Source organism: Hemicordylus capensis, chromosome 3 (genome assembly GCF_027244095.1).
Source record: "Hemicordylus capensis ecotype Gifberg chromosome 3, rHemCap1.1.pri, whole genome shotgun sequence".
NCBI lineage: Eukaryota > Metazoa > Chordata > Lepidosauria > Squamata > Cordylidae > Hemicordylus > Hemicordylus capensis.
This window is the reverse complement of record NC_069659.1, coordinates 243,422,740-243,494,479: the sequence shown is the minus strand read 5'-3', so window position 1 is coordinate 243,494,479 and position 71,740 is coordinate 243,422,740. Positions and strand designations below refer to the sequence as shown.

General features: G+C 44.2%; 2 protein-coding genes across 3 annotated transcripts in view; both read right to left on the bottom strand.

Moving 5' to 3' along the window:
• LOC128350827 (lipase member M-like) overlaps positions 1 to 17,713 on the bottom strand; it is an 18,008-nt gene extending 295 nt beyond the window's left edge. The window contains exons 1-10 of one of the 2 annotated variants that reach the window (XM_053309598.1): positions 17,596 to 17,713; positions 15,138 to 15,249; positions 14,722 to 14,839; positions 12,609 to 12,810; positions 11,634 to 11,743; positions 9,089 to 9,228; positions 7,979 to 8,125; positions 6,224 to 6,295; positions 2,893 to 2,958; positions 1 to 311 (exon numbers count right to left, since the gene is read on the bottom strand). The exon at positions 1 to 311 is cut by the window's left edge and continues 295 nt beyond it. In XM_053309598.1, the coding sequence (XP_053165573.1) occupies positions 21 to 311; positions 2,893 to 2,958; positions 6,224 to 6,295; positions 7,979 to 8,125; positions 9,089 to 9,228; positions 11,634 to 11,743; positions 12,609 to 12,810; positions 14,722 to 14,839; positions 15,138 to 15,242 (1,251 nt within the window). In that variant the 5' untranslated portion in view covers positions 15,243 to 15,249; positions 17,596 to 17,713 and the 3' untranslated portion in view covers positions 1 to 20. Of the gene's footprint in view, positions 312 to 2,892; positions 2,959 to 6,223; positions 6,296 to 7,978; positions 8,126 to 9,088; positions 9,229 to 11,633; positions 11,744 to 12,608; positions 12,811 to 14,721; positions 14,840 to 15,137; positions 15,250 to 17,032; positions 17,315 to 17,595 lie in introns of those variants that run through there. The other variant, XM_053309597.1, reaches the window with a different exon arrangement.
• A 20,717-nt stretch (positions 17,714 to 38,430) lies between these two features.
• Positions 38,431 to 59,936, bottom strand: LOC128350571 (lipase member M-like). Its single transcript, XM_053308973.1, has 9 exons — positions 59,832 to 59,936; positions 58,368 to 58,485; positions 55,317 to 55,515; positions 49,172 to 49,281; positions 48,126 to 48,265; positions 44,381 to 44,527; positions 40,756 to 40,827; positions 39,711 to 39,776; positions 38,431 to 38,664 (listed from the first exon to the last, which is right to left on the bottom strand). The coding sequence occupies exons 1-9, from the start codon at positions 59,934 to 59,936 to the stop codon at positions 38,431 to 38,433; spliced, it is 1,191 nt and encodes a 396-aa protein (XP_053164948.1).
• Positions 59,937 to 71,740: the final 11,804 nt, after the last annotated feature.

Here is a 71,740-nt window from a genome sequence, read left to right as displayed (position 1 = left end):
AGATCCATCTGGCCTCACTTTTACTGCAGTTTAGATGTCACTTGAGGACCTTTTAAAAATGATGCAAAACTGCTGCTATCCAGGGACCTCTCCATCAGCTCAATGATTTTGTAGTACAAGGTTTGGGGGGCATTGAGACCTAAGATAAAATCCCAGTGGTTCCAGTCTGACAAATTGCGATAGTAAGTGAGGTCAGTAATATGAGAAAGTAAGATCTTTGTATCTTCTTGGCCTGCAATCAAGTCTTTTCCACCAGACCATATTACAGTTGGCACAACCATGTCTTCTATTTTATATGAAGGAGGACTGGTCTAAAAAGAAAGCATGGAAGTTAATTATATATTGTGAAAGAAAGAATATTATCATTCATAACATCTTGCCATCATTTACACTATGTGTGGGCTTACTTCAGGCTTGTTAGGTCTATAGTTTTTTGCTAGAAGCTTTGTAGTTTACAACATGTAAATGTTGCGCAAGAGTGCCTATTCAGAAATTCTTCACAGTTAAGGCATACATAACCTCTGTAAAGTGATTGTGTAACACTTGCTTTAAAAAAAAATCTGTCTGGGTCAGGCTAAGGTTTAGTATCCTGCCTCTCCCAGTACATTGGCCAAGACAATGATATGCAGTCCTTATTGTTTATCTGCAAAAACTGGCAATCAGAAAGGTCAAAGTTCATTCGGGCTTGAGGCAGCCACTCTACTTACTACTGGCCTTTGTGGTGATATGTTGTGTTGTAGCAGCTCTTGGACTTCAAGGTCCTAGGCTGGCCCCACCTTGTGAGGCATATCATTGGCTTGCTCTCCATCAGGAAGTCTAGAAGAGGCTTTCTGTCCAGAGCAAGACTAGATCAGTTTCAAGGTCTCCTTGGTCTTGGTGTTTTGTGTCTACTTCTGCTATCTGACTATTTGGCTTACTGACCTTTGACTCTGTTCCGGATCTCTGGTTTGTTGCTCGATCTCTGTTTCCTAATTTGACTGCTTGGCTTGACCTTCACTGCAGTTCTTGAGCTCTGGCTTGCAGCATGATCCTAGTTAGTGTTCCTTGTTTCTGACCCCTGAGGTAACTCTGACTCTAGCTTAATCTCCTCCCTGCTAGTTCTTGGCTGTTTGCTTGAGTCTCCTGGCACTGCCTTTGAGTCTGCACCACCTAGAGGCTGCTGCCCATGGCTCAGCCTGATAAAATGTAAACTGCCTTTGAACACAGAAGTCCATCTTTGGTTTTTGTATCCTTTAATCCAACTATTCCTCTTTTGAAGCCACCATAAAGTAGGGCTATGCAAGCTGCCTCAGTTCAACATCAAGCTGGTCTGGCTCGACGGGTTTGGGGTTGAACCGGACTGCCCTCGGTCATTCTGAGTCCGAACCCAACTGAGCCTGGTTCAAACCAAGCTGGCTCGGAACTCTGCTGGTAATGGGGACTCCGGTGAGGATTCCTCTTTATCAGTAAAGTGGGGGGGGGAGGAAGCTTCCTCACAAGCAGAGCAGGCAGGAGGGGAGTAAGAAAGTACCTTAAAAGTGCTAGCGGCCATGGCCATGGGGGGACAGAGGCCACAGGGGGAGCAGTGGGGGTGGTTCCCCCCCGCCAGCCCCTCTCCCCCAATTATGCTCGTCCAGTTCAGGCCTGATTTGGGTCTGGTTTTGGCATCTGTGCAGGTCACTAAAATGGCCTCCGTGCATGCATGGATGCCATTTTATTGACCTCCATGCCTGTGCAGAGGCCTGAACACGATCTGAACCAGGCCCAAACTGGCCTGGGCTACTGAGAGGGAGGCTGATGGAAATGGGAGGGGGCCATTATTCCGCACTCCACAGCTGCCACCGCCACCAGTGACACTTATAAGGTACTCCTCTCCCACCTGCTCTACTTTTGGAGAAACTCCCCCTGCCCCCCCCCCCTTGCCTTGCTTTTGGGGAAGCTCCACCTGCCTCCCTCTGCCCAGCCTCACTGGATTCCCATTTATTTATTTATTTATTTATTCAATTTTTAGACCGCCCTTACAAAATAGCTCAGGGCAGTTCACAAACATCAAAGACCCTTTAAAACAATTTAAGAGCACTGGATGGCCAGGCTGAACAGGTAGGTCTTTAGGGCTCTCCTAAATTCCAATAAAAAATTCAAATTATGGAATTTACCAGTAGACCTCCAAGCCCTTTCAAACCTGTTCAGTTCAAACTCGAACCGGGTCTGGTTTGACAGTGTATGGAACTGGAATGGGCCAGGTCAGCTCGAATCAACTTAGGATCTGGCTTTGCCAGTTTTGTGCATATTCTTACTATAAAGTTTGAGCACACACTGCATTTGTCACAGAGCTCTTCTGTTTCCTATTATTAAAATGTAAATGGGATGAGGGCTGGAGCTATTTGTCCACAGAAATATCTAGCATCCAAATATCCCACCTCATAGCTGAAGGAATTCCAAAGAAGTGTCCATTCAGAGACCCACCAGTGCAGCATACAGCCATGTCAACAGCAACTAGTGCTGCCTATTCTTTGCATAGAATCTCAGCAACCATCAGTCACAAAGCTTTCTAATAACAATTGTTTGATGATCCACTGATGCACCACAACCTACCTGTGGCTCACTCTCTCTTTAGCACAGCATTGATCAATTTGTGCCCCAACAAGCTAAAACACAGCCCACCAGTCATAAAATGTTACTGGCCAAATCATTACCCTTCTTCCTTCCAATAGTCATATATTGTGACTTGAAGATAGCTGATGGATGTCCTGGTTTTGCAGCAAAAAAAAGGAGAAAGTTTACAGAGTTCTTTGTGTTCTGCTATTCATGGCTGAAAAGCTGCATTCAGTTTGCTGTATCATAGGTTGTACAGCCCTGCTTTGCATTATTTTAAATTACTGTGATTTTCATCTCAAACTTGTTTTCTCATACCTGGTTATATTTGGCCTCATTTTCACTCCTATAGTCAAATTGTCTGCATAATCCTGATTCTCCTGTCTGTCAAATGAATTAGAAAAGCAGCACATTAGACATCACACAACATATATTTCTGGGCATCATGAAGACTTTGCCAGTTTAGGGTTATTACAGAAAGCTCAGCCACAGCAAACTAAAGATGAAAATTAGGAAAGCAAAGAAATGATGTTTGTATTCAACTTTAAAGCTCAGTTCCAAAGCAAATCTAGATGTGAAATAAGAGTTTAATATATAGGCTCTCCTGCTTTGTTTTTTAAAACATTAAAAGCAGCTCCAGTACAGAGGGGTACATTAGAATCTGGACTGCTGCACTATGAGGAGTTATAATCTTTGACTACCATGCGGTTTTTAAATTTTACACATCCACCCCTTAAACTGCTTATTTCTTCAACTCAGGAAAACACAGAGGAATGTCAGATTCCAGCCCTCAGTTCAAGTAAATGAATCCTGGGTTTGCTCTCAGAAGCATACAGAGATCTGAGTCAACGTATTAAATATCTTTCACTTACACTGTAAATCAAAGGTTCTGGTGGGCTGGAAACATCTATGATGTAGTGTGTGGAGGCCAAGGTCAATTTTCAGTGCATTATTACATTAAAATTATTAAATATATTAATGAAAGCAAATCATTGCTTGTGGATCCATCTTTTTCTAGAAATGAGTCTCTCGCAACCCAGCAGGGCAGGGCAGGTGTGCATAGGCACACAAAATGGGTCCTGTGGAACTCCTTGGAAAGAAGCAAGTATTCTCCCAGGAAAATGGCATTTCCTCTTGAAAATCTCTGCTCTGTTGTTGATGCCATTGCTCTTCCTCAGCAGTGCACTTTAATGGCTTTGTCTCTTCCATTCAAACTTCCCACAGAAGTGTCCTTTGTGGGCTGCTTGAATGGCAGAGAATAAGCTGCTGGGAAGAAAGCAGTGGTAGTGAGCAATGGAACAGAGGGACAAGTGAAGGAAGTCACTGCTACAGCCACATTGGCAGTACTGGCATGTGGGCAGAGCATGGGTAGGCCAGTGAGGCAGCCACGGGTTGGAGCCATGGGGTAAGGAAAGGGGAAAGAGGGATGGTATCAACGGGCTTCAGCCCAGGGGTGGGGCCAACAAGATGAGTGGGAGCATCTGGTCTCAAGCAGCTAACTGCATTGAGCCACTGCTACTTGTCAGTGGGACAGGCCAAGACCTCTTCATGGCCTCTGCTGTTGCTGCGGGATATTCCTACTTTGGGCCAGCAAAATGTTTTCTGTCAGCCAAATTCAGTCCCTGGGCCTTATGTTGTGCAGGCCTGCAGTCAATTAAGTTAACTGTTGGAATTACTATTCATCCCACACACGTTTTTACAAGACCAGCTGGCATGATACGCAGCATGTGAGTAATACTGCAAACCATGCCAGGGCTACTGTGAATTTGGAAGGCAGCCCTGATGCTGTTGAAAACAGACCATTGTGCAAGCAGAAGTTCTGCAGTTATTTCAGTTGCAGCAAATGGGAACCACTGTGGTAGCGCTGTTTGCAGAACTACTTATTCTCAAGAGAGGTGGGGCTGCATTATAAGTCTGCAGCAGCGTTGGTGCTATTTGCACTGTCACTGACATGCTTTCATCATGTTGGCTTCATTTATTACCTTTAATACTATGGGCAATCTGTCTCTCCAGACAGATTGCTTTCCTAATGACATTTAGGCCAACACTGCCCTGTTCCTTCGAACTAATTTGTGTAATTTATCTTATATTAGTATAATAGAATATCCATAGAGAAATTGTACCATGTGTGAGTAACCTCAACTAAAATAAATAGAGATTGTAAAACAACTTGGAAATGATCTGACTTCAAAAGGGGCAAGTGGAATGAATATCACATACAGCCATGGGAGGGAAGGAGGCAGCAGCGGGATGTGGCTGTTTCCCTCTAAAATCCCTAAATACAACAGCATCCTTTAGGCTACAACTAGCTCAATAGCAAAGTATCTGCTTTGCATGCAGAAGGTCTCCATTGCAATCCCTGATATCTCCAGGTGGGGCTGGGAAAGAACTGTCTGAAACTCCAGAGAGTCCCTGTCAGTCTGTGTAGAAAATGCAGAGCTAGATAGACTAAGGCTCTGACTTTATATTAGGTAGATTCCTATGTAATCTATGCAACAGCAGCAGTTTGTCAATTGTGTTTCTTTTCCATAAGAGCTCAATGATAAAAAGCTCCTCACAACCTAGATTTAATCCTGACGGACAGCTCAAATGATAAAGTAACTGAGGGCATGTTTGTAGCATAGCATAGTATTTATTTCGGTCTTTGACCAGCATAAGGGCATGTTTGTACTGCAATTCAGACATGTCAAAGATCCTGGTCTTGTGGTAACAAGCATGACTTGTCCCCTTAGCTAAGCAGGGTCCACCCTGGTTGCATATGAATGGGAGACTTGATGTGTGAGGACTGTAAGATATTCCCCTTAGGGGATGGGAACCACTCTGGGAAGAGCATCTAGGTTTCAAGTTCCCTCCCTGGCATCTCCAAGATAGAGTTGAGAGAGATTCCTGCCTACAACCTTGGAGAAACCGCTGTCAGTCAGTGTAGACAATACTGAGCTAGAGGGACCAATGGTCTGACTCAGTATATGGCAGCTTCTTATGTTCCTATGTTCTCTAAGCTTGCATTTGGAAAAGAATGTTGAGGGCTTGTGAAAACCTGAAGCAAATTAAAGGCAAATTAATGGCAAGCCCCCAAATTTCTTCTCTGAGTCTAAGCTTGGAGAAGTTTACTAGTAGTATCTCTGCCTGCTGCTAGCAAAAAACCCTAACTGCCAACCTCCTAAAACTCTTCTTCCTGCCCTTTACTACCAGTTCTATAACTGGAGCATCTGTGTGGTACATGAAGATTGGAGAAGGGAGGATTTTTCATTTTCCCTTGATCTCACCCTAGCAGGTAGACTACAAATCCAAATGGCCATCATACCTTTCACTATGCTGTACTCTTTGGCAGGGTGGCGGGGAGGGAGCTGTGGATGGTAAGGAGCGAAGAATGACTGTGGGTAAGAAATTGGATCATTTCCAAGTTAATTCCAGATGAGTGGGGAAAGTTTGCCCATCTCTACTACATTCTTAAATTGACAACAGTTATTTCCTTTTAACAGAGAATTCTGGACATTGCAGTGCACAGAAAGTGAAAATTCCTGGGATTTTTCTGGAAACCATAACAATTAGTTGAACACAAGAAAACATAAATAATCAGTAATATACATGCAGCCATATTGACCACATCTTGCTTACATAGAGTGGTTAAACATATATAGAGCTCTACCTGTCTCCAGTGAAGAATGTTTTTAACTGATGATCTGTCTGGATAACAAGACATATACACATCTGTTCGACTCTGTAAGGAAAGATTGAAGAAAGTTTTTAAAAACTCATCATGGGTGAAAGGAAAAATTAAATTAATAATAATAATAATAATAATAATAATAATAATAATAATAATAATAATAATAATTCAGTTGTACATCTAAAATACAAGAATTTAAGAAGTGCTTCTGTTGTGGGAGTAGGAATTGTATTAAAAATCTGATATTTTCTCAAGAGAGAAACATAGGAACATAGGAAGCTGCCATATACTGAGTCAGACTATTGATCTATCTAGCTCAGTATTGTCTTCACAGACTGGCAGTGGCTTCTCCAAGGTTGCAGGCAGGAATCTCTCTCAGCCCTACCTTGGAGAAGCCAGGGAAAGAACTTGAAACCTTCTGCTCTTCCCAGAGCAGCTCCATCCCCTGAGGAGAATATCTTACAGTCCTCACACTTTTAGTCTCCCATTCATATGCAACCAGGGCAGACCCTGCTTAGCTAAGGGGACAAGTCATGCTTGCTACAAGACCAGCTCTCCTGAAAGAATGAGTGACTGAAAAATTCTGTCATATTTAGCATGTCTGCTTGTTGTCACCCTTAGATCTCTTTGGTTGTTTTCTCTGTTTCTGATGTGCCAATACAGATTGAAAAGGGAGATATTTTTCACCCCTAGAGCACTGCCTTCCCCTTTTGGCAACTTTTCATATCCCTTTGTAACAGTATGTTAGTGTTCACAAAAGGAGCTTGGGATAAGAGGGTTATGTGCTCCCATTGTCAAGTCAATTGCGCCAGTTATATGAAGCTGATTAGGCAGAATTTGAATCAGAGAGTATTGCAGTAGGCATAGATGATACTCTGAATGGGTAAAAAATATGTATGTTACCCTACACTGCATTACCTTTACCAATCCTGTATGTGTATTTGATACCCATTTGAATGTACAGCCCATCCATATTCTTCCCCAACTAGTCCTGTATCAGCTAGAGCAAAACTAGAGCTGGATGGAGGAAAATTATCTTGGAATGTAGAGCTATTTATTTATTTATTACATTTATATCCCGCTCTTCCTCCAAGGAGCCCAGAGCGGTGTACTACATACTTGAGTTTCTTCTCACAACAACCCTGTGAAGTAGGTTAGGCTGAGAGAGAAGTGACTGGCCCAGAGTCACCCAGCTAGTATCATAGCTGAATGGGGATTTGAATTCGGGTCTCCCCGGTCCTAGTCCAGCACTCTAACCACTACACCACGCTGGCTCTAGATCTAGCAAGCAATGAAACTGCCAGTGAAGTGCAACACAGGGAGAATAACACAATTGTATGGACAATGGGACAGATTCCTTATTCTCTAGTCAGAACTAGAACAATGGGATGATATTGCATGTATTCAAAGGCTAATCTGACATTTGACATAATCTGGTTATGTGGAGCATGACACCGTCATGCTCACTATTTGATCCTGATTGGATGGGATTATGCAGCAAAAAAGAAAGAAACTGTTAAAAGCACTATACTGGAATTTAAAATTTGCAGGCAAATTTTAAAAAAAGAACCACTACAGTCAAGTAGGAGATTTTTTCAAGAAGCTTGTTGTGCTCCTTGAAAAAGTTTTTTTACTTTGAAAAACTGAACCTTAGAACATTTCATCATACCATGAATACACACTGGGTTTTCAGCAAGCCATTTAGTACTATATTTTGCACAAACATATACATACCACATTTAAATTAGTTCCATTGAATCCACCAAAAGAAAAAATGGCATAACTACATAATCTGCTCATGAATGAATAGCTGCATAACTTGATAAGAAACTCTTTTATAGGTTTGTATAACAGAAAAAAGCTCTTGTTACCAAGCACAATCTGTGGAAATAAAACAGGTATAAGTTACATGGAACTTTTAGAAACTATTTATGAACTTTAGATATACTTGCTAGACTGATTATCTTCTGTGTGTTCAAAGCTGCTCTACCCCAATCAGCAGCTACACAAAATGATGCACATTATACCAGTGGGTTAGTGTTGTCTAGCTATGATTGCTATGAATGGAAACATTCATTCAAATGTGCATCAGAATGCAAATTCCATTGAGAGTACTGACAGACATCTTCACTTGGATACATATCCTGTTTTACACTAGGTTTCTGGTTTTTCCCTCTCTACATAGCTTGCCACAAGGGTTTGTGCATTGAACTGTCAATATTTTTCCTGATGGAATGTAGATCTATAATAAACCAATAGAGGTCTTAAGGAGAATTGTCCACACAAGTACTACAGCAATAATCACCTTGCAAACTGAAATGATTGTGGCATCTCTACTTACGGCCTAACCTCTTTATATATAAACATCAATGTCTATAAGTGTAGACATCCACATCTCACTAAAACAAACAGTACTACCATTATTGCTTTGATGGTCCCAGTCTTCCTTCGACTGTCATTTTGCCATACAGAACATAGCCTTAAGTAAATGGATTTTTTACACATGCATGCAATGTGCACAAGATGGCACATGTACCAGTTAACAAAATGCTTGTGGTAGCAGGCATTTTGGAGATGCAGTGGGAATGTAACAGCTGCCTTGGGTGTCTGTGTTCCATAAGCATTGCTGTACAAAGGAGCAAGCAGGGACTTCTTGGGGAATGCTCCCCCTTCCGCCAACAGTGCTACATTACACTCATCTAATTTAGGATTTTCCCTAATTTAGGATCATCCATTTGGAGAGTATAGTTACAGCATTTTGGACTAACTGAGATTCATGTTCCTTGCAGACTGACATTCATTTAATTACACCAGTTAAAAAAATATAGAGTGAAGAATCCATACCTTTAATGCATTTTCAGGAAGAACATATAAGACTTTCACTGCAGGGGTTGGGGAATGCTTAACAGAAATGACAGGAGCCAAGGCAAAAAACATTTTGATTTTTTGAGACAGCTCTGGAATGGCTGAAAATGCAATGAACCCTGTGTGGACAAAGAAAGCACAGAGACAGTTTTGTAAAACTGCTCGTGAGAAGAAGGAGAAGCCTGCTCAACGATATACCTAATGGACAACAATTTAACAATTTACATAAACACCACAGCCCAATGGGATGACTTGCGGTGCTTTGAGGCAATTGTGGCACAGCACAATTGTGGATCCTCCTCAGCTCCACCCACCACCTCTCAGGTCAGTTGTCAGAAAAGCAAGAGGCAATAGCTGCCTTTTCTTTCTGTTTTTTTAAACAAACAAACAAACAGACAGACAGACAGACAGACAGACACACCTTAGGTAAAAAGACAGATTTTGTGCTGGACTTTATTCCTGAACCAACAAAATCTGCTAGACTTCACCTGTGTACCCACAAATGACCCTTGCTGTGCTCCACACTGAACCCAATACAGGGGCATAACTATAATAGGGCAAGGGGAGATAGTTGTCTGGGGGCCCACTGCCTTGGGGGGGGGGCAGAGGCAAGTCACATGACTGACTCCCCCAGCCACACACCTGCCCACCCGCCCAGGCGTCCTTCAGTTGTATTAATCCTCCAAAATTGATGTGGGTGTTAAGACTTGGAGCTACCAGAACAGCCTGTCTTTCTCTAGGACCATTAAATGACTTGCATCATCCACAATTTACATAACCTTTTTAAAAATAAAAAAGTGTACTATGCTTTTTGTTACCACTATTCAGCCTCGTTTAAGATCTCTTTACCTCATGAGCTGAGCTTCAGTGAGGTGGTCCATTTTAAAATCTTGTCTCTGGGCCCACTACAACCTTGCTACGCCCCTGACCCAATAGAACTACTGGGCTCTGCCACTTTAGCCAACCAGAACTTCCAGGCTCTGCCCTCTGGCTCCACTCTCAGATCCATTCTGGGCTCTGTCCCCTGGCACAAGGTTGTTTTTGCTTTAAGAAGAGAGTCAAAGTGAACCAAAAGCAGAGAAGTGGGTCAGAGGGATTTTTTTCACTAACTTGGAACAGAACCTGACCTCGAAGTCTCTCAAAACTGAACCTGATTCAGTGGAGGGGTGGGGAGGATTTGCTTCACTGTATCTCAAAAAAGTAAAAAAGTTCCCAGTGTGCTATGTGAAAACAAAAGAAGGAGAAATTGGTAGGCAGGGCCTAAGAGTGACTGGTAGTCCTCCTGGTGCCCAGCAAGAAGCTTGGCCACCTGCGGGCCATAGTCCAGCAACAAAGTCTTAGTATGAAAGATTATTGAATGGAGTCCAGAAGCTTCTTGTCTTTCCTTTGCACTGCACCTGTCATTCCAATATTTAGCTTAAACAGAGTATTTCCTGTTTTTACACTGCTGTAAAATTTTTTGTAAAAACCTTTTAAACAATTCAAAAATAAATCATTTTAAAATAATATATAACTTTCCTCATGTTAAATAGGAACCATATATTCATTTTATAGAGCTGCACTGTAAGCAAAATAATTCTGTATTCTGCAGATAATGTAGCTAAAATGGCTCAAAGTGTATGACCTGGTTAGTGGTAGAAATATGCACAAAATGAATTTTTCTATTCATTATGAATCCAAATCAAATTTGGATCTGGTTCAAAATTTAGATCAAATTTGAATATATTCAGCCCTGTTTTGTTGCCTTTTTTAACCAATCAGGGGGTTTGAATGGTTTTAAAAAGGTGATCAATGGCTCTCAAATAAAATTCAAATTGAATTTTGAAAATTTGATTCAAATCTAATTGCTCTTTTAAGGGGTGATTCAATTTGGATTTGAATCACTCAAAGCACCCAGATTCAAGTCAAATCAATTCAAATTTGAATCAATTTTCACATCCCTAGTTAGTGGCATTTTTTTTAAAGTTACCATCTGAATCAGAACTGTATCTGAAGTGGAACTGAAGTTGAACTATGCAATAGTTGGACTCCCTGACTTCAGGAGATGGCAGCTGAACCATCACCTTGGGAAAGTGGGGCAGACTCAGGACTCTTGTTTCTCTTGCTACTGGATATGGCAAGCCCTGGCCCTTAATATGGAAAAGCCTAGGCACAGTGTTGGGTTTGAGTACCGTATACAGAACTCCTGTGACTGATGCTGGGTCATGAAGCAAATGTGTGTATTAGCAATGCTGATGTCTGAACCTACTGGCATCTCTCTCTCTCTCTCAGGCACGCTCTTCTTCACTGTCATATACAGCATAGCTGAGTCACCAGGGAACATGAAGGGACTGTGTGCATAGCAATGTTGATGTTGGAACCTATGCTAGGGCAATGGCAATGTTTAGACCCAGAACCATAGCAAGCAGATGAGTGGCTTGTGATGGAGCTGGGGGTCTGACCCTGTGAACCAGTACAGGAGAAAATGGGATAGGCTTTTAGAGAGTGGGTTCAAAAAAAGGGGTGACATTCAAATGTAGCTTACCAATAGCAGTGCCTTGAGAATGACCAATATAATACAACTGTTTCTGTCCAGTTTTCTTCAGAATAAAATTTATCATTGCTGGAAGATCATACATGGCCATTTCATGGAAACTGGAAAATAAAATTGAAATCTGGTATTAAAATGTTATTGCACCATTAATGAAAGCCATACTTATAATCATTTTCCAAGCTATTCACTCAGAGCTCATACTGATAGATTTTGTTTGAAGTTTCCACAAAATAGCAAATGACTATTCTGTCTTTCATTTCCTGAAAAAAAGGGCAAATTAAATCACTCATAAATTCAATAAATGTTTGCCAGCAAAAAGTAAGGATTCTTTAGTGAACCTGGGTGCCTTTTTCAACATTTTGTCCTTATAAATCATAAACATTTTATTCATCACAAAACCAAGACAATGTGTCCTATCAGTAGACAAACTGGCATGTAGACTCAAGCCTGATTCAGACATTATCCCAAACCCCTGCTGTGGCCATGTACAGCGGAGGAAAGGGGGTGGCTGTTCTGCCCCATGTCACTCAACCATGCACCGCTCTACTCGTGGTTTTTATGAGGCTTGTCAGAAGAGGGGAAAGTCCTCTCCATGATGGTGGGCACATTCATGATTGTGAGGGTGAGGGGGGCTGCCACGGCAACCCCAGTTCCTCCCCCAAGGCACCCCCTTGCCCTCTACTGCATCAACTGGCAAGCACTTCAGTTGACAGCTCAGAGTATGAGATGCACCCCTCTTCCAGCCAGTTGTCTAACTGGGGGCTTCTTTCCCTTTCTCCCTCCGAGTGAGGCAGAGATAGAAAACCCCAGGCCAACAGCACTTAAACAGAGGGGAAGGATTCAGCATGTTTTCTTCCCCTCAAGTGGACTTGCCTTAGGACCAAGGCTGGGTTAAATGCGCTACATTGACATTTTCAAATATTCAAATGTTCCATTCCCATGGAGTAGCAATTCCATTGAAAATACCTGAAATCCCAAAATTCCTCTTGGTCAGCTGACAAAGTTTGATGTTTGTTGGACCACGTTGTTCCTCTGTTGTTTCCTAGCCAGACATCATAGCCAGCATCCGCTAATATGAAAGGGAAGCTGTTGTTGGGTGTAGTTGTAAGCCAAAGTTTAGAGTCTCCTAATAGCCCATGTAAGAGAAGCACAGCAGGCTTCGGATCTGCTTTTAAAAACACAAACAAAGAAACCTGAATTTCTGATTCAAGATATACCAAAAGCTCTAATTGTTATGCTCATCTTAAATTCATTTTTATTAGCTTTGACTGGTTCACCACCTGCACCCTTTCCTGGAATTGAGTGACCTTAAGACAGTGGTGCACATGCTGAGTAACCTCCAGGCTTGACTACTGCAATGCACTCTACATGGGGCTGCCTTTGTATGTAGTCCCGAAACTGCAATTGGTGCAGAATGCTGCTGTCAGATTGGGCTCCAGAATATCTTGTAGAGACCATATTACTCCAATTCTAAAAGATCTACAAAGGCTACCAATAGGTTTTGGGGCAAAATACAAAGTGCTGGTTATTACCTATACAGCCCTTAATGGCTTGAGCCCACAGTATTCTTTATTCACACCTTCTTCATTATGAACCCCTCCAGGGGCGATTCATCTGAGGGTGCCATCAGCTTGTCTGGTGGCAACTAAAAGGTGTGCCTTCTCTGTAATTGCCCCAGGATTGTGGAATGCACTTCCTCCTGAGATTAGAGCTGCTCCATCTCTCTTGGTTTATAGGAAACAACTAAAGACATCTCTTCAGCCAAGCTTTCTAAGTTTGTTGGTGTTTTTATGGATATTTTAATCTGGTTTTTATATGTCTGAACTGTTAAATTCTTGGTTTGTTTTATTTTTGCTTTGTTTTTTTGCTGTAAACCTCCTAGAGACTTCAGTAGTGGGTGGTATAAACATTTATTAATAAAAATAAATAAAATTAGAAGGTTTTTAACCCTATTTTGAAAGAAAGAAAAAACCAGGCAGATTGGAAGAATTTTATCCCACATATTTGCTTTCTGATACTAATGTAGATAATAAAGAAAAGAGTTGCTAAGTTTTGTGCCATGGCTTTAGCCTGTTGAAGTAAAATGGTAATGTGACTACTAAGCAGCACTATTTTAGTCTACTTCAGTTAATATTTATTTCTATTTTGGCTGTATTTTCTGATTACTAATTTTCTGATTATTAAATTATTTTTAAATAGATTTCTGTATTATTTTGTTTTTCTTGTATATTATGGTATATGACTATAATAAATTCAATTCAAGTCACTAAACACAACAAAATATCTCACATTGTGGATTTGAGATTGGCTTGTTAACTAGTATGCCTGTACACAGACCTAAAAGTTGGAGTCTGGTCAGACCTGACCTTTTCCAACCCTGAAAACATCGGTTTGCAGTCCTTTGGACCCTTCTGAAGGGCAGGGTCTGATCTAGTGTTGAGGGTCAGGATTGGGAACCAGTTTGATTTGGGACAAGCAGTGGGGGGATGGTGGATACTCACTGTGTGAACCTGGAAGAACAATAACAAAACACCAGAGAGTTGCGGAGGAACTGATGTAACAACAGAGAATCCAAGAGGAAGTGATGTAACTTCAGAGAATTGCACAGAAACCTCAGAAATCAGTTGGTGGTTGCTGATAATAAAATGGGCTAAAAAGCCTTTAAAAATTAAATATGCACAGGTGGGCAGGTAGGGCAGAAGATGCTCCCCCTGTAGCTGCGATTGCAAGTGGGGGGGGATCTTTCTGCAATTTGGAGCTCTGGGGAGCTCCGGTTTTCCCCCAAAGAGATTAAAGAAGTCCAACCCAAACTGGGGTACTTCAGTTCAGGTTCTGACTCTTTCCAAACTCCTCCAATTCCGATAAAATCAGACCTTGTCCAATTTTACCAATCCAACTTTGTACAGGCCTATTAACTAGTGTTAGCTAGAATGCTAATACTGCTGGCTGGCTCATTGGCTTCTGCACTTTATTCAAGATTTATGCGCTGATGTAGATGGTGAAGCTTTTATTTCTGTTTGATGGTCCGGGAACTATATTCCTAATTATTATTTAAAAAAAAACAAAAAACTCCAAATACCTGCAACTACATGCTTTTTTCCTCCACCAGGAATTCTGTTGAGTATCAAATAATAACCATCATCTGTCAAGACTTCATATTCCTCACTGGGATATCTTCTAAAGCTAACAATCTGGCTCTGAAAGGAGAAAATTTGAAATTAGGAACTGTGGGGAAAACAGGAGGAGCAAGTACATTTATATACCACCCCATTAAAAAAAAGTCCCTGGGCAGTTTATGTTCTCCTTGCTTCCTTGTATCAGAGGAAATTGCACATTTCCCCTACATGTTCATAACCTCCCTTCATATCTGCTCCTTCTACCCCATTACTTCACTTAACCAGTATTTAAATTGGCTTCAAGATCGCAAATATGTATACCATCCCCATTTCATGTGATATCCATTATTTCTAAAACATTTTAGACTATGTAGCTTACAACATTCATATGACTTTCAGGATGCACATCACTTTTTCTCCAGATGAATTCTGTGAAGCTTGCAGTTGCTAGTATTAGGCATGCAATTGTAGCAAACCACTGCATCTTAATTCTGTTAAATGTAACAAAGAAGAGAAGAAAATATGATGGGGGGGAGAATCAATACCTTTACTATTAAAATGGACAAATATATAAACAAATTGAACGATAACTAATGAAATGTTCCAATTGTGCTCCTCTCCATAAACACATGCTTCTACATTTCATCCAATGTGACAATGGAGGTGTGTGTGAGAAAAGATTTTTTCATACCTTATGGTGAACAGGAAAGCCCTTGTTGTCCACACAGCAATTCTCTGTGTACTGGAGCCTTCACACATGCACATAGACAGCAGTCTATGGCATAGGTGAAAATTCTCTGTTAGTGGAAAACTGGAAAGCCACCTTCACTTCCTCCAGTATCTCAGGTAACAGTGACCAGCGGTGTGCATGAAGCCAAAAAATGTGGTTTGGTTCAAATTCAAATCAATTCGAACCAAACTGTATTGCTCCAAACCAGTTTGGTCAAACTGAACAGCCAGTCCAGTCCATTTGATCAAACCGGCTTCGTGGTTTGGGCAGCCAAAATACTTGTAAAGGGGAATCCGATGAGGATTCTCCTTTACAAGTTCAGGGGGTGAGGGAACCTTCCAAGGGTAAGAGGTAGCTGGGTGGGGGTGGCGAGAGAGGTAATAAGCTCCTTACCCAGCCAGTGTGGCTGCCGGCACTACTGTTCACTTCTGCTTCCTGTTGCGGCCCCAAGTGTGCTCCTCCCTTCTTTACCAAGTTACTGACTCCATTCTGGCCTCTGTGTGGGGGCCATTTGCATGGCATCTGTGCATGTGCGGAGGTGAGAACTGAGCCACTGCCGAGCTGGCAGCTCTGTAAAAAAGGGAGGAGTGCTTTGGGGGCCAAGCCAGGGAGGGCGAGCAGTGGTGCTGGCAGCCACACTGACCGGGTAAGGAGCTTATTTCCCCTCTCAGTTCAGTTCAATGGTTCAGTTCAATCTTGGACAGAACCACCCCCAGTTCAGTCTGCAGTTGAACCTATGAACTGGCCCACTTCAAGGTGAACCTGTTAGGCACAAACCGTTAGTGCACACCCCTAACAGTGATTAGGCCTAGAATCTACAGAGCACTGGAACTGAATAGCTTTTGCCTGTTCAGCAGAATCCAATTTTCATTTTCTAAAACAAGGAGAAAATTTTTGTCCCATAGGTTTCACAAAAAGTATGAAAATATGTGAACAGTTCACATAAACACCACTCATAGCCTCTGAATTTATAAATGTAATCAATCAATCAATCAATTAATCAAAGCACACACACACACACACACACACACTCACATAGTGTGATGGAGTATAAGAATATAGGGCTGTTCACATGATCATAAAATGGGTAGGACAAGCTTCCTACTCAGCTTCAAAAGCTTCAGCTTCAAAAGCTTCAGGACAGCACTATCCAGCCTACGTCTTGTACCCAGCATTTTAACAAGATAGGAGGAAATCTCAGCTACACACACAGAGACACCCCACACCATCACTCCCCCTCCTCCTATCTAGTTGTTCACAGTATAATCAAAAATTGAGAGTATGTACAGCTGATCATGTAAATCCATCTGTCACTGATGAAGGCATAAAAGCATTCAACTAAAATTTGATTTAATCTATCTCTGTTGACAGTCATCTTTCTGTACTCTCTCTATATATAGACTGAACATATCCTTCCAGGATCCAGTGCTTCCGGAAAAGCCTGTTGTTAAATTGCTTTTAAAATTTATTCTAATAAACATAATGTGAGAGGGAGAGGGAGAGGGAGAATAAGAAAAGATTTCTAAACATTTTTCTGTCAATACCTTTTAGCAAAGTCTGGGCCCCAGCTCACTCTCTTCCTCCAAGTCTTGCTTCAGACTCTTTTCCTGAACTTCCAGAGACACATCTTACCTAGACCTGCCGATTCCAACTAAAGGTATTCCTGAAGGTTCTGCCCCCACTTTTTCTTTTCTTTTCTTTTTTTACAATATCATTACATTTGAAGGATTGTTTTTCACTCTTCCCTGGAAATTGGTGCCAGTTTCTTGAGACTCCAGGTGAATCCTAGAGCCTCCAGGATGGGCAACTGTAATCTTAATTTACCCTCCATTGCCTCTTGAGTTCTCCTTTGCTCCCCTTCCCCCTCTCTCTATTCTTTTCTGTTTCCTTCCAGGGGGGAAAAATACTTCAAGGAAATACACTTTTAGAATACCTTATTCCTTCACTGGAACTGTTTGAGGGGGCGGGGTGGATTAACCATCAAAGTTACGAGCAAATTTGAAAAGAAGCCAAACAATACAAAGGAATAATGGGTTGCTAATTTATATCCCCCTCCCCAAGTCACCTAATTAAAAGGCAGCTCATATGTAGAAATAAGACATATTACCATCCAGAGTCCTCTTGCAGCATTTAGAAAGAAGCAGGACTTTGAATGATTCTTCTCTAGTTGACAACAGCACTGAAAGTATTTTCCATTGCCTGAGAAATGCCTTGGCTTATTACATAACAGGAGGTTTTACTGGATGAGCAGCTATATAATTTGTATCTGTTTCTATTGGCTGTATACAACAGGCTATGATGCAAAGCAGGAACACTTTATTATTTGATTTTTTGATTATAGGATGTCAACGATGCCAATCTGTGGGCTAATTTAACTGGAAACACCCATCTTCTCCAGGTGATAAATATATATTGCATATGATATGCAATTATGCTTTCTGTACTTTAGTTGAATAGTGTTAAAATGGGTAAATCATTCAGAAGCTTCTGAACTGGCATAAGCAGGGATTTTAGCTATCAAAACAAAGGAAGAAAGATCACAACAATAGCAACCCCAACATGACAGCTTTGCTTGGCATCAGTAGATCAACCAACTCTGCCAAGCATCAGTGGATACGTGGAACAAGGTGAGGCCTAGCCAGAGTGAGTGGCACTGGCCAAGCTACGGAGGAAGATGGGCAATGACAGTGGCCATTAGAATCTGGTGCAGCATCTAGAGTGAGCAATTACAATGAGGCAGGGCATCTGATGCCTGAAATAGCCTGAGGATATGAGAAGCTAAGTTCAGAAAAAGCCAAAGGATGGTTGGGCAAGAAGGTTCATTGGGTAAGGCTGGGATGGTCAATGGAAGAGAAAGTGGGACTTCTTCAAAGGGATGTGTGGGTGACATAAAGGTATTTAGGCATACAGAGGTCAATGATACGGTGGGTGATGCTGAGGTGGAGCAGTGTTCATCTGAATCCCACATCATACATGCTCCAAAACCCTACTAGAGCACATGTATGGAGGGGATTCAGATTAACATCCCTCTCAGATGATTAAAAGATGCACCTCAAGTACATCAGCATGCCCAATGGTGATGTCAGGATGGGCACATTCTTACTGTGACCATGATATTATTGCGTGTCCAGGGCTGTGTTCATTTGAACTGGTCCTTGGAGGAATGCAATGCGAGATAACTTCTTTTCCAGAGTAGAGCTGGCAGATGCTCTCCTGAGCATGGAGTTTGCCTGTGTAGGTCAAAACCAAGCTGGACATACTCCCAGATATGCAACCTCATTATATAGTTTTCCTTGGAAGAGGATTATGCAAAGAAGCAGGTCAGCACAAACTAGGCTATCATGTATGTAAAGTGCTTGTTTTATTTGTTCATTTATTTGTGTTTAAGACCCAAACATATGGTCAGCAAAGCTCTCAAGATTACATACTATACTTACAACAAAACAACCAATAGACTTTTTAAAAACAAAAAGATGGCACAGTTGATGAAACTAAGACAGATCAGAGTTGTGGGTTTCCTAGAACATTTTGATTTGGAAATTTCCCCCCTTATTTATATACAATTGGCATTATTTTTTTCTCAAACAGTTACTTCACAAATATTTCTGATGCCATAAATATATTGTGATCTGATATGGCATGTTAATTAACCTATTTATACAGTAACAATATAAAGCAAAAGACCTCCACCATGTTACTTTCCCCTCACTGTACTGAAAGTGCTTTTCGAGCAGCCAAGTAGAAATTTTAGAAAAGGAAAATTTTCCACAGAAAAATAAGGTATGGGGAAATTTTCCATCCCACATCTCTGAGATAGAACCAAACTGCATGAAATTAGTAAAGCCACCTCATCAGTAAAACATTCCATTTTAAAATGGTATGGTCCTTCCTAATTGCTCTAACACTGAGCAGTTGGGACAATCTGCCCTGTTTGCTGAGTGAGAGACAGCTGATGGGGCTTTCCCAACTCCTGGGCCCTTAAAAGAAGGAAGGCTGTGATGGGGCTTCCAGAAGCACTGCAGGAGTTGGGAGCAGGGGCATAACTATAATAGGGCAAGGGGAGACAATTGTCTGGGGGTCCACTGCCTTGCTCCCCCCAGAGGCAAGTAACATGACTGACTCCCCCCAGCCGTGCACCCACCTGTGCTTCCTTCAGTTGTATTCATCCTCCGGAATTGATGTGAGTGTTAAGACCTGGAGCTACCAGAACAGCATGTCTTTCTCTAGTACCATTAAATGACTTGCATCGTCCACAATTTACAAAACCTTTTCTAAAAAATAATTTAGGATGGTGTTCTATTGTGGCACACAGGTGTTGTGTGTGTGTGTGTGTATCTATCTCTCTATCTCTCTATCCACACACACACTATGCTTTCTGTTACCACTATTCAACCTCATTTAAGATTTCTTTACTTCATGAGCTGAGCTTCAATGAGGGGGGTGCATTTCAAAATCTTGTCTCTGGGCCCACTCCAACCTTGCTATGCCCCTGTTTGGGAGGTTTGTGTGCATGCCACCCCCACCTTCCCCTCTTCTTGGGGGGGGGCAGTGATCAGGCTAGGTCTAGGCTCTGCCGGGGCCTTCCCCTCTCACCCCTCAGTAGCTCGTCCTTCCTAATTGCTCTAACACTGTGCAATTGGACCAATCTGCCCTTGTTGGCTGAGTGTGAGACAGCTGATGGGGCTTTTCCAACTCTTGGAGTCTTAAAAGAAGGAAGGCTGTGCAGGAGGTCACTGGCCAGCAGGCTGCCTGCAGGTAGCCACCAAAGACTGCCACCAAAGGGGGCCTGCTTTGGGGGATGGGACTGAGGCCTATTCATTTACTCTCTTGGACTCCTTTATTATTGCCCAGCTATTTACAGCCATGCATCAAGGATCTGGTGTAGGTGAGGGAATAGGGGGAGCTTCTGGGAGTTTTTGAGCAGCTGTTGCAGTAGTGATGGAGAATAGAAGATTTGGTGTTGTCAGGTCAGCTTGCTGTTACAGATGAAGGGAGACAAGAAATTTAATAGTTGTTTGCCCTTGCAGCTGTCCTATCAGCAGGCCTTGGTGAGCAGTTCCATCCACCGTCAGAACCTGACCTTGCTCTTTCCAATGCCAGGTTGGTTTAAAATAAGACCAAAATGATGTATGATTTGATCATGGATGAGGGAACCGACTTGGCTTGTATAACTGAGACCTGGTTAGGGGAGGCTAGTGGCCCAGTATGGGCTCAGCTCCTCCCTACTGGGTACTCAGTGGTGGAGCAGGTTAGGGGCAGGGGGGTGGAGTGGTTGTAATCCATCAGAACAACATCTCCCTTACCAGGATCCCTGTGAGACAAATGGACCATATTGAGTGTGTGTGTCTTGGCCTGGGGACCTGGAATAGATTGGGGATTCTATAGGTTTACTGAGCACCCTGTTGCCCAATGGAGTCCCTAACTGAGCTGACGAAGCTGTTCACAGAGTTGGTGTTGGACTCGCCCAGGCTTTTGGTGTTGGGTGACTTTGATGTTTACTTCGGGAACAGCTTGTCTGCTGCAGCTCATAGCAACCATGACAACTATGAGCCTATCCCTATTGGTCACAGGGCCAACACACGCGGCTGGTAACACTATCAATTTGTTATATTGCTTAGATCAGCATAGTGTTCCATGGGTGGACACGCCTAGAGTATCTCCATTGTTATGGACGGATCACTATATGCTTAAGGTTCTTCCCCTCTGGCTTAGCTCCTTTAATCTTTAAGGATGAATACCCCTCTGCTTGGATCCACTTAATTACTGAAAAAATTAAAAGTATACGGACTGTTAATGAAATTTCTACTCCCCCTGGCTTATGATAATGCCAGAGTGATCCTTAAGCAGTGTATTATCAATATGGGACACCAGATGGATTTAGGTCTGGCATCAAGCTACAGGTTGTTTGGAGCAGTTAAGCCCTTCCAAAACCAGCCAACTATCTGTATCATCTGATATATCCAATTTATTTCTTTATAGATTTATTGCTTCTCTTGATTTTGGATATCCAAATAATTCTGATGAGTTTTATATAAACTTATTTCTTTCTGATACATATACTGATGTCTCACATCTAGTGGCCAAATTCTGTACAGCTGTGATTAAGACCCGCCCACGTTGTGTCAGAGATTAATATAGGCTCTTAATTAGTTTTGTTTTTTAATCCTGGGAGAGTGTTTACTGATTTCCAGCCAGATGATCCAGACACAAATTATTATTCTATAGTAAAGAAGCTAGTAAGAGCCTGCAGAGGGGTGGATTCTCTCAAAGTATTTGAGAAACAGACACAAACAGATAAGGAGAAGCATGGATGTGAAACTAAGACACAAACAGCTTTTTGCAAAGAGACAAGTGAAGCTGCCGAAAGGTCTAATCTGTGCTCAAAGGGCTATGATGACTCCCTTCTTATTACTATATCTCAGATTGAGCAATCTTTTGCTTATATGAGTAATTTAACCCCCTCTTGAAGAGATCTAGAGAGCTGTAATCGGATGTTTAACAATAATAAGGCTGGAAGCCTGAATGATTTGGACATTTCAGTAGAAATAAGGGAGGACCATCCACACACGCCAATGTCTGCATTAACCAGAGAAAAGGATGCCAAGCCCTAGATTCAGAGGTCTAAGGACACGTATACTCAGACCCCTTGTATAGCAATTCCTCAGGATCCCCTTAAATGTCTATTTCAATGGTCATTTTGGACAGACCCACATTTTGACAAGTTGGATGCTTTATTATCGCCTCTTCAGCTTGTGGATTCATCGATTTCTGAGGTCTTGCCAGCTTATCCTTACACAAAATACACCAGAGAACAAGTCATTGGAACTTCTGCAGTCCCAGATGGATCAATCCTTTCAGGGAAGTTCTGCGTTATTTCAAACAACTGCAAGGCTGGATTTGATAGATTGTTTCGGTGCTGACAATCTTAAGTCTGATGTGCCAGATTTGGGAGGGCTGGACCCTCAGGTCAATTTTATCAATTGACAATTACCTGGTAATAATCACGAGCAGCAAAAATTATCACTACTCTCATGGAAAGTAAGAGGGTGGTCTTCAAAAATTTTAGACTGTGATTTTTAAAAATTTATTTCTTCTTATGATATCATTTTTCTTCAGGAGACTTGGATGACTGCTGAATTTCAAATTCCCAATTATTGTTCTTCTGTCTCGAGTCCTAAAGGTGGTAGACCAATAGGGGGTCTTGGGTTATTTGTCACTTCTCTTTTGGAGGTGCGGGTTGAGAAATTACCTTTCTTACACAGATGGGTTGTGGCTGTGCTGATAACTAATATGAATTTCCAATTACTCTGTGTTAATTTGTATTTGACTTCTCATTATCTTTATGTGGAAATTGAACAACAATGGGCGGAAGTGGAAGCCTATATTTTGTCGTTGGTTTCAGTTTATCCAACCACTTCTTTGATAATTGGAGGGGACTGCAATGCGAGATTGGGGCCAGATGATACTTTATTGTATGAAAAGTTCTCTTTATGCCTCCCTCATGAAATACAAACTCTTGTCTCCCCATATGTCTCTCTCTAGACCCAACAGGAATTTTTGCAGGGTTATGTTTGGTTCAGATGGCCCATAATATAGATCTGATCATCCTGAATGGAGCTGCTCCTGAGGATTGCCTGGGCTGATTTACTTTCTGTCCGGGTGTTAAATTCTCTACTATTGACTATTTCGTGGTTACTTGTGACCTAGTTATCAAAAGAGAGGATTTCAGGGTTATAGCTAGACCTGAAAGTGACCATTACCCACTTACTCTGATTTTTTTATTTTATCTTATTCCATTTTATATTTTATGTAATAGTTCTTAATTGCATATTTTATGTGTATGTATATATACACGCAGTCATGGGATAAGGAGACAAGTACATGTGTGGATTGGTAACTGGTTGAAAGACAGGAAACAGAGGGTAGGTCTAAATGGAGAGTTTTCATAATGGAGTGGGGTCCCCCAGGGTTCCATACTGGGACAGATGCTTTTTAATTTATTCATAAATGATCTAGAAGTAGGGGTAAGCAGTGAGGTGGCCAAATTTGCAGATGATACCAAACTCTTTCGGGTAGTGAAATCCAAAAGGATCTCTCCAAACTGGGTGAGTGGATGACAAAATGGCAAATGCGGTTCAGTGCTGGCAAGTGTAAAGTGATGCACACTGGGACGAAAAAACCCCAGCTTCAAGAATATGTTGATGGGATCTGAGCTGTTGGTGACTTACCAGAAGAGGGATCTTGGGTTTGTGGTGGATAGCTCATTGAAATTGTCGACTCAATGTGTGGCAGCTGTGGAAAAGGTCAATTCCATGCTAGCGATCATTAGGAAGAGGATTGAAAATAAAACTGCTAATATTATAATACCCTTATTCAAAACTATGGTGCGGCCACACCTGGAGTACTGTGTACAATTCTGGTCACCACATCTAAAGAAGGACATTGTAGAACTGGGAAAGGTGCAGAAGAGGGCAACCAAGATGATCAGGGGCCTAGAGCACCTTCTTTAAGAGGCAAGGCTACAACACCTGGGGCTATTCAGTTTAGAAAAAAGACGACTGTGGGGAGATATGATAGAGGTCTATAAAATCATGCATGGTGTAGAGAAAGTGGATACGGAGAAATTCTTCTCCCTGTCACATAACACTAGAACCAGGGGTCATCCCATGAAATTGATTGCCAGGAAATCTAGGAACAACAAATGGAAGTACTTTTTTCACACAACACATAATCAACTTGTGGAATTCTCTGCCACAAGATGTAATGACAGCCAACAACCGGGATGGCTTTCAGAGGGGTTTGGATAACTTCATGGCGGAGAGGTCTCTCAATGGCTACTAGTCGGAGGGCTATAGGCCACCTCCAGTCTCAAAGGCAGGATGCCTCTGAGAACCAATTTCAGGGGAGTAACAGCATGGAGAGAGGGCATGCCTTCAACTCCTGCCTGTGGCTTCCAGTGGCATCAGGTGGGCCACTATGTGAAACAGGATGCTGGACTAGATTGGCCTTGTGCCTGATCCAGCAGGGCTGTTCTTATGTTCTTATGCACTGGTATTGATGTTCACTTTGGGGGATTCTTGTATCTGGATTTGAACTGTGTGCTGATATATGATCGTAATCAACTGAACTGAATTGCTTAAGGTTGGTCTCACAGCCACAACCCACCTCTTCAGGGTTGCAAGATCTATTAGGATGGTCTGCCCAAGATTGTTGTTGCATCCTTTAGGATTCCAAGAGGCCTTGGAATGTTTTAGGGTTGGTTCTGCCGGTGATTCTGTTGATGCCCTGGTGGAGACCTGGAATAGGGAGCTTACCAGGGCAGTAGTAAGTATATCCCCTAAGCGCCTTCTCCATACTGCTTCAAAATGAGCTCCATGATATACTGAACAGCTACAGGAGCTTAAGTGGCAAGGCAGAAGTCTAGAGAATAAGAGCAGGAAGTCTTGAATTTGATAATGCACTGCACAAAGCCCATTTGAAGGCTTATTCTGTGGCAATACATACAGCAAAGAAGCAATTCTATTCTGCATGTATTGCATCCACAAATTCACATCCAGTGGAGTTGTTCAGAGTTGTGTGGGGATTGACTTAGGTTCCCTGTTCTCTGAATGTAGATCTGGATTTTTCATTATCCTGCTGTGATGCTTTTAACTACTTTTTTGTGGATAAAATCTCTCACATTTTAGCTGACTTGGACTCTATGGTTATGGCAGGGTCAACTGCAGAGGTGTCCAGCAACTCATCTGTCTCAATTCGAATGGATCACTTTCAATTTGTGGCTCCTGAGGATGTGGACAAATTCCTTGGAGGTGTTCAGCCTACCACTTGTCCTTTGGATCCATGCCCAATGTGGCTTATAACATCTAGCAGGTAAGTTGTTAGAGATGGCCTAGTTGACATAAATGATGTCACTGAGGGAGGACAGGATGCCTCCATGTATGTAGGAGGCAAGTGCGAGATCTTTGCTTTAGAAGCCTGCCCTAGAGTCCTCAGTGACGGATAGTTGGGATGTGCGTTTCGTTTCGGACACAATGTTTTGTGCACAAAACAGGCCATTTTGGCTGTTTTGTAGCCAAAACAAAACACCCAATGCTCAAAACAGAAAATTTTATAGCCAAAACAAAACATCCCTGTTTCGGATATAAAATGTTTTGTTGTTTCAGCTGTTTTGGAACTCCATTTTGCAATTGCAAAAAGTCTTTCTCCTTCAGTCTCCATTTTGAGTTTTGACATCTGTTTGAATTTCCAGCTCTTCCAGCCCACAGATTGGCCAGCAAAAGCATGGGCTGATCTGCTGGCAATTGCTTCCTTATTCCTTTTAAGCAAATTTAAGGGTAAATTTTACCGTCATTGGTTAGTGGGGCAGTGTGCATTTACCCTCATTGGCTAGTGGGGCAGTGTGCATTTACCCTCATTGACCAGTGGGGCAGTGTGCATTTCATTGTTGTTGTTTCACACTGTTGTGTGTAGATCAATTGCATTTTGGGCAGGGGGGGGTGGATGTGCATGACCTTTGGAAATCTGCCTGATTCTTTCCAAAGCTCTGCTGTTGTTGATGTGTGATGTTGATGTTATTTGGGGTGGATTCAGGGCAGAAAGGGGGCTTTGGGGGCAGAAGAGTGGTTCAGGTGGTAGTGCCTCAATGGTGCCTGCTGCCACCCAGATTCCAAAGGAATTCGGGAAAGGGCTGATTTTTAAAGAATTTCTGAAGTTTACGCTTCTTTAAGGTTCCCCCCCCCAGGGAATAATGGAGGTTTCAGCAGACCCATAATTCTACCTGGGGGGCACTAGGATGGCCGGGAGCGAGTGGTGGTGTAGTGCACATAGGGTGCCAACCACACCCATGGGTTGCTAACCCATGGGGTGCTGGGTTCTATTGTTTCTGAGGTGTTCTGAGTGTAGATTCTCTGGTAGCATATGAGATTTTCAACGGCAAACCATGAATCCACTCTCATATGCTACAAGAGAATCTGAATCTACACTCAAAACATCTCAGAAACAACATAACCCAGTACCCCATGGGTTAGCAACCCATGGGGGTGGTTGGCACCCTATGTGCTCTACACCACCACTCGCTCTGGGCCACCCTGGTGCCCCCCAAGTGCAGTTATGGGACAGGAATTATGGAGGTCCATCATTCCCTATTGGGAAGAACTTTACAGCTGCGCAAACTCCATTACATCTTTAAAAATCAGCCCTCTGCCCAATTCCTTTGAAATAATTCTGGCAGCTTCCTTGCTCCCACTGGGCACTACCATGCACCCTACTCTGCTCTGGGCCACCCCTTTCCCCCCAACATGAAGCTATACTTTTGCTGAAACCTTCATTCTTCCCTATGGGAAAAATCCTATACTTCAAAAATTCACCAAAGATCAACCCTTTGCCCAATTCCTCTGAAATTTGGGTGGTAGTTTCCACTCATTGGGCACTACCACCCCTGCCCACTAGTTTTTCCCCATGGCCATTTTTTAAAATCCAAAATGTTTCGGATTCGGATTTTGCAATTTTGAACAAAGAACAAAATTGGGGTGTTTCAGATTGACTGATTTCGAACAAAGAACAAAATGGGGGTGTTTCGGATTCAGGCCAATAACAAAACAGGGAGAAAAATGCACAACCCTAATGGATAGTTATAGCCCAGTCTCCAACCTCCCATGGGTAGGCAAAGTGTTCAACTCCAGGCAGTTTTGGATAATACTGATTATCCAGATCCATTTCAAACTGGCTTTAGAGCAGGTTATGGGGTGGAGACAGCCTTGGTCGGCCTGATGGATGATCTCTACCAAGGAATGGATGGAGGGAGTGTGACTCTGTTGGTTTTTTTGGACCTCTCTGCAGCTTTCAGTACTATCAGCCATGGTATCCTGAATCACTTGGGGGATTTGGGAATAAGTGATACTGCTTTGCAGTGGTACCATTCCTATATCTCCAGCAGATTTTAGATGGTGTCACTTGGAGATAGTTGCTCTCTGAAATGAGAGCTATTGTATGGTGTCCCTCAGGGCTCCATCTTTCCTCCGATGCTTTTTAAAATCTACATGAAACTATTGGGTGAGATCATCAGAAAGAGTGTGCATGGAACCCGCTGGCCCAGTTCAGTTTGAGTCCACCCCAGACTCGAACCTGACTAGGCCAGTTTGGTCCAGCACCCTTCAACCGCCCCCCCCCCACTTGTCTGGTCGGGGGGGGGTTTCTCAATTAAAAAAAATTAAAATACAATTACCTTCTGCCCCTTCGGGGGGCTTCCTATAGGTCACGGAGGGGTCTGCAAACATTACCCTGCCACCCGCCAGCCTCTAAAACACCGCCTTGGCCCAACAGAGTGTTATTTTTTGACCCATTAGGGCCTCCATAAATAATCACGGTGACCATTTTGGAGGCCGCAGCGCATGCTCATGGCCTCACAGAGACCATTTGTGCATGTGTGGTGGCCATTAAAAAAAATGGCTGCATCACTTCTGCCTTATCTTGTGGGCAACCAGGAGAGGACAACTGGTACAAGCCTAAGGAAGTTGGTTTAGGCAGGCACACTCTGCTGCTGCCACCGGTCCACTTCCTGAGAGCGGCACCTGACTGCACTTCCTTAGCGGTAGGGATGTGCATTTCGTTTCGGGCACAGATCGTTCTGTGCCCGAAACAACGAATTTCGGGTGATTCGGAGCCGATCCTAATCACCCCTGAGGACCTCCGAAATCTTCTGTGCCCGATCCGAATCACCCTGATTTCGTGAAAAAAAATTCGGGTGATTCGGACCTCCGTGGGCATGTCTGCAGCCTCCATTTTGTGGCTGCAGAATTGCCTTCTTCTTCCCCCTCCGTTTTCATTCTGACAGCTCTTTGAATTTCCCACCTTTTTTTCTCCATTGACTTCAATGCAAAAAATTTTTACCATTCACCTCCATTGAAAATAAAAGTTCCTACCTGCAGAGGAAAATGACCAAATAAGGTTTGGATAGTAAATCACACCCTCCCATTGGCCAGGTACAGGTGGAGGTAGGGTCAAGGGTGGGGGTGATTTTTGGAGGGCTTTGCAGGAGGGTATTTAAGGGGCCACCAGTAGCCATTTTCTTCCTTTCTGCTGCCTTGCGTGGGAGAAGAGACACAAGAGAGAGATCTGCTGCCTTGCTTAGTAAGTCTTGCCTCCATTTTGATTTTGGATTTTTGTGGGTGCTGTTTTTCTGCATTTACGCCAGTGCTCTGCCTTGTTGGTTGGTTTTTCTGCTTTATTTAAGCAATTTTTAAAATAAAGAGAGAAGAGGGTGGAAATTTTTTTTTTAAGAAACCTCTGCCTTGCAGAGGTTTCCCACTGCTCATTTTTAAATCCTTGTTGGGGCTAGAAGAGGGGGAGAATTATTTTTTTAAGGAAACCTCTTCCTTTCAGGGGCAAACCACTTTTCAATTTTTAATCCATTTTTGGATTAAAAGAGGGTGAGATTTTTTTTTTTTAAAGAAACCTCTGCCTTGCAGAGGCAAACCCTCTGCTCATTTTTTAATCCTTGTTGGGGCTAGAAGAGGGGGAGATTTTTTTTTTTTAAGGAAAGGAAACCTCTTCCTTGCAGAGCAAACCTCTTCCCATTTTTTTAAAATCCTTTTTTGTGAAGAGAAGAGGAATAGATTTTAGATTTTTTTTTTTAAACATCTGACTGGCTGCAAGCATTGCCAGCCTGCAGCCCTTGGTGGGAAAGGAGGGGTTTTTTTCTCCTTTTGAATCCCCCCACCCTATTTTTTGCCAAACCACTTTTTTGGGCAATTTTTTTCTGCGGAGAGTCACTGCTGCCTGTCCCTGCCTGCCTGCCTGCTGCCTGCCTGCACTCCAGGCCCGCCTGTGTGACCACCAGACCAGACCCTCAGAGGTGGATGCCAGAGACCCTGCGTTGGAGAAGCCTACACCTGAGTGAGATTGGCCCAGCCATTTATATTTTACACACGCACACAACACACAGACACACGCACGTCACACACGGCGTTCTAATCTGTAGTGTTCCGTTCCTTTAACTGTGCGTTTGGGGTTTATTAATTTTTCCCTGTTTTTAGGTTTTTGGGGTTTTCACTTTTCTCTATAAGTGTTGTGTGATAGTTGTAAGATTGGGTTTTAAATAAATAGTGTTTTAAATAAATAGGGTTTTAAAGTGTTGTGATAGTTGTAAGATTGGGTTTTAAATAAATAGTGTTTTAAATAAATAGGGTTTTAAATAACTAGGGTTTGTGTGTAGCCTTCCCCGGTAGCTAGCTATTAGGAGGAGGTTCAACTGTAGAGTAGCAGTAGACTGTAAGAGTGGCCTGGCCTAGTAGTGCTGCAACTTTATATTTCTGTTGCTGCTTTTGTGTATTTTGCAGAAATATTTTTTAAGGGCCTAGTCTGCCCACAGTTACTTTTCCATCTTGTTTGCCTGTGAAATTGACACAGAGATAATTTTTTGAAACATTTTTGTAACTGTGTGTTACTTTCACTGTCTTTCAGACCACAGAGAGAGTAACTTTCTCCTGTGGTGGAGTGCGTTCGATACATTAGTAACAACAACACAAGTTACTTGCAACAAATAAATTCTCCAGTCCATTCCATTCAAAGTGACCAACAGTCAGAGAAAGATAATATAACTAAACTTACTTTCACTTCTACTGACTAAGTGCACTGCACACTGTGTGCGCAAGGCTCCAGCCTTAAATAACTCCTCCTGCACCTGTGCACAGCACAGCAGCTGAGCTAGTATCTTAATTTTTAATTTTTATATTTTTTTGTTGCACAGCCTGCTTCTGTTGTATCGCGCATCAAGTAACTCCCACTGTCTCCCAGTCCCTCTGTGACTGACTGTGTCGTGATACATTCATTGCATGGCAACTTCTGACTGGGATCTTGCAGCAACAGCATTTGTGCCAACAACAACAAGCCTTAAGCAAGGAGGCATTGTAAAGTCACCGGCACCGCAGCACATCCACTGTTTTTCTGGCCCTCTAGTATACCTGCTGCCCCTTGAGACAACTACCCCTTCTTCACATTTTGAAATTTTTAAAAAAGTTTTAAAAAGCAATGGTTGGGAGGACAGCAGGAAAAGGGAGGGCGCAAGTAAGTGGGAGGCTTGTCTTCCCTACAGCTGGTCGTGGCAGGGGGCGGCAAGAGGGGCCTACTCCCCAAGTCACCCCCGGCCCTGCTTCGGCACGCAGGCTTGACTTCTTCTCGGGTCAGCCTGGCCCTATGCCAGGGCCTGCGGCCAGGCAGGAATTGGGGGGGGGGGCTCCCAGATTGCCCGGAAAGATCTTCCTGTGGCAGCTGAGGAGGTGGTGCTGTTGGAGGAGGTTGGCAGTCCAGCCAGATCCACCTTGCGGACCCCCCAAACGGTCAATATGGGGGTTGGTGGGGGGCTCAGTCTGGCATCTGAGGGGGCTCAGTAGGAGGGAAGATCTTCTCCTGCCCCTGGGCCTTCCCATGCCAGCGCTGAGGGCATCGGTGGTGGTATGCCCGAGAAGGAACCAGCAAAAGTTCCACCAACAAAGCGACCTCGTGTCGCTGGGGAGTCTGGCAGTGTGGTCTGGGATCACTTTGAGCTTAGCCCTGGTGATCCCACCCATGCTGTGTGCACCCACTGCAAGGCACTGGTCAGCAGAGGCAGGGACCCTATGCACTTCACAACCTCGGGGCTGTGGTCGCACATGTGTCGGCGGCACCCAGGTGTGGAGACCTCTGCTGGCACTGGCAGTAGGCCCGGTGCCTCACCTGGTAGCAGAAGCAGTAGTAGTGACAGCAGCAGCAAGCGGCCAGCGGCTCCTGCCCACAGGCAGGAAAAGCTGACCGATCATCAGTGGGTGCAATCTCTTGGGAAGCGGTCTGATCATCCAAAGCCTCATCTTGTGACTCGGGCCATTGGTGAGATGATCGCTCTTGATGACCAGCCGTTCTCCATTGTCGACAATGTCGGCTTCCGGCGTCTGCTCCAGCAGCTTTCTCTGGAGTACAAGATCCCCTCAAGGACCACTTTCAGCAGGAGGGTGGTCCCCTCCCTGTACCGTGCGTGCAGGGGGGTCATGTTGGCCAAGCTGCGTGCAGCTGGGCCAAACACCAGTGTGCATTTCACTGCAGATATCTGGACTAGCCACAGTGGGCTGCACACTGCCTTCATGTCCCTGACAGCCCATTGGTGGGGGCATGGGGGTGAGGGGACATCTGGCGCTGCTGGTGCTGTATCCAGCTCCTCCCATGCATGCACGCCTTCTTGGGCAGTGTTGCATGTGGAGGCGATGGACACAGACCACACTTCAGATGAGTTGGCTGCCATCATGGAGCGGCAGGTGGGGGCGTGGCTGGCCGGGGAGCCAACCCTCCGCCAAGGCTTCATGGTGACGGACAACGCAGCCAACATCACCAAGGCTGCTAGGCGGGTTTACGGTGTGAACATCGCTTGCGCTGCGCACACCTTGAACCTCGTAGTGAAGGGTGCGCTTGGCCTCAAGGAGGCGCCGAAGAAGGCCAAGGAGCACCAGCGTGTTCGGGGCTCTTCTAGTAGTTTAGGTCAGGATCCTGCTGCTCCCGTGGCCGTCCTGGTGGAGCGTTGCCGCCAGGTAGCGGGCCACTTCCACCAGAGTGAAAAGTCAAGGCACCAGCTCAAGGCCAGACAGATCGAGCTGGGCCTGCCGGTGCAAGTCTCTCTATGATGACTGGCCGGTGATCCGCGAGCTGGTCTTAGTACTAGAGCTGTTCTATTCTGCTACGAACGACTTGTGTACTCAGACCGCCACGCTGAGCCTGGCTTTGCCCACTGCTATTCTCCTGGAGAAGGCAATGAGCGATCTCCAGACCACTCTGACCACTGGGGTTGCGAGTGCCCTGGCAGGTCGGTTGAGGACTGGGGTAGTTGAGCGGCTCAAGACACCATGGGCCACATCTGCATGGCATGTCCTGGCATGCATTTGTGACCCAAGGATGAAGGGCAGCGCTGTGCCTCCTGGCGAGCTGCCCAGGTGGAGGGACCTCCTGGTCGAACACGTGAAGCGTGAAGAGGAAAGGAGGCTAGGGATAGGTGGTGCAGCAGATGACCAGGAGGAGGGGTCTTGGTCGCAGGCTGGCACTGCACATCCCACCCCCAGCAGCAGCAGCAGCAGCACTGCCACCACCCCCACTTCTTCCCAGTCCAGCGGCGTGGTTTCTCCGGCAGTGGGACCAGCAGAGCAGCCAGTGCGACCTCGAACCACCACCCGGTGGCTCAGGGGCTATGCTAGTCTCATGCCGGGGAGACGGGAGGAGCCTGTCCCTCACCCCAGCCGTGCTGAGCAGACTGTTCTGCAGTACCTGGAGGAGGCGACGGAAGACAAGGAGAATGAGCCATTCCCCTTTTGGGCAACGCGTCGCAAAGTCTGGCCGGACTTGGCATCCGTTGCTGTCCGGTTTCTCTCTTGCCCGCCAACCAGCGTCTCGAGCGAGAGGTTGTTCTCCATGGCCGGGGACGTGGTGACTCCTCTGCGCTCACGCCTGGATGCTGAGTTGGTCGAGCAGCTCGTCTTCTTGAAGGCCAACCTCCCCCTGCTGGGCTACCCCGAACTGGCCGTGGAGGGCGAGTGACTCGCGTCACCCCCCCATGCAGCGCCTCCCACACCACGGCAGTTCATCCCGGCCAGAAGATGTGTCACAGTCCATCCCTCTAAGCCCACCCTGCCACTAAAACATGCCCCTTAGTGCTGCTGGCACATCCAGACACGCATGCATACACAGGCACCGCTGCACTGTCAGCCTGGGATGGTGGACTGCCAGGTGAGTGCTCCCAGCATGAGGGAGGGGTTACCACAGATGTGGCAGAGAGAGACTACAACTCCCATTTCCCACTGTCTCGATGGCTGGCCACCATCAAGACTAGGGACAATGGGAGCTGTAGTCGCTGTCTCTGCAGAAGAAATCTGTGGTGGCCCCCCCCCTAATGCTGGGAGCACCCACTTGCCCAGTGCTGAAGGCTGGGCCGTAGGGTAGCGCACCATCCATCCACAACCTCAGAGACAGGCTGCTGCGTGTGCGTGTGTGGGGGGCACAGTCAGGATTGGAAGGGACATCCCTGGGGGAGAGTAGTGGCTCTGTGCAATGGGCCTGTGCCTCCTGGCGAGGGGGGCACACACACTGTCACTGAGAGGGCTTGCTGCTAATTGCTAGCCTGCTTGCCTGCTAAAACTGTCATCATCATTGCTTCCTCCCATGAACAATAGCATTGAAGCTGAAATCTAAAAAACATCTGTCTGCTGCGTTTCTCAATGTGATGTGCTTATTTCTGATTTTGGCTTGCTTGTCAGGTGATGTTCTTTCTTAATCTTCATGCTCTCCTCTGTTCAAATCCAAATATGTGGTTTGCCTTGGTCTACTGAGCTATTAGGTTGTCGCCACCGCCGCTGAGTGAGATGGTCTGCTCTGCTGCTGCCTGCTTTTTCTGGGCACAATGGGAGTAGTACTACTGCTGTGCCTGAAGCGGCACACACACACACATGCACCCCCCCTCCCCTCCCCCCAAAAAGCTGTGTTGCCAATGATGAGCTTGATGCTGGTGCAGCCCTCACACAAATGTCTGTCTCACGCAGACAGAGAGAGCACACATTGCAACCTGAGGCGACACAGCCCTTTCAGCCCTAACCCTCTTGCAGAGTGAGTGAGCAGCACACCCGCACAGTGCACACACACAGGGGAATAAAGGCATCTAGACTCCAAACTAGTGGTAATGTTGTATCATGTGATTGCACACAGTCTTTCTGCCCAGTATCTGCGGTATGCATTGGGATGCAATCCGAAAAAGCCTGCAAATTCTAGCTTGCTTTGTTGCAGAGACCTCTTTGTGGTGTGTGGTGGTGTGGTGTGGTGTGGCCCTGTGGGGCCCGGTAAAGGACAGGACAGGTGCAATTCACTGTGCCTGTGCATGTGTGTGGGGAGATGTATTATGTTTCCAAATGAAGATCGGGTCATGTTTGAGAGTTGATTGACAGCATTTTATTTGAAGATTGTGCTTGCCCACACATAGATGCGGCGATCTCATGCCACAGAGTCAGACAGGAAAAGAAATGTCCAGAGACACGTGCGTGCTGCCATTCTCTTCTTATCTGCCATCATCATCCGTTACTCTTCAAAGCTGTGTGGGCTAGGAGGGGGCAACAACAACATGCCAAGCCTTGCTGCTCCACTTGCGGAGTGTTGTTGTCTTGCATGCGTCCTCCACATGCTATGCGTGTTCCCTCCTGGCTGTGCCTGTCTGTTTACTGTAGTGGGCCAAAAAAGTTTGGATGAGGTGAGGTTCAGGGCAGGGCACTGTTGCTGGACGTGGAGTGGGATATGGGGCAGCAGAGTGCGGTGGGGTGGGGTGGTAGTGCCTAATGGGTGTAGGCTGCCACCCCAATTTCAGGGGGGTGGGACAAAGGGCTGATTTTTTGTGAATTTCTGAAGTTTTTGTGTCTTTGGGGCAGATGGGGGGGGCAGAAAGTGTATCTGCCCCAAAAGAGTGGGGTGGGGTGGTAGTGCCTAATGGGTGTAGGCTGCCACCCCAATTTCAGGGGGGTGGGACAAAGGGCTGTTTTTTTGTGAATTTCTGAAGTTTTTGTGTCTTTGGGGCAGATGGGGGGGCAGAAAGTGTATCTGCCCCAAAAGAGTGGGGTTGGGTGGTAGTGCCTAATGGGTGTAGGCTGCCACCCCAATTTCAGGGGGATCGGACAAAGGGCTGATTTTTTGTGAATTTCTGAGGGTTTTCTTGGGTGCAGCAGAGTGCTAGATTGATTCATTCCCATAGTCGTCATAGTAATAAAGGAGAGAGTGAGAGAAAGTGAGAGTGTTAGGGTCATTTAGAGTTGAGAGTACTATATGCTGCTTGATGAATGAATGAATCAATCTAGCACTCTGCTGCACCCAAGAAAACCCTCAGAAATTCACAAAAAATCAGCCCTCTGTCCGATCCCCCTGAAATTGGGGTGGCAGCCTACACCCATTAGGCACCACCACCCCACCCCACTCTTTTGGGGCAGATACACTTTCTGCCCCCAATCTGCCCCAAAGACACAAAAACTTCAAAAAATCACAAAAAATCAGCCCTTTGTCCCATCCCCCTGAAATTGGGGTGGTAGCCTACACCCATTAGGCACTACCACCCCACCCCACTCTTTTGGCTCCAGGGTCCTTTTTGCTGATCTGAATAAATTCAGATTCTGATTCGGATTAAATCCGAATCCGAAACGAATCGGGGGTGATTCGGGTCAGCAAAATTCGGGCACAGAAGAGAACAAGGGTGATTTGGCTCGGGTCCCGAGCCGAATCACTGAAAACCCGAAATGCACACCCCTACTTAGCGGGCCAAAGCTGTTTCCCCACAAATGATCCAGCGGGCTTTTGTGAAAAAATAGCTGACTCTGATGGGGGGCCCCAATAAAACCGCTCTGCTTGGTATAATGTCTAGATAGATGATCCTGTTTATTATTGTGTCATGTAACATGACACAGCCTGGTCATTTGTGCCTTGAATTTTCACTTGAGGCACAAATGACCAGGCTCAAACTATCATATTTTGGACACATAATGTGAAGACCCAGCTCCCTTGAGAAGTCCATAATACTGAGAAAGGTTGAAGGAAAGAGAAGAAGAGGACAACCAGCAGCAAGGTGGATGGACTTGATTACAATAGCAATGAATGCACCACTGAGATCCCTTAAAGGCCAAATTGAAGACAGATCATCCTGGAGAGAATCTATCTATGTGGTCGCTAAGAGTTGACATTGACTTGATGGCACTCTGGGATGTGATATTATATTTGTTTCTTTGAAAAACACATTTACTGATTTATGGAAAAGCAGTGATTAGGTTGTGACTAATGGCAGCATATACCTTAAAATATTGAAATGTGGAAACAGATATGAAATACATCTTTTTATTTCACATAGCTCACCTTCCAAAGAAAACACACACACACACACACACACACACGTGTGTGTGTGTGTGTGTGTGTGTGTGTATAAAATAAAATCTGCCTTTCAGCCTACACAAGATGTGAAAGTGGCTTGGATCACAAAATGAATTAAAAATGATTAAAAGATAATGTAACATTTCAACCATAACATTTTAAAAAATGACCTTTCAACAATAAAAATACAACAATAATGATCCAGCATAGCACAACAGCATACAGGGAGATACTTTCACAATCATCACAGTCATGTAACTAAATTACAAGAAAATGATGTAGGGTAACCAAGACCACAGTCATCAGGCCACATGATGTATCAGTGTTATCTCTGTGGTGCCTGGGCTAAATATTCATCAAGAGAATGAGTGACAGAATAGGCACTGAAGACGTAGGAAGCAAGCCACACTATTCTTTGTAGCCTCCTATACAAAAACTGGCCTTTCAGCTGACCCACGTGGAGATGTGTCACACAATTAAAAGAAAATCCAATCTGTTTTCCAAGTACTGGTAGGATAACAAAGATATATAAACAAATTGGATTTTCCAAAGCCAAACATTTCAAAACAGAAAAAAAAGGTATTATGTTCCTCCAAAGGTCAAACACTTGAGACATAGGGAGAAAACATGTTTTGTTTTGAGCAAGGGCATAATTTGTTAACCATGGTTGTTCTGTTCCCTGTCATTTAGTACTGGGGTGTACAGTGACTGAGTTACACTCACTAAAACCTTATATTTGAATCATCATGAATATTCCCGAGCTCTGGTGCTGCCCAATCCCTTTGAACTTTTTTTCAATTTATGCTCCTCCCCCCATCATTCTACTTCTTTGACCTTTCCATGTTTACTTAAAATTGGGGCGTGTGTGTGTGGGGGGGTTGTTTCCATTAAAACATTCCTTGCAATGTCCAAATATTCTAAGGGATATCATTTATCAATGGAATTTTGCCTGTCCTGCTTCTTGAAAATGCCTAAAGCTACCATGGATGAGGATTCCTTCATTCCATGAGGAAATATTCCTGGAAGCTGTCCCTCTGTGCACAGAATTCTTTTGATTAAGCAGGAAACAATCACAAGTCACTTCCTGCTCGGCTGACGCATCCTAGTGGCAGATGAATCTGAGGAAGCCATTGTAGGCATGCTCAGGGTTGTATTGCCTACCAGTTCCTTGACAATGCAAGAAAATGGAGATACTTTTAGTATGGGATGGAGGTTCAGGCCTGCTTCACCACCAGGAGGTGATGGGGAGTTGAGGTATGAAGAAGGGAAGCACATTCCTAAGGAGAAACTTCTTCAGTAGGCATGAAAAAGAAATAAAGGACTATCATCTCCCACATGAGCCTGTTCACCCTCTAAGATCATCTGGGAAAGCCTTCTTGTGTGTCCTGCCTCCACCTGAAGTGTGGTTGTTGGGCACACACAAGAGGACTTTCTCCCTTGCCATACCTAGATTGTGGAAATCCATGCTCTGGGAGATCCATTTTGCTCAGTATTTATTGCAGTTTAGATATCACTTGAGGACCTTCAAAGCTAAGCCAGCATCAAAAATAATAAAGTTCAATGTGCAGTCAGCATATTAACATTGGGCATGATGTAGCAACAGTTAACCACTTTCAAATACCATTCGTTTCAGAAAGCCAGCCTCAAGGGCTTTATTTATTTATTTATTTAATTCTATTTCTATACCGCCCTTCCAAAAATGGCTCAGGGCAGTTTACACAGCGATATAATAAATAAATAAGATGGATCCCTGTCCCCAAGGGGCTCACAACCTAAAAAGAAACACAAGATAGACACCAGCAACAGTCACTGGAGGTACTGTGCTGGGGGGTGGATAGGGCCAGTTATTCTCCCCCTGCTAAATAAAGAGAATCACTGCGTTAAAAGGTGGCTCTTTGCCAAGTTAGAAGGGGAATCTTCAGGGAATCTATTTTTAATCTCAGCCTAGCCTACTTCAATAGGTTGATGTTGTCATTACCATAAAATGATGGAACAGAAGGTAATATACTGAAATAAAATCTGCAATTGAAAAAATATTGTTTTATAGAGACCTGTTCATCAATTCAGTGATTTTGTAGTACATGCGTTGTGGGGCATTGAGGCCCCAGATGAAATCCCAGTGGTTCCAGTCTGACACATTTTGATAGTAAACTAGGTTAGTAATACGAGGAAGTAAGATCTCCATATCTTCTGGGTCTGCAACCAAATCATTTCCACCAGACCATACTGCCGTTGGAACAATACTATTTTCTATTTTATATGTGGGAGGACAGCTCTTTAAAACAAAAATAAAAAAGCATGAGAGAGTAAGAGAAAGAGGATGCATCATATTTCAAAATAAAATATAATGCAATACAATTCAATCAGCAAGAGCACACTAAACCAGCTGTGGGCTGACCTATGGTTTATATAACCTACTGATTTTTACTAGAACACCCATGGTCCTCTAATATGTTTGAAACTTACAAAGCAAGAGCACATTCAGGAATTCAGCACAGTTAAGGGATATATAAACTGTGCAATGTGATCCTGCGACTGCAATTCATGCTCAAGAACTTAGCATTACTTAGGAGTGTAAGAATTGCCCTTCTGGATCAGACCAAGATCCATTTAGTCCAGCATTCTGCCTTCCATAGCTGCCAGCTGGATGACTCTTTGACACCAACAAACTGTACATGATTGTGATAGCCAACCCCTGCCGTTTGTCTGCAGTAACCGGTAATTAGTATTGTGCTATTTCTGAGAACATAGGCTTTTTTCTCCATGAATTTGTATAATATCATGGGGTCAGGGCACATACTCCATTCATCATGTTAAACTAGTCTTGTGGTAGCGAGAATGAATTGTGCTTTTTGCTAAGGAGGGTTTGCCTTGGTTTGCATTTGGATGGGTGACAGAGAGGCTGTTCTCACGAGCAGTCAAGAGCGACTAAGGCAGCCACGCCTGCTCTTGGCTGCTCATGTGAAGCAGCGGGAGGCAAGCGGCTACCCCTGGTGCCACAGGAACAAACCCACTTGTGGAGCCCCCCTGCAAAATGAGGTTAAGAGAGCAAGTGCTCTCTTGAAGTACTTGCAAGAAGCACAAAGAGAGCACTTAAATATATTTATTTTTAACATTTGTGACCAAGTCAAAATTAATACTGATATCAGTGAGTTCACGGTGCTTAACCTTAGCTGGATTGGGTCCAGTGATAGCAACAGTGTAATAAATGTTCACCCAGTGTAATAAGTGTTACTGATGTAAATGTCTATTTTTTTAAAAAAAAAAATTCTACATCTTTTAAATTATCACATTTGTTATACAAAAGTTGCTCTCTCTTACCTGGTTATATTTTGCCTGATTCTCACTCCCATAGTTGAAATATCTGAATAATCCTGATTCTCCCAGCTACCAAAAGAGTTGGAAAAACATCACTAATCATTAATTAATATAATGATACACATTAAGGCTATTCACACGATGGGGTGAAATTGGGCTAGTGGAGGCTAGCCCAATTTCACCCCATCATGTGAACCACCAGGTTTGGCTGCGAGCCTGGTGGTTCCTAGGCGGGTAACCCGCCTAACTACCCCTGCCCTAAAACCAGGTTTGTGGAGCAAGCGCTCCACAAACCTGGTTTTAAAGATGGTGAGTAGCTGCACTGTGGCTCCGCACTGCGGTTACTCATGAGTAGACCCCCGGAGGGGAGACAAAAAGCTGCCTCCCCTCTCTGGGGGTCTCCCCAGTATGCCCTGCGTGCTCATACAGGGCATAATGGAGCTTCTGGGGGCTGCACAGTCCCCGAGCTCCCCAGCCCCCGCCGGCTCTGTCACGGAGCCGGCAATCGTGTGGGATTCTATCCCTCCCGCTCTGCTCGTGTGAGGGGAGAGCAGGCTTAGCCCGCTCACCCTTCCAAACCAGGCCTCACTATTCTGGGATTCAAATCCCCATTCAGCCATGAAACTAGCTGGGTGACTCTGGGCCAGTCACTTCTCTCTCAGCCTAACCTACTTCACAGGGTTGTGAACAACAACTTTGGCCCACCCATTGCTTTGTTTCTGAGAGATTAAAAGTTGTCAATTTTTCCATCACAAACTAGGTTTTAAAAACAGGGCAGTTCATGTAAGAATGTAACTGAGGGTATGTCTACCGAGCAGACTTAAACAGGTTAATAGTCATTCCTTCTTTCTGAGAGAATTGTGAGAAATCATAAGAGAAATGAGATTCTCTTTTTTCTGAGAGAATCGTCTCATCAAGCTATAATTCCCAGCATTATTTGATGGAAGCTATGACAATTACAGTGGTATAGTACTGGTATAATTTTGTAATGCACATGTAGCCATAGTAGTTGGCAACAACTACTGGCTGAAAATATATAAACCTCTACCTGTTTCCAGTGCTGAATGTTTTTAACCGAGGTTTCATCTGGATAGCGAGCTGCATACACATCCACTCGGCTCTGCAGAAGTTTTTAAATAAATGGATTTTTTAAAAAAACAAAAAACAAAAAAAATGATGGAAAGGAAATTCAGCTAAAACTAAATAAGAAAGTGCATTAATACATTGAAAATAAAAGTGCCAAGGAAAGCCCAGTGCTGATGCAACAGAACGTTCAAAGTGTAAACTCAGTCAGTTAAACTCATTAAAATCAGGATTGTAACCAATGGGGTGTGCGAGCTGCCTCAGTTCAAGCCAGGTTTGATGTCATACCGGCCCAGTTCAGTGAGTTCAGGTCGAACTGAACTGGTTCAGAGCATTACTGGTAAAGGAAAGTCCAGTGAGGATTCCCCTTTTCCAGTACAGGAGCGGGGGGGGGGGGGGGGGCTGCCCTGAGTCTAGACAGGGCAGGAAGGGAGTAATTTAGTACTCACAAGTACAAGCAGTGGCTATGTGTGTGTGTGTGGGGGGGGGGTGCTCCCCCCGAACCCCACCTGCCTCTCCTTGAGTAGCCAGGCAGCCTGGTTTGGGTGGCCGAGCAGCCTGGTTTGGGCCTCTGAACATGCATGGAGGCCATTTTATTTTCCCCAGTGCATGTGCAGAGGCCATTTGCATGGTCAGTGGAACCAAAACTGAACGGAACCAGAAAGCCCATTTTGTGCATGCCCCTAGTAACCAAGGCAGGCGAATGGGTGCAGCCACCCAGAGCCACAACTCTTGAAGTCCAGCAGGAGCTGAGGAAGAAACCTTGTTTCAGCTCTTCAGGCAAATTGACCATATTCTGTTTAGCACTTGGTAGTGACCAGGCACTGCCTGCCTTAAATTTATGAACCAAAATGATACATTGAATGATTACCATTACCATTTTTGCTCTAAAATGGAAAAAGGAGAACTGAAATATCTTCAATTTACAGCCTTACTAAAATACTTCCTCTGTCTCATCATGAGCTCTAAGGGCTACTTCCTATGTGGCAGTCACAAATAGCACTCATACACTCATTTGTACTATAGAAAAAAACTACTGGAATTTCAAGTTTATAATCTGCATTCATGCATCAGGGCGTTATCAACATTAAGTGTAAGCATTTTCCCCTATTTGTACAAATATTTGTGTTTCATTGGGCGATGATATTGGGGGTGGGGCTCTTCAGCTGAAGACTCAACGTTTGCATCTGAGCATTTTTGAAGGTGTGGATACGTTAGAGAGGGTTGGGAGTTCATTATCAATTATATATATAAACTGAAACAAGAAAGAAATTATCTGAAAATACATAAGTATTTTACAAATGATTTTCCTTTCTAAATTATGTGAGTCTTCCATGTTTCTTCCCATCCAGGGCAGAAAGCAACACAGGAATGCATACTAATTTCTTTGCTCTTCAAGGTTTCAGAACTTTCGCTAACTGGAAATAGAACATAAAAGTAAACCATTCATTGATGCTATTCCCACGAGCACTGGAAAGCGGGCTAAGGGAGCTGAGCCCACTTTCCAGTGCTTGTGGGATCCACCGGGCTTGCGGGTGAGCCCAATGCTCCCAAGGCGGCTAGCCCGCCTAAAACAACCTTCCCTTATATGAGGTTAACGGAACAGGCGCTCCGTTAACCTCACTTTGTTACTTGTGTGTTGCCACGGTGCACGGCGACACACAAGTAGAGCCCCGACTGGGAGGTTGCAATCAGCCTCCCAGGCTCAGGGGTCTTTCCAGGATGCCCCACACACTCTCATGGGGCATCCTGGGACCTCCAGGGGCTGCATGGCCCCCGATCTCCGCAGTCCCCGTCAGGACGAGGTCAGCAGTCCGTGACAGAGCCAGCAGTTGTGTGTGTGGCCGATCTGGCCATCCAGGGCTCCACCACTGATTGTCTGCAGGGAGAGCAGGCTAAGCCTGGTGCCCCCCAAGTAGAATTATGGGGCTGCTGAAATCCCCATTATTCCCGATGGGGGCAAAGCTTAAAGATGCACAAAATCCAGAAATTATTTTAAAAATCACCCCTTTCACAAATTTCTTTGAAATCTGGTTGGAAGCAGGCACCCATTGAGGCACTACAACCTGACCCACTCTTCTGCCCCTGAAACCCCCTTTCTGTCCCTACACTGCCCCAAAGTTATGCCAACTTCCAAAATCATTTTAAAATCACCCCTTTGCCCAATTCCTTTGAAATCTGGGTGGTAGCTTCCTTGCACCCATTGGGCAATACCACCCACCACAGCCTGCTCTGGCCCACCCTGGTGCCACCCCCCCCCCCGAGTTATAACTAAGGCTGCTGAAATCCCCATTATTCCCTATGGTAAAAAGCTTAAAGGTGTAAACTTCAAAAATCATTTAAAAATCACCCCTTTGCCCAATTTCTTTGAAATCCAGGTGGTAGATTCCTTGAACCCATTGGGCACTAGCACCCACCACAACCCACTCTGGGCCACCCTGGTGCCCCCCCCCCATGTGAAGCTATAATTTTGCTGAAATCCCCATTATTCCCTATGGGGGAAAGCTTAAAGATGTACCAACTTCAAAAATTCTTTAAAAATCACCCCTTTGCCCAATTTCTTTGAAACCTGGGTGGTAGCTTCCACCCATTGAGCACTACCAGAAGAGCCCCTGGTGGCGCAGTGGTAAAAAAAAACTGCCGCCCTGTAACCAGAAGGTTACAAGTTCGATCCTGACCAGGGGCTCAAGGTTGACTCAGCCTTCCATCCTTCCGAGGTCGGTAAAATGAGTACCCAGAATGTTGGGGGGCAATATGCTAAATCATTGTAAACCGCTTAGAGAGCTCCGGCTATAGAGCGGTATATAAATGTAAGTGCTATTGCTATTGCTATTGCTACCACCAACCTGACCCTTTTGGTCCTGGGACCCTTTCTAAAATCTGAATCTGGGGTGATTGGGGGTTCAGATTTGGACCCAAAACAAATCAGGGGTGTTTCAAATTGGGTACAAATCAAAATAAAAAATTGATTCATGCACACCACTATTAGAAAGATATTATGATGGTAGGGTTAATCTTGCCTCCCTGCTTGTGCTCCAATAATCTGCTGTCTGAGGTGACTGTCATGAAAGGTTCACTCCTGAAAGTTAGTTGTCATAGCACCACACTGTGGGCAAGTGGGGAACTGGGGGCAACAGTGGAAATTGGAAAGATATCCACATGGCACGTGAAAAAACTGCACACACGCACACACAAAATGCAAAAAATGCAGTTGCTGGGCAAGCAGTGGGCCCAGCCATGATTCCAAATGCCTTGCCTTTAGGATGAAGACTGATGTAACATTTAAGGGTGGTGGAAATGGTTTGAATACAAATATGTTGTCCTGAAAACACATTCTGGAAACTAAAAGTGCATTCTTATTTGGAATAAGATCATATCAGGACAAGTACAAAAAATGGCAAAATACCACTGAAATAGGAGGATTTTCATGGTACCTTTTAAACCTCTTAAAGCCCATTCTTTAATCTCAAAAATCAGGAACCGCAGAATATTTCAGCATAACACTAATGCATAGTACATAACACTAATGCTAACTGAATTTGGAGCAAACCATTAAGTAACAATTATATTTTGCACCAAAATCTACATACCATATTTATATTTGATGCATTGAATCCACCTGAAGAGAAAATGAGTTGTGCACAAATTTTCTTTATCAATTCGTTGCTGCAAAACTTGGTGAGAGAGTCTCTCATAGGTTGGTGTGAGAATGAAAAGTATTCTCTAACAAGTAATCTCTGTGGAAATATATACGTTACATTTTATATCTATTTCTGAACAAGCTGGAAATTGACGCAATATAGACACATATGTGGAGAACCTGTGGGTGAGAGGGAGGTACCAGCAGACTTAGATACATTGATTTCACAAAATCTGAAGAAGAAAAATAACAGGCAAAAAACCATCAGACTGCTCCAATATAACTCAGTGAGGTCACTCATACAATCAAAAACTGTGTTCTACCCAGGCTTGGGAGCTTTGTGCTCCCAATTTTCAGTTCTGTGGAAGCAAAGTAGAAGGAAAACCTGGGTAGCTTTTCCTCTTACCTTGCTTCCCCACAACTGAAAATGGGAGCACACACAGCTCCCAAACCTGGTGGGGACACAGTGAGGCTATTCACATGATTATGTGCACACATGGGTGGGCAGGCGGGGGCGGGGAGCAGGGTTCAACTACCTTCCCCCAGTTGATCATGTGCAGCCATTGCAGCATGCAAGCCATACACCCACATGACCCGTGTTGCTGAGAGCTGCGTGGATGACTATCCATGCTGCTCCTGGCAACATGAGTAATCAGAGGCTGGAACTCATTATCCTGGCTTCCAAGAATCCCACAGTGCACCATGCACCAAGCACAGTGCACTGGGGAATTCCCTTAGGCTGTGGTTCCCAAACTGGGAGCCTCCAGATGTTGCTGAATTACAGCTTTCATCATCCCCAACCACAATAAATTGAAGCTAGGGCTGATGGGAGTAACATCTGGAGGCTCCCAGTTTGGGAAACATTGTCCTAGGGGATGGGCACTCTAGGCACCTGTCTCTGTGGCAGCGGAGGCTGCAAGCAGACTTGGGCTGACACACAATCCTGACAGCTGCATTAAGGGAGTGTTTGCTTCCACCCTTAACCTTGGCTAAGAGCTGGGATTCAGCACTGGGTTTGGCGCCACAGCACCACTGGAAGCCACACAGGTCCTGGTGATTCTCATGGGCAGCCAGCCTCAGTTTTTGATGGTGTGAATGACCTCAATGGAGTGGAATGAGGCCACTCAGAAGACAATCAAGAAGGTGGAGCTAATGGTGGCAAGGAGGTGGGAAGTTTCAGTGGCAAAGAGGTGGGGAATTTCTCAGCTTGAACAATTTTCCCCTCAAGATATCCATAACCCCTTTTGCTTCTGAGGGGTAAAGGTATCTACAACTCTTTGATTTTCTCACCAGCCATTTCATACATGTGTGTTTCAGAGAGGAAAGAGGTTCGATACATTTAGCACAACTTTATGTGTGTGTATGAACTGTCCTGAGGAATGGAGTGGGAAATTAATTTGATTATCATTGTATGTGCGTGTGTGCACGCACATGCACTCACACAGCATGTGAGTGTGCGCATACACACACAGATTCTCACAATACACTAAACATTCAACATTAGATATAACCTATTCCACAATCCCTATACTGCAACTTTGTGCTGCAGTTCCATACTTTAGAATTATTTGAGGGACTAGATGTGTGTAGCTATAGGTTTATCTATGCCCGGTTGCAATATTTTAGCTCTGCAGAGAACTCTTGCCAATTTTTTTCATCCATGAACCATACAAGGTACTCTGAACTGATGGAATCTATCTTGGATAAATACTGCGGCACATGATAGTGCTCTTGTACATCTCCATATTTACTGCAATGTAGTTTGTGCTGGAGAATGTCCCAGTGGATTTTGCTCAGTGGTCTCAGAGTTGCCACTGAATTTTACTTATAACAAGTAAAATTGCAGGCAACACATCTAAGTAAGTAATTTTGATGAAAGTTAAACCAGTTTTAGTGCCACTGCCAGTGATACATATTAAAATATGTATCAATGCTGGGAGGACCAATAACCACTTATATACAAAGATTTCTGATATCATTTTTCGGACTATTTTCATAGGAAATTAATATTAAGCTCATTGCACCTGTTCTGTTTCTGCCTCATCTGAAGCTATTAAAAGCATTGGAGTTCTACTAGAAAATAAAGTGAATGAGATTGAAGTCGTAGCAGAGAAGAGATGGACTTTCTGAAGTTTTGCTTCTCTGCTGTAATCTATAGATGTCTGGAAAGCCCATAGTAAGCACCCAAAGATCTGGGCTAATGGATAATTTGGTCAGGAAATAAGTAAGCTGAAAGAGCACCAGGGGAATGGTTAAGGGAAAAGAGACTTCTCTGCTCAGGATCTAGAATCTCTGGGAATGTGCAGAGTGAATTTAAACCATGAATAATAGCAGACAGGGCCAGTTCCAAGGTCAGTGGGTGCTCGGAAAAGAACTACAGTGAGTGCTGGTGGTTCCTTGCCAACCACTTGCCTCCACTACTTTGTCTCCTCCATCTGAGTGCGACATTCTTGCCTGAAACTCACTGGAGGAAAAGGAACAATGGTGGAAGAGGGCAGCAGAGGAGTGAAAAACAGCAAGGAGGAGGAGGAGGAGGAACATATTCTGCATCTCACTGCCCATCTTCTTCCTCTGAGCCCAGTCCTTATCATGGGATAGTGAGTGACAAGCTGCTAGAGTGCAGCTGCTAGTGTTTCCGTCTCCTTACTGCCACCAGGTGTCAGGCCTAGTGTCAATCACTGATTTCAAGGGCAGCAGGGTGTTTTTTACACAGGGCTTTTAAAGCCCTTTAGCTCACATCCCCTCTGGAATGGAGAGTGTGCATTCCCATTTCTTTGCCCCAAGTCCCTGCAAGCTATCAGGGAGCACTTCACACACCATTTGGGTTTTTCATTGCACTTTAGAGCTGGAGACTGATTTATATCCTGGGTAAAAGAAATCCACTTTTGCGTCAGCTTTTTGAGACAACTTCGAATTTGCAGTAAAGCCTTGCAGTAAACCCAGGATAAAGCCTAGTGTGTGGAGAACACCCCTTTGAGCCCTTTGTGCCAATGTGCAGTTCCTCAACAAGCAAACACATACAGAGGCAAAAATGCCAGACAAAGCCAACTGATCACACAAGACTAAGCAGGAAGCACCCCTCCCCACCCCACCTAGCTAGCACCAGGGTTTACTCATCCAGCTGTCAATATTTCTTCCAGTACAGAATTCCAGATAGAATTTGACATATGGAAGTTTGGGATAAGTGATTGTACTATGGAAAACCAAGATCCATGTTGAGAATTGAACTTGGTGGATTAACATGACATCACTAGTGCCCTCACATCTTTACACATTAGCCCCCTTTTCTCTTCATCTGTTGGTTGAGTTGATATCTCTAAGCACTGTAGGTGTGACCCACAACTACCTGAAATGAATGGATAACCCCGTTGATTTTACTGTTTCTGCAATGCCTTCTGTGCAGTTTTGCTGTGCAAACAGTTACATGTGTGTGATTGAATCAAACTTACATGTATGCCAGTATTCACAAAATGGTAGCCTATTATATTTTTCTACAAATCTGTACAATTCATAGACTTCCTGCTTATAGTGTAGCTACTCTAGAAGTGCATAGCTAGCATAGTCCTCTTTGCTAAACTCTGGCTGGTCCATCTGGAGATCTTAGTTACAGAATTTTGGAATAGGTGAGATTCAGGTTTCTTGCAGACTTACATTTCTTTGCTCCAGTCATAAAATACAGAGACATGAACAAATACCTTCACAGTGTCTTCAGGAATTGAGAATAACAGTCTCAATATAGGACTCAGGACATGCTTAACAGAAATCACTGGAGCCAAAGCAAAGAACATTTTGATTTTTTGAGACAGTTCTGGCACCGTTGAAAATGCTATGAAACCTGAGAAAAGAAACACAGCAAGCTTTTAGAACTGCTCGGAAAAATGCAACAATAAGTTGATTCAACAATTACCAAATAAGTACAACTTCACCCTTTGGGATCACTTGAGTTACTTTTGGGCAATTGGGACAAAGCAGGAGAATTCTCAGTTGACCAAAAAAAGGCCCACATATCTCTCTCCACCTCTCCCCCCATCCTACTCCTACTCCTTTTATTTGGGGGGGATGGATTGGTTGGAGATTATTTGTGTAGGATGGATTGCTGCTGCTTTGAGATTATTATTTTCTGCTCATCTACATTTTCTAATCTAGGCAGTTTAGGTTAATGGACAGATTCTGCATGTATCTTTCTCCCTGAATGCATCCACAACCGCTAGGCTCCAGCCCTCTGCCATTAAAGACTGCTAGGCCCCACCTGTGGATCCACCCCAACCACTCTGCTCTGCTCCTAGAACCATTAGCTTCTACCCCATGGCAATGACATTATATCCGCTGTGAGCTTTCCCTTCATGCCCCACTTGTATCCCAGAATGATTGTGTGAGACTCCCTGAGCAGTAGTGCACTGGAGAGGCAGAGTATAAACAAACAATAAACACATACCTAAATAAACACATAGATAGATAGATAGATAGATAGATAGATAGATAGATAGATTAGATAAATTTATTTAATTTTAATATGCTCCATAGTTAAGTCCTGCAAGGTTGTTAAGGGAATATGTGCACCGCAATTTCAGAACCGATGCTGGTGAAAGGGGCAAGGTCAGGTTCAGCACCAGAGAAAGCAGATATGGGGCTTCTGGTGGTGCTGGGGTCCTCACACTGCATGAACCAGCATAGCAGAATATGGCAGGCTTTGAGAGAGAGGGGCAGGGGGAAGCTTTAACCACATTCTATTTTAGTTTACCAAGAGTTGAGCCTTGAGAATAGCCAACATAATACAATTGTTTCTGTCCAGTTTTCTTCAGGATAAAGTTTATCATTGCTGGAAGGTCATGCATGGCCATTTCATGGAAACTGAAATTAAAAAAAAATAGAAATGTCTGGTTGTTAAAAGTTTGGCTGTAAAATTTGTATTGTAACACTAGTGAAATCTGTACTCAAAAGTTCCCAGAATTACCTCAGAATGCCCTTCTGATAGAATTTTGTTTGAAATGTGCATGATGTGCTGGAAGATGGGTACACATAGAACTGGATATGTGAGCAAATCAGTGCAGGTGTTCTCATACCACAACTATTTATTTCTTACAACTCAACAGAAAAGCCCTGTTCATACAAATTAGACTGCTGGAAAATACAAGTACAGTTTATCAGGTTTTCGTCTAGCCCTAAGGTTGTTCGGGTTCCTGAAGAGATCACAGACCCAAGAACCCACACAGGCTTCTGCTGCAAAATGGAAACTGTTTCTCCACTTCTCTCACATGATTTATTCTCATCCTGAGACCTTCTGGACTTGACTATTAAAGAAGCAGTGCATAGCATATTGACTCTGTTTCTTTCCCCCCTCTGCAATCTGGATGCCTTACTTTTGAATACTACTCATGTTTCATTATGTCCCGACCATTAAAATAAAATTAAAAGGAAAATGCAACAAGTGATTAGAAGAACATTGAACTGCTCATTTAACTCATACTGTATGAACTGTAGAAATTTGTATTAGGTCTGGTCTAAAATGGTCTTAAATGTCATCATCTTGCTTATAGACTGTGAATTGTGTGGATGGGATTTCAGTGATTGAGAGGCAAATAGGGGCATGAAGAAGAACACATTAGTAGCAGTCAATTCCCATTGCTGGTGGATGCCATTTTTCTTTAATGCATGTTCAATTTCTTACCCAGAGGACAACAGAATGATGGCAGAAAGCACTGTTCCTTGTTAGCCATTCATTCATTCATTTAACATATTTGTATACCACCCAAAACACAAGTCTCTGGGCAGTTTACAACAAAATGCCTTCATGGTTTACAACAAAACACTTGCACTTGCCTTCATTCTGGTTAGGCTTTGTGATTATGCCATACAATCCTTCCTGCCTTCACTCTGTCAAGACATGATGCACAGTTGCAGCAAGGAGTGTGAGTTCCACCACTGCCGGGACCCAATAGCAGAGCAAACAATCATCATCACTACCCAACTTTAGAAATCTCAGTAATTTGGATGCATCCAATGTGTCGACCCCAGGTCTAGGGGATGCATTCCTGGGTTAAAGTATATAACTTTAAGGTAGGCATATCTCCAATAGCTCTCATTTTATTAATTAATGAATGGGTCAGTAGCCTACACATAATTCCCAACACAGTTTTGAATCCTGCTGCACACATCACCTAAGACATATACTCCAGCGTCTCTTTAGAAAATGGTGTAGGTTCACAATAACCCTCTTCAGATATTTTAAAAAGGAGCGATTCTGTACTCATATACAGTGAGCTAAGAGCCTCACCTCCATGCTGATACATTCAGGAGACCCACCAGTCTGCTAGCCACACTTACAGCCATTGTCTGAGGAGACAAAGGCTGTAACCATGGGCAGATGATGTCTGAGATCAGAAGGCTGGGGTGAAAGTCCCCCCCCCTTTAACATCTGAAGAGGTGTAATCTGCTATAAGCAAATCACATCTCCCTGGACAGCTGATGCAGTGTTATAGATTTTGTAAATATATAGAAGTTGGACAAACTCCAAAAGCATATTTTTAGATTTTATGATCACATGGCACTGCACCCACAAAAGCTAGCTTTTTTTTTTTAAGGTTAGATATTAATAGGTGTAGTGGAAAGATATTAAGGTTGTTCACACGACTTCTGGCTACTGGCCAGAAGGCCTGCAGGGAAGGCAGGAGCTTGCCGGCCTTCCCAGTAGATGAGCAGTGGCCGTTTGTCCATCCGTCGTGCCGCACACCCACTCAAGAGGTGGCGCAGTGAAGTCCAGAGCTGGTGATGGAGGACTTCCCCCACCTGCATCCCAGAGTGCCCCGTGCCATGAGTGCAGCAGCTGCTCTCATTAGAGCAGTCACTGCACTTGGCGTGGCTGCTCCTTCCCTAAGGCTCATTGCTGGAAATGGTGGCAGCCGGCCCAGGGGAAGCCTTTTAACCTGGCAGCAATGGTTCCCACAATCGCCTGCCCATGTTTAAACAAACCACAGGTTTGTTTAACCTCAGCTAAACACTGGGTTAAAAAGTTGGGCTACCACGTAGTGGAGCACCTAGGAGGGCACCTGAAGCTCCAGACCAGGGATTCTCAATGTTGGGTCCTCAGATGTTATTGGACTTCAACTCCCATAATCCCCAACCAAAGGCCACTGGGGCTAGGGATTATGGGAGTTGAAGCCCAATAACATCTGGGGACCCAATGTTAAGAATCCCTGTTCCAAACAATACAAGCTGCCTGGGTTACCCCACATGGCTCGTGTCATGTGAAATATCCTCATAGTTTAGAACCAGGTTTGGTTCTGGTGCTCTCATCCTCCATGTTTCCTCCCCATGAATTAAAACCAGAGCACCTACTCTGATGCTGCTTTTGAGAATGAATTCAGAACATTATGTTTCTGCAGTATTGCATTCCTCCAGCCCCTAAATTAGCTACTGTTCATGGAGATGAAACTTTATCACTGCCATTAATGAAGTTGTGGTATGTGAAGTGCCAAAATCACTTCATGTATGTGAAGTGCCAAATTTTCAATCAGAGAATCCTGCACTAGATAGCTAAAGACTCTCTTTTTTGAATTGAGTGGTATTATATCCGTAGTCCCTTCTCAAGCTGATTTTCAGGTGGTAACCCTAATGTCTAGAATCTAGTTGAGTACTTGGGCATTTGATATTCAATTCAATATAATTCAATTTAATCCTTAAATACATACCCTATTTGATTTCATACCCTATCTGAGAAGAACTCCCCCCCCCCAAAAAAAACCCCACTGCCTAGAGATGTATATATCAGATGGAGAGCTGGTCTTGTGGTAGCAAGCATGAATTGTCCCCTTTGCTAAGCAAGGTCTGCCCTAGTTGCATTTGAATGCGAGGCCATATGTGAGCATTGTAAGATATTCCCCTGAGGGGATGGGGCCACACTGGGAAAGGTACCTGCATGCAGAAGGTTCCAAGTTCCCTCTCTGGCATCTCCAAGATAGATAGGGCTGAGAGAGATTCCTGCCTGTAACCTTGGAGAAGCCACTGCCAGCCTGTGTAGACAATACTGAGCTAGATGGACCAATGGTCTGATTCGGCATATGGCAGCTACCTAGGTTACTATGTGGTATATAAATATGATAGATAGATAGATAGATAGATAGATAGATAGATAGATAGATAGATAGATAGATAGATAGATACAGACAGACAGACAGACAGACAGACAGACAGACAGACAGACAGACATTGAGGCTGCTCATATGTGCATGCAAAACTGGGCTATGGAAGCCCAGCCTGGTTTTGGACATGCTTGTGAACTGCCGGGATTGGGCCCAATCCCAGTGGCAACCCGGCAGCAAACCCGCCTGTGAAGCCACCCCTCACAACAAGGTTAGGAGAGCAGGCTCTCTCCTAATCCCTTTTTGGCAATGTCAGTCGTGCCTGGCATACTCGGGTGGGGAATCCCAATAATGCACCGCATATTCACACAATGCATTATTGGAGCTCTGGGGGAGGGAGGGCAATGCACAGCAATGCTTCCTTGCACCCCGACCCTCAGAGCTACCAGCAGGAGCTGGTGCTTGTATGGATGGGCAATCCGCCCATCCAAGGAGGGATAGATGCTCGGTTACAGAGAGGGTGAGTGTAACCCACTCTCCCCGCAGACCGCCCTGCAGCCCTTCTCACTGATCGTAAGAGCTGCATTGTGTTCAGTGTTCTGCAACTCTGTCTTCAAGGCCAGGCTCAGTCTTAATGAGGTTAAGTGCCCTGTGGTGTTTCATTTGCCAACAACTCATAATACTGTCTAAAAGGGCACTATTTATTAATATGTATTTTGGAGTATTGACCATCCCTATTGTGCTGCAAAGGGAATGAAAGTACTGTGTACTTACAGTGCTAGGGGTCATAGAGACCCCATGGAATACTATCATAATATTGTAAATATGCTTTATGTCCAAAGGTGCTTAGATCAAAACCTGCTCCTTCCAAGTTTTGTTGGAAAAGAGCTTAGGGGTTGCAAACACCGTATCCTCTCTGTATTAGTAATGCCAATAATACTGTAGAGTGACATGTGCCTTCCTTGTTTCTTTATTCTTACTTTACCCTTTCCCATAAACAGTTAAATAGTAAATAAGATGCTTGTGTTTTTTTTACTGAGCAATTGGTGTCATGCTAAATGCAACCCCCCAGGTTTGTAAAATGTTTGGATAATTCAATTCAGGATAGTTGTTGCCCCAATACAAGATTGATACAGTACATTTATAATGTTCTTGGGGTACTGTATATCCCCAAACCATTTGCAAATGTTTGAGAAGAACCTATTATATTAATTTCCTGGCAACCCGGCGGATTGGCTGGGCGGTGGAGACTCTGGATTGGCTGGCCGCTTCAGAAGATGCTCGCTAGAGGGAGGGCCATGCAGGAAGGAGGCGGCTGAATGCTTGGCAACCCTAGTCCGACACTGGGGACTGGAGGAAGGAGGAGGCAGCAACGGCCAGCGGGGAAAACACAAGCAGGCTAAAAAGCGTGGGGGGGAGCATGAATGAGAGAGAGAAAAAGAGAGAAAGAAAGAGGGGGAAACGGAGGAGGGAGCAAGCTGGGGCAGAAGGCTTGGGGGGGAGGGGACTGGGGTAGAAGCCTTGGGAGGGGAGAGTAGGGCAGAAGGTGGGGGGAGTGTACAGAGTGAGCGAGAGAGGCGCTGTGGGGGGGGACAGAGTGAGCAAGAGAGTCACGTAGGGGGAGAGACAGAGCGAGCGAGAGAGGCGTGCAGGGGGAGAGACAGAGCGAGCGAGAGAGGCGTGCGGGGGGAGAGACAGAGCAAGCGAGAGAGGCGCTGTGGGGGGACAGAGCGAGCAAGAGAGTTGCATGGGGGGAGAGACAGAGCGAGAGAGTGAGGCGTGTGGGGGGGAGAGAGAGCACGAGAGAGGCGCGCAGGGGGAGAGACAGAGCAAGCGAGAGAGGCGCTTTGGGGGGGACAGTGCGAGCGAGAGAGTCGCGTAGGGGGGTGAGACAGAGCGAGCGAGAGAGGCGCGCAGGGGAGAGACAGAGCAAGCGAGAGAGGCGCGCAGGGGGAGAGACAGAGCGAGCGAGAGAGTCGCGGAGGGGGGAGAGACAGCAAGCGAGAGAGGCGCGTGGGGGGAGAGACTGAGCGAGCGAGAGAGGCGCTGTGGGGGGAGAGATGGCTGCTCTAAGGGCAAAACAAGGAGGATCTCTTTCTTCTTCTCCCTAGAGTGGGGAGAGATTTCTCCTGAGAATTAAAGAGGTGATTTTCACGACCATGGGAAAGCGGTATAAGAGAGCTGAGCCGACTTCTCCGCAACCTTGTGTTGCCATGGGAGCCACACGGCTCCCAGCAGCAAACATCTGTAAGTACCCCCCTTAAACAAGGTTAGCAAAGCAAGTGCTCTGCTAACCCCATTTTGGCAATTGTGAGTTGCCACAGCACAGCTCTGTGCCATGGCAACTCATGAGGAGACCTCCGAGTGGGGACTCTAACAAGCCTCCCAGGCTGGGGGGGTCTCCCCAGAATGCCCCACGCACTTGCTTGGGACATCCTGGGACTTCCAAGGGGTGGGCAGCCCCCAATCCCCACCGCCCCTACCGGCTCCATGACAGAGCTGGTAGTTGTGTGGGATTAGCCTGCTCTCCCCACAGAAGCCTTGCAGGCTCTACACACAGATCGTGTGTAGAGCCTCTCAGTGTTCTCACATTTTTTCTTAATGGCATAAAGAAGAGAAATTTCAAATGATTAAATTAATATTGATATTATTCTTCATTGCAGATTATCACATTCTTAATTTAAATTTGCACAACCACCAGCAGATTGAATATGCCTCCTTTCAAACCATGAACAATGTATCTTCATAGTTAGTGCAATGTACCATTGTAACGTTGTAACGTTGTCATTTCTCTTCCACTCAAGTTACCTGAAATCCCAGAATTCATCTTGGTCAGCTGAGAAATGCTGGTTTCTTTGAGACCAGCTTGTTCCTCTGTTGTTCCCTAGCCAAACGTCATAGCCAGCATCTGCTAAAATGAAACCGAGGCTGTTGTTGGCCATATTTTCGACCCAGTGGCTAGCTTCTCCAAGAAATCCATGTTGAAGTAAAACAACAGGTTTTGGACCTGGTTTAAAAAACAAGACTTAAAAACAAAGAGACTGGAATTTTGGCTCCATGACAACAAATACATTTTTGCAGTAGCTCTCTTATGACATTATTCCTATTACAATACACAGAAATACATTTGTTGTTGAAGGGGAGGTGTTTGACTAACCCCAATTATAAAAGAGCCAGCATGAGCAGTACAAGTTGAGACCATTATAGAGTAGCTTGAGACAGTTGCTTAAGATCCATAGTAAACTAGCTTTACAGGTAAAGCTACATTCTTGAACAGGAAACCTGTATGCCTGAACTTTTTGTCTTCATATTTAGAGGAGAGGGAGGGAAGGAGGCTGCCTTCAGACATAACAGCAAACCACAGGTCCAACAGACCTGCAGTTTGCCTCCATTTCCCTTGCACACACCCAGACGATGCCAATCTGCAGTCTGGGAGACTGCAAAGGAGAGGCACTGTCTGTGTGGGTTTCCTTTGATGAATGAAGGAATGCCACAGCAGCCAATCAAATAGGAGAGAGGGCGGAGCTTCCTACCCTCAAGTCCGGTTTGTGCAGCTTCCACAAACTGGAGTTCAAGGTGGCAGAATCCAGACAACATGGTCCTACTTCTTGACCAGAGGTTTCAGCAGTAAAACTGAATTGCAACCTGAAGGTACAAATTCAGATTTGGGGGCTGAAACTGACCTGCAATTTGGTGATGAAACTGTGGGTTCACACATTTGGACAGCCAAAATCTTTAATCTCTGGGGCACGGTTGCCTCTAGTTCAGCATTATGTCTGAAAGCAGCAAGAGAGAAAGAAGTGGCTCGGCTAGTGACATTTGCAGCCAAGAGAGACTCAAGAGGTGGTTTGGGAACAAGAAAGGCAGAGTACAGAGACCGAGAACATCAGTCTACTAATCAGAGAATGTCAGATCAGCAAGAGAAACAACAAGAGTGAAATAAAGAGAAAGACCCTTCCTCACTGTCACTACTCCTAATGCCTCTAGTGGTCAATACAATTAAAGGTGCCAAGAGTTGATGCTGTTGGAGCTTTTTCAGATGGCAAATCTAGCACTACTTTGGGAGGGTGTATGTGAGTTTACATATCATCCAGATTTACCCCAAAGTCTGTGCAATATTTCAGAGAGCACTTCACACACAATTCTGGTTTTCACTTCCATATTGGAACCTCACCTCATTTATGTCTGGGGTAAAAAAAACCCACAAAACCTCTTTTTGCATTGGAGTATCCTTTATGCCCCAAACTCACAGTAAAGCCTCACAGCAAACCCGCTGTAAAGCTTGCTGTCTGAAAAGCCTCCTGGAGTTCCATCTCCAATATTTGTTAAGCTCTGTCCTCATTACAACTGAGGATGCTAGGCTACTTAACATAAATCTAACTGGATGGATTTGAAGGTGCATTGTAGGGGAGTCTTGCAATCCAGTATGACCCCAGGATCAATATCTATCTATCTATCTATCTATCTATCTATCTATCTATCTATCTATCACATTTTATACTGCCTGATGTATGCATCTCTAAGCAGTGTACCAAGTTAGAAAACACAACACATGTAAAAACAGTATAAAACAGTTATATTTCACAAAAATAAAAACAATCTTTCGAAATAAAAACATATTAAAAAGTTAAAAATGTCAGTTAAAATCCTGAGAAAACAGGTATGTCTTGAGAGTGTTCCTAAAAGCAAACAGAGAAGCAGATGCTCTTAATTCAACAGGGAGCATATTCCAAAGCCCTGGTGGCAACCAGAGAGAAGGCCTGATCCTGAGTCGCCAACAAATGAACCGCTGACAACCATAACCAGACCTCTCCAGATTATCTTAATTGGCGACAGGGTTCATGACAAACAAGACATGAGTGCAAATAGCTTCACAAGTATTACACTCATCCTGCTTCAGCTTCATTGGCTACCAGTCCCCTTCTGGGCTAGATTCAGTGCTAGTGTTGACTTTTAAAGCCCTACACAGCTTGGGGTTGGGGTACCTGTCAGATCTCATTTGCCCATATGACTCTGCCAGGGCCCTCCCCTCATCATCTCCGTCCCTGCTCATGGCCCTGCCACTAACAGAGATCCAACTGGTGGGGACTAGAGACAGGGCCGACTGGGCTGTGGGCCCCTCAGCTTTGGAACGCCCCTCCCTGAAGAGCTTAGCCAAGCTCCCTCTTTCAGTGTTTAAAAACACATCTTTTTAAAGAGGCTTTATAATGTTTCATTGGTTGCGTATGTCTGGTAGGTTCTTTAGTTTTTAGTTTTTATAATTCTTAGTTTTTAGCTTATATTGTAACTGTTTTATAAATGTTGTGTGCCGCCCCAAGCATTAATGTACTGGAGTGGTAGGGTATAAATATTTCAAATAAATAAATAAATATTGAAACGCTCCCTTACGTACCTGGACCCTGGATTTATGTGTTTTGGCCCAGTTTCTTTGGATTTTATTCAAATATTACACAGCTTTAGCATTTATACATTATTATTATTATTATTATTATTATTATTATTATTATTATTAATTCAATTTCTATACCGCCCTTCCAAAAATGGCTCAGGGCAGTTTACAAAGAGAGATAACAAACAAATAAGATGGCTCCCTGTCCCCAAAGGGCTCACATTCTAAAACGAAACATAAGATAGACACCAGCAACAGTCACTGGAAGTACTGTGCTGGGGGTGGATAGGGCCAGTTACTCTCCCCCTGCTAAATAAAGAGAATCACCACGGTAAAAGGTGCCTCTTTGCCCAGTTAGCAGGGGTCGTTGCCCAGTTAGCATCTTTACATTGATGCAGCCTTTCTTCTTGATTGACAAGTTAGGTATTTCTTTTCTATTTTTGTCGGTTTCCCACCAAATGATCTAATACCTTTGACTGTAGTATTTTTCTTTCCATAAGGAATTCTGTTCATCATCAGATAATAGCCATCATCTGTCAAGACCTCATACTCCTCACTGGGGTATCCTCTGTGGCAAATTTTCTGACTCTGAAAGAAGAGAAGTGAAATTCCTGAGATTGTACAGAAAGCTGAGATGGTTTTCATCTATTTGATACACAAGAGATTTTTCAAAGAGCAAATATGAAGGAATCTTCCTTTTATTGTTGATTTATTTCAAGATAAATTCCAGCTCAACTATCTAGCTGGAGCCTATAATAAAATAATGGAATGAAATCAGGGACCAACATCCTGATGAAGAGAGGCATGCATGCAGTCTGCCCATCATGCTGCCCATCATCTCTGGGCCTCCAGGAGTAGAGGCAATACTGAGACTGGGCTGAGCTTTAGCTGCAAAGATGGAGTGTGCGCTTGGCTTCCCAGGGTCTCCCTTCTGATGGGTCTCTTCAGGAGGAGATGGTGGTGGGAAACCAGCCACAATGTCTCCTTGGGAGGAAGGCTGTCATAGGAGTCCAGGAAGGGGGTAGGGCTCCTGCTAGCCATATAAGCCCTCAGTTCTCACCTGTACCTTTGCTGGTTCAACAGCTCCTCTATGAGCTCATGAATCCAACTGCCTGCCTGGGCACTTTCCAGATTAGAAATGTGGGTCAGGACATATCTAAAATGGGGTCAGGACATATCTCTGAAGTGTGCTTCCACACTTCCTGTGTTGTGATACCGCAGTCCCGATGCTGATCACAGCGTGCCGTTCATAAGTCGGATGCCTTGCTTTGAATTTAATCACTGCGATTTAGTGCTATGATGCCATTTATCCAGCATAAAAAAGGTGACTTTTTCCGGGTTGTCAGTTTTTGCTAGACTGCTCCCCCTGCAGGTTTTATGTTTTGACTGTGATTTGCCTGAACAAGGCATTTAGCCGCTTTTAAGCAGCTAATCTGGAAAGCACCCTGGCTGCTGTGTCTTGCCAGCTGTTGCTGTTCACTTGCCTCTTACCTTGCTTATCTTGTTAATGGATGCAGAGAAACCACCTGAGAAAAGTCTTCAATGCTCACCAGTCTCCCACTTGAGATGAGCCCTGAAATTCTCTTCAGTTTCTCTTTGGAGGTACCCTGAAATCCTTTTTTGAACTAAATTTTGAAGAAATTTTAGTTCTGCTCCTACCATCAGTCTCGACTGATGTCAGGAGTACTGGGAGCACTTATGATCATTGAAGCTCTTTGCTCTCCATCTCCATGCTTCTCAGTAGTACCCATCATGGAAGTTCCGCCTTTCCTCATTTTTCATACATGATCTCCTCCATTTTCATTACTTCTCCTGTCCCTGTTGCTGTATTTGCACTTTTCCTCAAATTTCAAGATAATGTTCATAACCCAACTCCATTTTAGACTCTTTTATGCACCATTATTTATAAAACATGTTTATACTATTTAGCTTACCACATTCATGTGAGTTTCAGGATTCAGATCTCTTTTTCTCCTGATTAATCCTTCTGAGCTTGCAGTTGCTTGTATTAGATATGCTATTGCAATAAACCACCACATCTTATGATAAAAAAAAGGATAAGGGAAGAAAATGGGGGGAAACCCATCAATATGATGAATAATGAATCCTCTTTAATTTAAAGCTTTGCATATGCTCCTCTCTGTAAACATAGGGCTTCTGGTATTTACTGCAATGCTGGGCACAGTAACAGAACTGTACATGCAGACATCATTTTGTGCATTGAAATTAATGGAGAAGCCCTTATAAACACTGAGATTCTGTGTGCAACTGGAGACCCTACATGTTCACAATCAGGTGGCCCCTGTGCACATGATGTGGATGTGGCTCGGGCTCTAGAGGAACCCAGAGCAAACTCCCTCCCTCCTGACCGGGCTGCCGAGAGCCCAAGCAAACTCTCTGCTTGTTTTTTCAGGCAGCGCTGGCTGCTCGATAGGACCTTTCCCCCTTTCTCTCCCTGGAGAAGAGAAAGGGGGAAATGTCCTATCAGGCAGCCCGGGTTACAAAGGCATGAAATGTATGAATTTTTAAAAATCAGTATTTCAAACATTGTACTCCTTCACTGGATCAAATGAAATAATTCTTCTAACTGCCAAAGATAAGAACAATCTTAATGATAACCAAACATCAAATTAATGATCACAGATTTGCTAATCTATTTCCCCCCAGATATGAAGCCAAACACAAAAGATTAATCAAATGTTTGTAAGTGAACATATTACCTTCCAGAATTCTCTTGCTGTGTTTAGAAGGGAGAAGGATCTCAGAAAGATACCTCTTTAGATGACACTGCCACTGAAAGTAGGATGCATTGTCCGAGGAATACCTTCATGTATTGCACCACAGAAGGTTTATTTTAATTGATAGGCTTATTATTATCTATTATCTATTAACACTGACTGCTTCTGTTGGTATGAAAGTCTATGTGGCATAGCAGGAAGAGCATGGGTTGTTTCCTTAGTTATGGGTGGTGAATAGTGTAAAGTTCTTTGACAGTTTCGTTGGGAACACCCAACTACAGCTTACATCTGATTAAGAGGATAAACATTACAGATGGTATGTAAGAATGTCACCTGTATCACCTGTACCTTAGTTGGCGCAGGGAATGCACTGTAGGGACCATTTTGTGGTCACTCCATCCCATGGAACAATGAGTAATGGGAAGGAGACCTTGGTCATTTTGTAGATTGTAAAAGGAATGGTGAACATGTATGTTCCCCAAACACATATCCAAGGAATGAGGAATATAATGAAAAACATATGACCTTGTATTTAAGACTTGCCCAGATGTGCATAGAGGATCGAATCAAAGTTATGGAGACCAGTCCTGATGAGTCAAACCATGACTTAGTCAGCTTAATAGACATGTCATTGTGATGCCTATGCCCCTGGCATTTAAGCAGTAGTTATTTTTACTGCACAGTTCCTCTGCAACTGTGCACATGTGATGTCTGATACCTGTGCAGAAATTCAGGCTTCTGTATTATTTAATGTGTTTGTGCTTGTGTTCATGTAGAACATCAGTTAATAACCATGTATTTGAAAGTCAATTAGCCTTCCAGTAAATACAGACTGGAACTTGATTGTATCATACCTGTCACCTACATTGTCACATGCAAAAAGAAACCAATGCTTATGTGCAGGCACAGCATTGTCGGTAAACAAATATTTAGTGTGGTATAAACAGATGTGATTAAATACTTAGGGTACATAATATTACACAGGTAGTAAGGCTATGAAGTTATTCACATAGCCAAAATTCTTGGTGGCTAGGGGGAAGGCGGAAGTATACAAGCCTTCACACACACAAGCATATGATCTCTAGCACTCTACCATGCTCCAAGCTCACATGATCAGCACAGCAGAACTTACTGGATCTGGGATCTGGAGGAGGAAGTCCTCCAGTATCCCACAATGCATTGTGTGGGCAGTGGAGAGTGTGCCTGTGGCAATGCTGCAGCAATTGCACACATGATTGGTGCTGCCAACGTAGGATGGGGATTTGCCCCTTAAACCTAGGTAAAAGGTTAGGTTAAATAATAGGGTAGCCCTGCTCTAGAGCAGCAGGGTAGGAACAGGTCCTGAGGATCAACACAAGTCTCACTACCCATGTTTTTCCACTCCTACCCTGCAGCAGTTTGTTGTGTGAAGACCTTTATGAGTTCTTCCTTGTAAATTCATACCCTCCCTTTTAAATTTACAATTAAATTTGTGACATTTGTGTGTGCAGATAATACTTCTATTCTCAAACAAATAAACAGAAATCACTGCTTGAGGTCCTCTCAGTCATTCCACTATTACACAGAGCTTTAATGCATTCTCAACTTGTTGTTCATACATTCAAGAATATCCTGTCTTACATGGGTTTCTAAGCAGGGTGTTTTCATAAACTAACCAGGTTAACTTATTCTTTAATCTTTTTTAAAAAATAAAAAAATAAAACTACTTCTCAAGTGGTTTAATCTTATGACCAATCTGGTTGCATTTATTAGTTAACTATTAATGACTGGGCAAAGTCATTTCGCACAGATTACACTTCTAAGAAAGTTCAAGATATTAAATATATGCAACAGAATTTTGTATTAATGTGCTTGCAAAAGGGTAGTAAAAGAACAGTTTGAAATTTGTAGGATTTTAGCTTCAAACTAATTAATTCAGAATTTTTGCTTTTACACACACACACACTATTCAGAAGCATATTCCAGTCTAAAAAGTGGAGCATTCAGCAACTTTAAGAGGCAGGTATGCTCAGGCAAAATGTGGTATATGCAGGCACGTAACGATGATCAGGCAAGGGGAGACAGTCGTCTGGGGGCCCCACAGCTTAGGGGGCACCCAAGAGACATGTCACGTGCCTCCCCTACCCAGCGCTGGCCCCAGCTTCCTTGATTAACTGTATTTTTTTAAAAATGTAAAAAAAAATTTCCACCTTCATTTAGGGGCATAACTACAGGCATGGTGACAGGCCATTATCTTCCACCAAGGAGACATTCCTGGAAAGCTCATGGCAGTTTTTCCCCACTGCTACCCAGGACATGGTGGCCCTGGCACAGCACCATTTGCCAACTTCAGGGGGCATCACGGCCACGCGGCCACCCTCCAAACTGGCTGGCTGAGGTCCAGCTGCCCTCCAAGCCCTGAGCTGCACCCCGTTTTCTGCTCCCACAGTGCTCTGGGGTGCTCTCATTTGCATGCATGCCTGCCACAGCTTCCTGCTCACACAGTCCCACCCGCAGCATCTGCTTAGCGAGGCTTTCCGAGGAGTCAAGGGATTCCTTGATCGCGTTAGGCAAAAGTTTCAAAAATTTTCAGAGGCTGATCCAAATTTGCAGCCCCTCAGGGGTGAAGACAGAGAGAAAACTTCAATCCCTCACTTCCATTTCTTTGGGAGGGAAGAGGAATGACACTTCTGCAGGTAGTAAAATTGAAGGTGTGGGTTATGGGTTTAGCCGGGGAGCAGAGTTCAGCAGAATAAGAGGGGAATCCTTAAATGCTAAACGGGGCTCTCCACCCCTATCTCCCCCGTAAACCTGAGCTCCACTTTTAGATTTCATAAAGTGCAGGCAGTTGGGGCTCCTAAAACAAGCCCCACCCTTCCTCCTCTGGCTTTTTGCTTACCTCTGCCTGAGAAATTGTTCTGTAGGATTAGAAAGAAAACTTACTGTTTGACACTCGTTTACTTTGGGTTGGGCCTAAATAAACCTCATTTTGGTTTGCAGATTTTCCTTCTGCTCCTACACCAGCTCCTAAGATTTTGGAAAAGACCCCCCCCCATTTCCCCCCCTTTTTTAAAAGTGAAGATTGGCAATATACAGACATGCCCCATTGCCACAGAAGATTGTTTTAACAGGAATTGTAACGCAGGCAGGACTATGTGGAGACAACCCAAAGTAATTGAGTGACATCCATAAAGCTATAAAAAAGGAAAGGAAAAGTTGTGGTCGAGTTGGTGTCCACTCCTGGCAACCCAGAGCCATGTGGTTTCCTTGGTAGAATGCAGGAAGGGTTTACCATTGCCTCCCCCATGCAGTATGAGATGATGCCTTTCAGCATCTTCCTATATCGCTGCTGCCCAATGGTGGGGGGGGGCCCATTTAAGAATCTTGTCTCAGGGCCCACTCCAACCTAGTTACGCCCCTGGGTATATGTAATCAGGAAGCATGATATTCAGAATTTCTTTTAAAAACTACATAAACAATTTTCAAAAAATTCCACAAGTATATTCCAGTGTGATTGTCCAAAATTTGGGAAAGGGAAGCCCATTGCTTGCTATTCTTAATGATTAATAGCCATTCATGCATTTAGACTTCTATTTGCATATTTTACACATATACATTTGGATGTATATACAGGTGAAACTCGGAAAATTAGAATATTGTGCAAAAGTCCATTAATTTCAGTAATGCAAATTAGAAGGTGAAACTGATATATGAGACAGACACATTACATGCAAAGCGAGATAAGTCAAGCCTTAATTTGTTATAATTGTGATGATCATGGTGTACAGCTCATGAAAACCCCAAATCCACAATCCCAGAAAATTAGAATATTACATGGAACCAAGAAGACAAGGATTGTAGAATAGAACAATATCGGACCTCTGAAAAGTATAAGCATGCATATGTATTCAGTACTTGGTTTGGGCCCCTTTTGCAGCAATTACTGCCTCAATGCAGCGTGGCATGGATGCTATCAGCTTGTGGCACTGATGAGGTGTTATGGAAGACCAGGATGCTTCATTAGCGGCCTTCAGCTCTTCTGCATTGTTTGGTCTCATGTCTCTCATCCTTCTCTCGGCAATGCCCCATAGATTCTCTATGGGGTCAGGTCAGGCGAGTTTGCTGGCCAATCAAGCACAGTACACTGTATACTTTTCAGAAGTCCGATATTGTTCTATTCTACAATCCTTGTCTTCTTGGTTCCATGTAATATTCTAATTTTCTGGGATTGTGGATTTGGGGTTTTCATGAGCTGTATGCCATGATCATCACAATTATAACAAATTAAGGCTTGACTTATCTCGCTTTGCATGTAATGCGTCTGTCTCATATATCAGTTTCACCTTTTAATTTGCATTACTGAAATTAATGGACTTTTGCACGATATTCTAATTTTCTGAGTTTCACCTGTACTTTGCCCATCACCCTGGGCAAAAAATCCTATAGACACCAATGTGAGAGAGATCTCTGTTTGAGACCATGGAGAGCCACTGCCAGTCAAATCAACAGTACTGGGCTTGGTGGATCATGGTCAGACTCAGTATAAAAAGGTTTCATGTGACCCAGTAGTAAAAGGCACAGTGTGTCATCCAACAGTGCTGGATCTATCAGTACCCCAGACTCTGAACTTGTCTCTTAAGGGGAAGTGCGGCCCCATCCAAAACAGACTAAAGACCACCACTCAAATCAGATGAACCATGCACAGCTGCACCTCTGTAATGTCAGCCCTGATAATAGTGATGAGCTGCATAGAAACCCAACTGCCTTTCTCCAGAAGAAAAACATGCAGGGACAAGAGAATTTTGTTTGCAGGCAAATATCAATAGAACTGACTGGTCCAAACTGAGAGGAAAGTCATCAAAATAAAAGCCTGCTTGGTTGAGTGGTCTGATCTCACACTGTTCATAGCAATCAACAACAGGTGCCCCCCCCCCAATAAAAGGTTAACATGAAAGAACTGCTGTTCCTGCACCAACAAAACAGCTATGTTGAAAACTGACTGTGCACACAGAGTTTAGTTTAAGTTTTTAACATCTGGGGGAAATGGTACTTGATTCGATATATAGCCAAGCACGAGCTGTACAAATTCATCCACTGAACCAAGCAATTATTATCTGAACACAAACACTAATGATTTCTTGCTGTCAACGTATCTGTTTGGAAAAACAAGGTTCTAATATACAAGCAAACCTCATTATAAGCGGATCCAGTATCTGTGGTTTTGTGTATCTGCGGTCATGGAACTGACATCTGACCTCAGCATATGCGGGGAGAGGGGGGACGGTTAAATCCATGTGTCTGTGGATCAGCGGTGGCTAGAAATGATCTTGGAGGTCATTTCTGGCCACCATTTGGAGTGTGGGAGCTATTTTGTGGCTCATTTAGTTTTTTAAAAACCTTTCCCCCCCTCCCATGAAAAATCATGGAATAATGGCAACATTCAGACTTCTGGGGGGCATTGCTGGACTACTGGAGGCCCATGGAGCACGATAGGACAATTTGTGTTTTTTGTCTGTTTCTCACGTGGTTTTCGGCCCTCCAGGGACCTAACCCTATAGACTTAATGACTCAGTATCCTATAAATCTGATAGACTTAATGACTCGGTATTAGCAGTTTCACTATCTGTGGTAATTGTGGGAAATTGACACCTCCCCATGGATACTAAGTTCCACCTGTAGTTTTAAAATATTTGACCATGCTTGCTACTCTCGTATGATAAACTGATTCTATACTAGAAGACTTAAAAACATGTAGTGCAGTAGGAACTGTCTTGCTCTGGAAGCAAGCCTAGTAATTATAGGGCCTTTTTGTCCTAGAGAGGAATTTCCTGTCACACAGCCATGTGGTGTGAGGTTATCCTTTTATCTTTCCTTAGGTGAATTAATCATTCATTACGGTTGAGCAATTCAGTCAGTTCTTTTCTTTCTTTTATGAAAGGCAGAGATCTCAGAGTGCTCTCCTTGGCTTACAAGCCTGTTATTGTATAGTTTTGTTGATGAAACATTAGAATCCAAATGAGGGAGGCTGATGTAATAGGACCCCTGCTAGCTGAGCAAAGAGGCAGCTTTTAAAGTGGTAATCATCTTATATTTTGCAGGGGGAAAGCAACTGGACTATCTAACCCTAGCACATCATCCCTCCAGTGTCTATTGTTGCTTGTCTATCTTATGTTTATTTTTTAGATTGTGAGCCCTTTGGGGCCAGGAACCCATCTTATTTATTTATTTTTCTGTTGAAACCACTGGGGGGACTTTTGCTGAAGAGCAATATCAGTAGTAGTAAATATCAGTCGTCGCATACAGATCTGGCTCAATTCCAAACTATCCCTTCTACTTTTCAGATAATTTCGGTCTGATATAAGATGGAACTAAGGATTTTCAGGGGAGATTATGCACCAGAACAGGCTTACCATAGAGGCTTCCTGGTTCATTGTTAGAGGACTGGTGCATGCAAAGGCACTCTGGCACCTCCCTTCACGTACTGAAATTCTTCTAAATGGCTTGAAAACAAAGATTCAGGGTTAGCCCACCCTCTAGGCAAAATAGGTGGTTGCCTAGGGTGCCAAATGGGGAGGGGCGCTGATGGCCTGGGTCATGGATAACCCCACAGGCAGAAGCAGGGTAACAAGTTGGCAGGCAAGTGCTGTCTATCCCTGTTGCCTGCTTGCCCTCCTCACTGCCCCTGCTGCTGGCCTGCTGTAGCATACTGTAATTATGCCACCACGTCAGGCAGCAATGTCGTTATAAAGCACTGCAGCAGCCTGGCAGCAGGAGTGGTAAGGAGGCAGGTGAGCAATGGGGCCCAACCACTCACTCGCTTTCCTTACTGTGGCAGGCTGCCCCTCCTACTGCTGGTCCACCACAGCACACCATGATCACATCATGTGGCAATGCCATTATAATGTGCCCTAGTGAGCTGGCGACAGGAGCAACGAACAATGGGCAGCTGGGTGACGGGGCCTGCCGACATGCTTTCATTGCCATGGCAGGCCGCTGCTCCTGCCACCAGGATGCCACGGCAGTTATAATCATGTCATCACCTGGTGCATTAACGGCATTATAATGAACTGTAGTGGGCTGGTGAAACAAATGGTGGCCCGCTGTGGTGACAAGAGTGGTCTGGTGGGTGAGCAACAGGGACTGCCCCCACTGATGCCTGTGCAGGAAAATATGGCATGGGGTGCCAGCTTCGCCTGGGGTGCCACCAACCCATGGGCCAGCCCTGCAAGGATTGTTGCACCTGGGGATCCTGCTGGTTTCACAACTTCTGCCTGACATTATAGCAAGGCTTTGCTCCAAGAAATCTTGTATTCCTCTGTGTTTTAGGTCCCCCCGCCTCCATTTTAAAAGTATTTTACTCCTTTTGTTGAAAGGCCATGTGAACTCCTTCCTGTAAATGATTTCCTATAAAATAATTTAAAATTTATATTTTATTGCAACAGTCAGCCTTAAATTCTTCCCTATACCTATTCACTTTACCTAACTGATGCCCAGTTAATATCTGAGGTTCTGCTTATTTAAAGTTTCCTAGTAGCCTGATAAATAATCAGATTAGTTTTTATTTCAAAACTACAGAGCTATTTTTGTATTAGGATATTTCTAGATACTTAGGGGAAACAAAGGATAGCAAAGTTGAAAAGATGAGGAAAATGCTTCTTGCCCCCCATGCCCCTTTTTTGTGACAGCAAGTTTGCAATTCTTTCTTGAAAAGTTAATACCCAAACCAACCCCTGTTCCTGAATTGTACCTGGAGAAATCTCTTTCCTCTTGGGAGGAGGAGAAGGTAAGAGAGCACAGTATTTCATGCTAAATTGCTATTGTTTGCAATGTTTCTGATTAGGTTGTTTCTATCTGCTGCATTTCTTCCTGCATGGACTTCCCTATATTACACTTTCAAACTGGTCTGAATTCTGCTGCGTTTAAACCCCATAACTTCCCTAAAGCAGGGGTAGACAACCTTGGATCTACAGCTATTGTTGATCTACAATTCCCATCATCTCCAGAAATGGGATAATAATACATTGTGGCTGGGGATGATGGGAGTTTTATTATTTTATTTATTTATTAGATGTGTATATTGCCTCACCCAGATGACTTGAGGTAGTTTACAAATATATAAAAATAAATAAATAAATCATTAGAACAAAATTAAAACTAGTTTAAAATCATTTTTATACTCACCAAAGGCCAGGCTAAAAAGAAAAGTTTTTAGGGCCCTTTCAAAGGCTGCTAAAACTTTAAAGCCTCTGATATCCACAGGGAGTGCATTCCAGAACCCAGGAATGATGGCAGAGAAAGGCTGATCCCGAATCACCACCAGGCAAGTTGGTGATAGCCGGAGATGGACCTCTCCTGATGACCTTAATGTGTTGTTGGGATCATACGGAAGAAGACTTTTGGTGCTGGGGGACTTCAATATCCAATTTGGGGCTGGCTTGTCTGATGAGGCTCAAGATTTCATAGCAGCCATGACGACTATGGGCCTATCCCAATTTGTTTCTGGACCAACTCATATTGCCAGCCTCACACTCGATTTAGTGTTTTGTTCGGATCAGCAGGGTGTTCCATGGTTGGGAGATGCAGTGGTTTCCCCATTGTCATGGATGGACCACTACTTGGTTAAGGTTCATTTCACAGCCACAATCCACCCCTGCAGGGGTGTTGGACCTATTAGGACGGTCCATCCAAAAAGGCTGCTGGACCCAGTAGGATTCCAAAAAGCCTTGGAGTGTTTTGAAGCTGGTGTGGCCGGTGATTCTGTTGATGCCCTGGTGGGAACCTGGAATAGGGGACTCACCAGGGCAGTAGACATGATTGCTCCTAAGCCTTCCTTCCGACCTGCTTCTAAACTGGCTCCTTGGAGGAGTTGCGGGGGCTGAAGCAGCTGGGGTAGGCAACTGGAATGCAAGTGGAGGCGAACTCAGCTGGAATCTGACAGGACGCAGCATAGGACCCATTTGAAGGGTTATGCGGTAGCGGTGCGTGCAACAACAACAAAAAAAGATTTTGATCTGCACATATTGCATCCACAGGTTCGCGTTCAGCAGAGCTATCCCAGGTTGTGAGGAGTTTAATTTCTGCTCCTTCTGCCTTAAATCAGTCCCTGGAAATGTTCTGCTGTGATGCTTTTAATGGGTTCTTTGCAGACAAAACCTACTCTATTCAGGTCAACTTGGACACCACTACTTTTGCGGGTTCTATGAAGGAGGTATTAGGTTGGATCAGTTTCAATCTGTGACTCCTGAGGATGTGGACAAGCTGCTTGGGGTGGTGCAGCCTACCACTTGTTCTCTGGATCCTTGCCCAACTTTCCTGCTTCTATCTAGCAGGGGGATTGCTGGAGGTGGCCTGATTAATATCATAAATGCATTGCTGAGGGAAGGTAGGGCGCCTCCTTGTCTGAATGAGGCAATGGTTAGACTGCTTCTTAGGATGCATTTCCTGGACCCCTTAGTGATGGATAGTTATAGGCCAGTCTCCAATCTCCCTTGGTTGGGCAAGGTGACTGAGTGTGGTGGCCAACCAGCTCCAGGTGGTTTGGGAGGAAACTGATTAGCTAGACTCATTTCAAACTGGCTTTATTGCTGGCTATGGGGTTGAGACAGCCTTGGTCAGCCTGATGGATGATCTTTACCGGGGAATCAATGGAGTGTGACTCTACTGGTTCTTTTGGATCTCTTGGCAGCATTTGTTACCATCGACCATGGTATCCTTCTGGATCGCCCGGGGGAGCTGGGGATAAGCAGCACTGCTTTGCAGTGGTTCCGCTCCTATTTCTTGGGTAGATTCCAGATGGTGGAGCTTGGTGACATTTGCTTCTCAAAACAGGAGCAGTTATATGGAGTCCCTCAGGGCTCCATTCTGTCACCAATGCTTTTTAATATCTACATGAAACCTCTGGGCTTCAGGTCGTCAGGACATTTGGTGCTGGGTGTTATCAGTATGCTGATGACACCCAACTCTACTTCTCCTTTTCATTTTCATCATCAGGTCATGGCGTTAATTCCCTAAATGCCTGCCTACAGGTAGTAATGGTCTGGATGAGGGATAACAAATTGAAACTGAATCCAAGCAAGACAGAGGTGCTCATTGTAGGGGCTCAAAATTTGATGGATGAGTTAGACCTTACCGTGCTAGATGGGGTTGCACTTCCCTGGAAGGAGCAGGTACGCAGCTTGGGAATACTCCTGGACCCAGGCCTCACACTGGTATCTCAGGTGGAGGCTATGGCCAGGAGTGCTTTCTATCGGCTTCGGCTGATTCAATAGCTGCATCCATTCCTTGAAGATGATGACCTCAAAACAGTGGTGCATCAGCTGGTAACCTCCATGCACTACCATTGACTATTGCGATGCGCTTTATGTGGGGCTGCCTTTGCACGTAGTTCAGAAACTTCAGTTAGTTCAAAATGCGGAAGCCAGATTGGTCTCTGGGGCCACCTGGTCAGACCATATTATGCTCATTTTGAAACAGCTGCACTGGCTGCCAATATGTTTCCAGGCAAAATACAAAGTGCTGCTTATTACCTTTAAAGCCCTGACAGCTTAGGTCCAAGTTATCTTAGAGAGCGCCTTCTTTGGTACAATCCCCACCGCACATTAAGGTAAACCTGATCTGAGGAGGTCTGTCTTCAGTTGCCACCAACACGTCTAGTGGCAACTCAGAAGTGGGCCTTCTCTGTAGCCACGCTTGGGCTGTGGCAGGCACTCCCGGCAGAAATCTGTAATCTGAGTTCTTTATTGCCATTCAGGAGAGCCCTTAAGACCTATCTGTTTGGCCTGGCCTTCCAGGGTTTTAAAAACTGTTTTAATTGTTTTAATAATGGTTAAAATCAAATATTTTTTGAACGTAACAGTTAATTGGTTTTAGTGGGGGTTTTTTAATGTAAACCACCCTGAGCCATTTTTGGAACGATGGTACAGAAATCAAATAAATAAATAACAGGTAGGTAAGTAAGTAAGTAAATAAACAGGCACTCTCCCAGGTAACATGGTCCTAAGCTGTTTAGGGCTTTAAAGGCAATTACCAGCACATTGTATTTTGCCAAGAAACATATCAGCAGCCAGTGTAATTGTTTTAAAACAGGCATAATAAGGTCTCTCTCAGACATCCCGGAAACCAGTCTG

What these genes read in the sequence shown, in the direction of transcription:
- LOC128350571 (XM_053308973.1), bottom strand. Translation starts at nt 59,936, where the DNA reads ATGTGGTGGTTTATTGCAATAGCATATCTAATACAAGCAACTGCAAGC. An exon ending in GAAAAATACTACAGTCAAAG is followed by an intron (nt 55,516 to 58,367) that starts GTATTAGATCAT and finishes TTTTTAAACCAG; the next exon opens with GTCCAAAACCTGTTGTTTTA. An exon ending in GATGAATTCTGGGATTTCAG is followed by an intron (nt 49,282 to 55,316) that starts GTAACTTGAGTG and finishes TTTTAATTTCAG; the next exon opens with TTTCCATGAAATGGCCATGC.